At 33.5% G+C, this 71633-nt stretch overlaps 3 protein-coding genes across 3 annotated transcripts; all 3 read right to left on the bottom strand.

The window, feature by feature from the left end:
• Window positions 1-16903: 16903 nt before the first annotated feature.
• Window positions 16904-27150, bottom strand: LOC127738981 (uncharacterized). The gene is made up of 11 exons (XM_052250485.1): window positions 23286-27150; window positions 22674-23009; window positions 22106-22271; window positions 21327-21511; window positions 20779-21029; window positions 20341-20443; window positions 19373-19493; window positions 18945-19114; window positions 18364-18694; window positions 17661-17860; window positions 16904-17330 (listed from the first exon to the last, which is right to left on the bottom strand). Exons 1-11 carry the CDS (start codon window positions 27024-27026, stop codon window positions 17040-17042), a joined length of 5895 nt encoding a protein of 1964 aa, XP_052106445.1. The 5' UTR covers window positions 27027-27150; the 3' UTR covers window positions 16904-17039.
• A 19-nt stretch (window positions 27151-27169) lies between these two features.
• Window positions 27170-37806, bottom strand: LOC127737174 (uncharacterized). Its single transcript, XM_052247705.1, has 9 exons — window positions 37647-37806; window positions 36947-37208; window positions 36518-36665; window positions 35991-36239; window positions 35306-35563; window positions 34061-34295; window positions 33630-33846; window positions 28956-33416; window positions 27170-27187 (listed from the first exon to the last, which is right to left on the bottom strand). Exons 1-9 carry the CDS (start codon window positions 37802-37804, stop codon window positions 27170-27172), a joined length of 6006 nt encoding a protein of 2001 aa, XP_052103665.1. The 5' UTR covers window positions 37805-37806.
• A 4361-nt stretch (window positions 37807-42167) lies between these two features.
• On the bottom strand, window positions 42168-59495 carry LOC127737173 (vitellogenin-like). The gene is made up of 6 exons (XM_052247704.1): window positions 59480-59495; window positions 45375-45422; window positions 44882-45042; window positions 44227-44475; window positions 43058-43210; window positions 42168-42927 (listed from the first exon to the last, which is right to left on the bottom strand). Exons 1-6 carry the CDS (start codon window positions 59493-59495, stop codon window positions 42673-42675), a joined length of 882 nt encoding a protein of 293 aa, XP_052103664.1. The 3' UTR covers window positions 42168-42672.
• Between the last annotated feature and the right edge of the window lie 12138 nt (window positions 59496-71633).

The raw sequence follows: 71633 nt of genomic DNA, 5'->3' as shown, positions 1-71633 counted from the left end.
AAAAAAAAATCACGTTTTTCAAAAAATATTTCCAAAAAAAAAATCATTTTTTTTCAAATCAGTAGAAAACTAATATCTTGCTATTCAAGTCTCACTTGTACTGTTCACCATCTTAAAATAGGAAACCAGCCAAAGGTACAAAAAAAACTCGACCCAAATTTAACTCAGAATAAAAAAGTTAATTCGGTCTATAGAGGCAATTCGGACAGTCTATAGAGACAATTCGGACTGTCTATAGAGACAATTCGGACAGTCTATAGACACAACTCGGGCTGTCAATTGAGACAACTCAGTCCGTCAATAGAGAAAACTCAGTTCATTCGACATTCAACAAGGAGCAAAACCCATATACTAAATGGTAAAGGTTCCGACATGTCAAAATGAGAAAAAAATGACTGTGGCTTCCTGATTTATGCTAAACCAAAAACCATATTGCAGACAGCATTAAACGACAAAATAGCAGGGTACATATGCTGAGGTTAGACATAATTCTTAGCGCTAACCCTTCTTTGAACTCTAGACAGTGGTGTAAACAAAAAATAAGAACAAGCTGTACAAATCAGCTGGGATGAACTTGACTAATAAGATCGAAACACACAAAGTACCGACCTGAGAGTATTACAAGTTCATAGAACCCCAACATATCAATTGGAACCATAACCTATAAAATAGTTATGGATTCCAATGAGGACTACGCTAGAGGATCGGCTAAACAAGAAGAAGTTGAACTGGACACATTGTCAGAATGTGTCAAAACAATCAGGTCTCTGATAAAACGTCGAATTCACAAGTTGAAAAACTGTGTGAATGATCGACCAAAGTCAGTTTTCAGAGACAAAGAAGCTGTGAAATGTTTGTTATCTCTTCACGATAAATATGTTGTTGTTCCTGCGGACAAATTTCAAATAATATCTGTATGTAAATCGTACTAGTACGTGTCTTGTAAAAGAATTAGGCATGAATGAGCACTCAGGTATTAACCATATGTGGATTCTAAAAAAACTCTAAAGAACTTCTTGATAATTTTAAATCTCGATCTTTCTCTGAAATTAATTCTACAAAACTTTTGATTTTTCAAACCTGTATATCACCATTCCTCATGTGAAATTGAAAATTTGGTCTAGAAAAAAATAATCCACAATGCTTTTCAATATAAGAATGAATGCATACGCTATAAATTTATTGCTTTGGGATACTATACGGCATATTTTGTTTATAGTGAACAAAAAGGTAAAACATGCTACTTTAAACAAATCTAACATAAACAGCAGTAGTTGTTCTTTTCTAGATTTAGACATTTCAATTTCTAAAGGGAAACTCCATACTAAAGTTTACGACAAAAGAGACGATTTTTCATTCCCTATTGTTAATTTTCCTTTCCTAGACGGTGATGTTCCTTTGGCTCTATCATACGGTGTTTATATGCCCCAACTCGTTCGTTATGCCCGTGTGTGTAGTGATGTCATAGATTTTAACGAACGTAATCAATGTATCACTGGTAAATTATTAAGTTCATAAGTGTTTCTCGTTTCTCGTTTTATTTTATAAAGATTAGACCGTTGGTTTTCCTGTTTGAATCGTTTTACACTAGTCATTTTGGGGCCCTTGATAGCTTGTTGTTCGGTGTGAGCCAAGGTTCCGTGTTGAAGGTCGTACTTTGACCTATAACTGTTAACTTTTTATTCATTTTGAATTGGATTGGAGCTCATACCACATCTTCTTATTTATACATACACAGAAGAACAAGTGATCAGTATGCTGGAGTTTCCTATTGACAACATATTTGTTGAATTTGGAGGTAGACTTTTTCAACAAATTGTCGGCATTCTTCTGGAAACGAACTCTGCACATCTCCTTGCTGACCTCTTCTTATTTTCATACGAGCGGAGTTCCTTCAGACACTTGTCGAAAACATGATCAAAGAAGCTAGATCATTTGATTTCACATTCAGATATATTGATGATGTTCTTTCCATTAACAATCCAAACTTTTCTGATTTGGTTCCATTAATATATCCTCCATAACTAGAATGAAAGAAACAACAGACACAGCTTCCTCTGTCTCATTTTTAGACTTATACATCGAATTGGACAGAAGCGGTCATCTTAGTACCAAAATCTATGACAAATGAGACGATTTTAATTTTTAAATTATAAACTTCCCCACCTTAGCAGCAATATACCAACTTCAGCTGCATATGGGATATACATTTCCCAACTCATTCGGTATAAAAGAGCTTGCAGCTGCTACTCAGACTTTATAAAATGTCACCAGTGTCTGAGCAGAAAGATGATAAGCCAAGGTTATGTCAAAGGACGTCTCGTCCTTTTTCTAAAAAAGTTCATTGAAAGATACCAAGACCTTGTTGATAAATATTCCGTATCAACTTCACAAATAATACATGATGGTCTTGAAGTACTGACGTTGTTTATCATCTTGATTATATGTTATAATGTTCTTTTTATTTGTCCTTGTACATTTTTAACCTTTACTGTTTAGTCCATTTTTGGTAATATACTTTTGACGTGGCTTGGTACTTATAGATCCCGCCATTGTGTTATTGTGCTATGATGAATTTTGTATTCTTGTCTTTTATTTTTGCTTATATATTTTATCTATAGAGTGTCTATATGCCATTTTGTTTTTCTTTGTTGAAATAGTTATTTATTTGTATAGTGATTAAGATTATATTACAAGGTTGACTGCTGTAACCCCAATTTTTGACAGTTTTACCTATTATGTCTGTTTGCTTTGCTCACACATTGTTGTCAATATAATGGAATTCTATGCGACTGTTATACAAGTGAGAGGTTTAGCTAGCTATTAAACCAGGTTTAATCCACCATTTCCTACAATAGGAAATGCCTGTACCAAGTCAGGAATATGACAGTTGTTTTGCATTTGTTTGATGTGCTTGAGCTTTTGATTTCGCCATTTCATAAAGGACTCTCCGTTATGAATATCCATTGGAGTTCGGTTTTTGTTATCTTACTTTTTTTCACAGTTATAGAAAGCACTTTCAACGCCGTTTAAAAACTAACAAATAAATCTTGTTTCCTTGTCTAAAATATCGATTATTACACATGCAAACGGATTAAGCGTATAATGAAACATTCTTTGGTGCTTAACCTCCCCTTCCCCTGGAACTGTGAGTGGTGTGACAACAAAACATAAAAACAAACTTTATAAACAGTAGGATACTCCTGATTCATCAGATCGAGTCCATGCCGGCACAAACATCTGGCTCACGAAAAAAAACGGAAAAAAAAACAATCATAAACCACCGATCGAAGAGCATTCACAGTTACTGAATGAAATACGTCATTACAGTCTGAGAAAAACATGACGGTGTGCAATGCAAAAATATAAAAATCAACAGGATCAAGGTTTATAAGTGTACATAACTGTAACTAGCCATGAGATTTTCAGGCTTATGGAGGTAACAGTGTCAAAATGAGTTTTTTTGCATTTTTATAGATAGATTATACATAGATTCAAAACACCCTGACAAGTTATTTTGCTAGATTCTGCCAAATAACAGAATTATGGTCATTTTTCTTCATCAAGATTTTATTACAAATTTTCATTTTTTTCAATTTTTCACATGTATTTTCATCCATCATAGTTATCTTTGTTTATATATATATTGTTTGTTTGTTGTTTTTTGGACAAAACAACTGAAGAATTTTTAATTCTATATCAACCATTCGGTTGTGATAGCAACAATGCACCAGAATCTGAAATCTAAATAATAATGACTTAATAATAAAGAGTTATAAGGAAAAATATATTAATGCTTAGAAAGTGAATACCAAGATATTTTCCTTATAATGTGAACTATGAGATTTACTCCAAAAAACTTGGTGTGCATGCTGAAATCTGTATCAGTAATAGATTAGAGAAAAATATACATTGCACTTTGAAGTGCTTACAATGATCTGAAGTTTATTTTCAGGCCCGTGTGATAATTAGTTTTAATTCAGATCAGTGCAATGAAATCTAAAGGATAAATTGTGTGAATTTAGAACACGATTCTAAACGGGATTTTAAACTAAATTATCAATTTTACGTACATAATCTTCTTGTCTTGTATATCTTAATATAAGATTCAAATTTCCTCAAGTCTAGAAAAAATGAAACTTTATTCCACCGCACGATATAATTGGACATTCAATAACAGGTGCCCCGATTACGTTACGTGACTTTACAACGACGTTTTCTCAATAGAGATTTCCAATAAAATGACATGTACGCACGTAACTCGACGTAGCCTTTTAAAATCACACACTGGAATTTTCCAGATTCCCGCCTTTATTTTCACTGACATAAGATCACGTATAAACACACGTATCCCATACCTATCATACCAGTGGCGGATCCAAGGGGGGGGGGGGGGGGGTGGGGGGGGGGGGGGGGTTTCCGGGGGTTGGAACCCCCCTTTTTTTACGATGAATGCATTTGAATGGGGACATATAGTTGGAACCCCCTTTATCCTGGATTAGGAAACCCCCCCCCCCCCCTTTTGGGTTTTGATTATGACAATTATATTTTTCAATATTCTTTGTAGATGAACGCCTCATTATACTTTTTCTCTCTTTCTTTATCTATCTTTTTATTATATTTGTTGCGGGGGAAATATTTAGAAGGATATTTTTCTGACAGTTTCAGAAATATCGAAACCAGAGTTTGTCAGCATCTGTCTCTTTATAAAAGTTGAAAATTGAGATAAAACTATCGCTTCCATTTAATTTCTAAACAAAAGTATTTTTCATTTTTTTTAAATGTATTAATAAAAAAAAATGCTTACATATGTTGTTTTGAGAATTAAGGTGTGTTCGATTAGGGATTGTTCTGTATTAATTGTTTAACGGGAATGCCATAGGAGTCCAAATACAAAAGACATTTCCAGGCATTTTTTTTATATTCCTTGAAGTAAATTAACTTATAGTATTTTATCCATTTTATTGATAAACAATTAAAAGAGGGTCACCGAATTCATTTTCTGAATAAATCATTAACGGAAATGTGTAAGGTAAGTAACATTGAACAACATAATATAATAAGATTTCGTTGCCAGATGCGGATCCATGATTTTGAAAAGGGGGGATATAGGCAACGTTAGAAGTGGAACAAAAAAATTGGAGTATTAATAGGATGTAGGGCCATATATATAAGTGTTCGTTGCAAATGTATTTTTCATATGCATATTTAGGACGAGAAGATGAATATGAACCAGACTTTGTATCATACCGCAGGAAGACATGTCATACTACCCGGACACATGATTTTGACCCCGGGCCGACCAATCTTTGCTCTAACTCCTAAATATTGCGTGCTTAGTAGAAAGGCAGCCAATCTTCGATTTGAAACGGGCGAGGATCGAGCCCAATACTTCCCGCACTCGAGCAGTGGTGTAGCTTTCATTGACGCAATGAGGCAACCGCCTCACCAATTTTTTTACCATTAAAAAAGAGAGATAAAGATAATTATATACCATGTACGTCATAGTATAAAGTATACTGAGTGACGACGGTTCAAAACGTTGACTGCTTACTCTCTACTCAAATATTCCTCATTATTAACGTCTTGAAAACTTTTTTTCATAGATGCAAATATCTTTTTTAAGAAACAGACAAAGTATACCTCGCAAAAAACTGATTCAAACAAGAGGTCATAACTGTGAAAATGATATGATGCTTGATTTTTCATTTCACAACGCAGTTGTTACTTTAGGTGAACGTAGTTTTCAACAGACACTTGGCATTCCTACATTTCATGTAGTACTCTTCTACCTTGGTTAATATAAGCAAGACTTCATAGTTCACCCAGTTATTATCATCCATACATTTTGACAAAAGCTATTATCATCCATACATTTTGACAAAAGCTTAACGTATAAAGTTAAAAGACATAGTGGATCTTAAACTTAATATCCCCAAATCTGTACAAAAGTATTTTAGAAGAGGTCATACATATAATTCTGTCAATTATTTTTTGTTTTGATCAGGACCTGTCTGAAACTGAATACTGAGAATTTAACCTTTAACCAGCAGTTTCATTGAGATATATTGATTTAATGCTCACTAGAAATATTATTTCATGATTAAATTCCACAAATCTGGATTTTTCATAGACAGGATCTTTTTGCCAGTGTGTGACCTATCAAGAGTATGATCGCCTACACCTGTTTTGCGATTCATATTTTCAATTAACCGTCCACTCCCTATTGGCATTGACGTCTTTTAACCTAGGTGAGGCCTTGACTGCTAAGATTCAAATCATTTGCCTCACCAGAAATAAAATTCAAGTTACGCTGCTGTCGATTGATTGATAGTTGGTTGCTTAACGTCCAGTGGCAAATATTTCATGCATAATTAACGTCTAGAGAGCGTGGCATTCTCTCTACATGAGGCATCGAATTTAACGTTCCTTTTAAAGGTTGTTGTCAATAAAATCATCCCAAATTTAATAACAAAATATGCAAAGACTTAAAATAGTAGTGTGTGCTAATTTTTGAATAACATATATTCCAACAAAGTATGTGTATTCAACGAGCAAAAATTCATGCAGTCTATGCTCCCCTCCGTCAATCTTAAATGCAATAGGATGAGATGCGATCAGATAGGTTGGTTATGTCGAGTAATGTCATTGTATTGAAAATCTCTAGTATGACGTTTACCGCCATAAGCCTGGAAATGTCATGGCGGGTCACAGCTACTGTGTAACAATAATTGTTTAGTTATTTTATAATTTATTTAAAAAATCACTGTTTGTAAGCATGATTCCGGCTTCTTATATCCCGATCATTTCCTTTCTAAAACTATTAGACAACTCTGAACACAGATTTATTCCATGACCTGTTAATGAGATATTAACATTTTTCTCACATCTTTTGAAACAGTTTGAGTGTCCTGAATTTTTGTCAAATACACTGTTTTTTTTTTATTCTGAGGCTATCTCGATACACAGGTGTTCCTTAACTCGTATTATGCCAGTGTGTGACCTATCAAGAGTATGATCGCCTACACCTGTTTTGCGATTCATATTTTCAATTAACCGTCCACTCCCTATTGGCATTGACGTCTTTTAACCAAGGTGAGGCCTTGACTGCTAAGATTCAAATCATTTGCCTCACCAGAAATAAAATTCAAGTTACGCTGCTGTCGATTGATTGATAGTTGGTTGCCTAACGTCCAGTGGCAAATATTTCATGCATAATTAACGTCTAGAGAGCGTGGTATTCTCTCTACATGAGGCATCGAATTTAACGTTCCTTTTAAAGGTTGTTGTCAATGAAATCATCCCAAATTTAATAACAAAATATGCAAAGACTTAAAATAGTAGTGTGTGCTAATTTTTGAATAACATATATTCCAACAAAGTATGTGTATTCAACGAGCAAAAATTCATGCAGTCTATGCTCCCCTCCGTCAATCTTAAATGCAATAGGAAGAGATGCGATCAGATAGGTTGGTTATGTCGAGTAATGTCATTGTATTGAAAATCTCTAGTATGACGTTTACCGCCATAAGCCTGGAAATGTCATGGCGGGTCACAGCTACTGTGTAACAATAATTGTTTAGTTATTTTATAATTTATTTAAAAAATCACTGTTTGTAAGCATGATTCCGGCTTCTTATATCCCGATCATTTCCTTTCTAAAACTATTAGACAACTCTGAACACAGATTTATTCCATGACCTGTTAATGAGATATTAACATTTTTCTCACATCTTTTGAAACAGTTTGAGTGTCAAATACACTGTTTTTTTTTTTTTTTTATTCTGAGGCTATCTCGATACACAGGTGTTCCTTAACTCGTATTTTTAATTTTGAAAGGTTTACATTGATATAAAAATAAGGAAATGAGGTATGATTGTCAATGAGACCACTATCCACCAAAGTTCAAAAACGGAGGATGTAAGCAATTATAGGCAACCGTACGGCCTTCAACAATGAGAAAACTAATACCGTATAGTCGGATATAAAAGGCATGAAGATTTTAACACAATTCAATTGAGAAAAGTAATGGCCTAATGTATAACAAAACAATTTGCGAAAAACCAAATATAACAGATATGAACCAACGGCAACCACTAAACTACAGGCTTCTGACTTGGGACAGGCACATTAGAATGTGGCAGGGTAAAACATGTTAAATGCGCCAACCCTCCCCGAACCTGGAACACTGGTTCGGCGATACAACACAAGATCGAACTACAAAACAATAAACGAAAAACAACTATGAGAAACAGCAATAAACGACAACCACTCAATTACAGGCTCCTGACTTGGGAGAGGCACATATAGAATGTGGCGGGGTTAATATAAAAATAAGGAGATGTGGTATGATTGCCAATGAGACCACTATCCACCAAAGTTCAAATGAAGTAGATGTAAGTAATTATAGGCAACCGTACGGCCTTCAACAATGAGAAAAACCCATACCATATAGTCGGTAATAAAAGGCCCCGACATGAAAAATATGAAACAATTCAATTGAGAATGGAGAAAATGTTTCAAAAACAAAGGGTCACGGTTTTATCATTCGGACCGAAGACAACTTATAAAAGTCAATTATAATCAATATGTACAACAAGTATAATAATGATTAATTTATAACAAAACAATTTACGAAAAACAAATATGACAGACATGAACCAACGACAACCACTGAACTACAGGCTCCTGACTTGGGACAGGCACAAAAAGAATGTGGCGGGGTTGACCATGTTTGTTAGCGCTCAACCCTTTCCCTAACCTGAGACAGTGGTGTAAAAGTACGACATAAGAACAAACTATAAAATTCAGTTGAAAAAGGCTTAACTCGTCAGATGAATACAAATAGAAATACATTAAACAAAAACAAAGAGTGGACATGGACGGGTACTTATACATCAACACAACAAAAAGACACTAAGTACAGATCTAAGAGTACTCGCAGTTACTGACATCTAGTACAAAGCCAATAACAACTAATTAAAAAAAACATGTATCTAAGACTAAAATATCAATCAGTACACATCCAATATCCAATGGATTTAGTGAAAAGACGTCATTAGGAGTCAGAAAAAAACATGACCTTGTGCAATGTTAAACTATAGGTATCAACAGATTGTAGTACATATGTGTAATATTTAGTATGGTTTTAATTTACTGATAACAAAATCCATATTCATACCAATAAAAACAATATTCAAAGATTTAATTACAGTGTTGAATAGGTAACCTTTTATAATAAGTTTATTTAAAGGATTGATAAGTTTACCCGGATCGTATCTAATTTCCGGGCTCGGTTTACAACATCACCGCAAAATTTAGGATGTGCTATTCCGTTTAAAATAAGTTTTCTACAGGTACAGCCAAACTTGCAGACCAAATCTAATGGAAGAATTTAGTAAAGGTTTTAAGTAATTTGTGGTAACGAAATCCCTGACTTAATAATTTAATAGTAATACATAGATTACGCTCATTGAAATCCAAAATGTCACTACAGACACGAGCATAGCGAACGAGTCGGGATATATAAACACCGTAAGACGGTGCCAAAGGAACATCACCTCCAAAAAGGGAAAATTAACAATAGGGAAAGAAAAATCATCCCTTTTGTAGTAAATTTTTGTGTAAAGTTTCTGGTGTAATACTGAAATATCTAAATCTAAGAAAAGACAGTTATTGCTGTTAATATTTGATTTATTTAAAGTAAGTTCCTTTGGGTAAATTTCAGCAGTTTATTTAGGGAATTCTTGATTATTTAAGGAAAAAATATCATCAAGATAACGGTAAGTGTTGTTGAATTTATCAATTAAATGGAATTTAGACGGTTCTTTACTGAGTTTGGCCATAAACTGTGATTCATAATAGTAAAGGGACAAGTCTGCTATTAAAGGGGCACAATTGGTGCCAATAGGAATATCTACAATCTGTCGATAAACCTTATTAACGAAACGTACATAAATGTTGTCAATGAGAAAAGTTAGGGCTTTAATCATCTCATCATACCTCCAGTAAGTATATCTAGCATATTTAAACATGTTTGAAGGAGCCAACCCACCCCATAACCTAATAACATTAAACGAAAGAACAAACTATAAAAATCAGTTAAAAAGGGATTAACGCATGAATTTGTTTCTCTTATACGTTTAAAATAACAATTTATAAATTTGGTTCGTCCGAAGTGTTTCCGGTGTTATTCGCTAAGAACGTTCATAACCAAAATTCTCTATGACAAGGATGCATATATAATCGAGAAGTTATAATATGACTAAGCGGCCTTAAAAAAATATCCACTTTGCCTGAGGGAGTTTGAAATAAAGTTTCTAAATAAAATTGAAAAATTGTCAATGGAAAAATTAAGAAACTTTCGGATTTCGGATTTATGAAAAAAGAGGCGAAGAATACCAAAGGGACATTCAAATTCATAAGTTGAAAATAAACTGACAAGCCATTGTTAAAAAAGAAAAAGACAAACAAACAACAGTACACAAAACTTAACATAGAAAACCAAAGACTGAGCAACACGAACCCCACCAAAAACTGGGGATGATCTCAGGTGATCTGGAAGGGTAAGCAGATCCTGCTTCCCATGTGGCACCCGTCGTGTTGCTAATGTTAGTACAAACCCGGTGATAAGTCTAACTCGGCAGGTCTTTCGGATTTCGAACAATATAGACAGGAAATATTTGTTTGTATTTTAAAGGATTATATTTCGTTTAAAGGTTGTACTGTTTTTTTTTAACAATTATATCATGACTTAAATTCAAAATGTTAATCTTTGCTTCAAATCAATCTATACTGATTTTTTCTCTGGTACATACACGAGGTATTTGCGTATTACTGTGACATATGCAGCCCGGAGAAACATATATCGAACCCTGGCTTGTTAGGAAAAAAGTAAAATAACAAAAATACCGAACTCCAAGGAAAATTCAAAACGGAAAGTCCCTTATCAAATGTCAAAATCAAAAGCTCAAACACATCTAAAAACGAACGGAAAACAATTGTCATATTACTGACGTGGTGCAGGATTTAATTTGTTATCATACTATGATAGTAGCATTTTACACAAAGAACAGAGAAAAATTATCATGTATTTTCCTCCAGTACCGAATCCCTGACTACCAAGCAGATGGTACCATCGGAGACTTATAGTCCAACCGAAAATCGGTACCAACCACTTTTAATAAAATAGTATGATACCTGGTTCCAAGCACACCGACATGTGTTTCTGGAATAACCTTCATAAAATACGCTCAAAGCCTTAAATTTGAAAAACCAAAAATGCAAAAAAACAATACAAAGTGATACTGTATTGCTGTATTTTTAGATATGTCAAAAATAATGTTGTTGAAGCGTCATGATAAAATTTATTGATAAAATTTTGAACATGAAGAAATTTCTTGCACTCTCAGATAACACGTTTAATTTTTCGAATTTTGACAGAAAAAAAGTTATCGTTTATTCCTGCTAGAAAATTGCTGAAACAAATATTGTTTATTAACCTTGAAAATCACAAACCTCTATGGAATTTGACCGTTTGAAATTTACAAAGTCTTCAAACAATGATGCCTACAGACATAAGGAAAAACAGAAAATGTTTGGACAAAATTCATATTTTGTTTTGTAAAACATTCTACAGTGTCTCTTTGCATTATTGTTATTGGCTTAACTGAAAATAGTATGGTCCCAATAATAACTGTTGTCAAGTTTATAAGAAAAATTAATAGTATTCAGCATGGGACGATTATCCTTGGGACAAATTAACATTACAGCATTGTAATTCGTAACATTGGTTTCCTTTCCCAAGACTACCATCAAAGTCAGCAGACGCTAAATTCAATGTATTCTCCCCCATAAAGTCTGTCACTATCTTTAATAGTACTATATGTGTGCTAATGAATGTTATCTGTTAGCATTGTACTAGGATGGTTGTTCAGATCATATCTTCTAGAATATTGCCGTTTTTATTTGAAAACCAAAGACAAGAACAGCCTATTAATTAACACTTAAACATTATAATTTCATTTTTCAATCCATTTTTTTTTCAGTTCAGTTTTTCCTAAACCTTCCAATATTTTATCTAAATGATGTCTAGAGGCATTCCCAAAATTTCTAAGTACATAGTTTTTATAGTAGCATTTCATCTATAATGTTAATTTTCTATCTTTTCAGCTTTTGATTTAAGAATCCTTAAAAAGAAAACTTATTCCTGAATTGAATGTTGGGGGAGTCGAACTTGTCCAATTTTCTCAGATGTAAACAACATAAATGGTTGGTCACTGTTACAATAACTGCTAAGTTAAACGCACATATGAATTTCAATATTTTTGTAAGAATTGTCTCCCATACCCCATTTCTATCCCCTTAAGTGTTTATGTTTTATTTTATCTAGATTGATAGTGAAGAGTAACTGTAGGTCATGAATAGTGGTAAGTTACAAATTTATTTTCTGCAACAGCATACAAATTCTATAGAATACGATCAATAAAATTGAGAATCGGAATGGGGAATGTGTCAAATAGACAACAACCCGACCAAAGAGCAGAAAACAGCCGAATTCCACCAATGGGTCTTCAACACAGCGAGAAAATCCCGTAACTGGAGGCAGGCTTCAGCTGGTCCCTAAACAAAAATGTGTACTAGTTCAATAAAAATGGACGTCACACTAAACTCCAAAACATATAAATGAACTAGAATTAAAAGCATACAAGACTAACGAAGGTCAGAGGCTCCTGACTTGGCACAGGCGCAAAAATGCGGTGGGGTTAAACTTGTTTTGTGAGATCTCAGCCCTCCCCCTATACCTCTAGCCAATGTAGAATACACAAACACACAGCAATACGCACAGTAAAACTCAGTTTAAAAGAAGTCCGAGTCCAATGTCAGAATAGGTAACAAAAGAAACTAAGCAAAATGACAATGATACATAAATTAACAAAGGACTACTAGCAGTTACTGACATGCCAGCTCCAGACCTTAACTAAACTGTTTGAAAGATTATCTCTTCATCATATGAAAATCAAGCACAATCCCTCCCGTTAGGGGTTTAGTATCATACCATCATAAAATTTATGAGAAGAACATAACCCGTATCATGCCAACAACTGGTTTTAGATTAAATGTGTTTATTTTCGATGCAAAGACCCTATGAGTGAATCAATATCAATACCAAAATATGCCGTCCTTTATGACCTGACAACAGTATCGTAACTATATCCCTTCTGAATAAGTCTGTTTAAAGGTTTGGTTAGCTTTTGAGGTGAATGTCGACATTTTTGTGCTTTATATAGAATATTACCATAAAAGATTGGATGTGAAATACCTGAATGTATAAGACGTCTGCATGTTGATTTATGTTTACGAATGATGTCCTTGTACCGATGATAAAATTTTGTGATATCGAAAACCCTGGTGTAATAATTTTTCAGTAATACAGAGATTTCTTTCGTTAAAATCAATTACGTTGTTACATGCACGAGCGAATCGAACAAGTTGAGATATATAAACACCATAAGATGGCGACAAGGGAACGTCACCATCTAAAAATGGATAATTAACAATAGGAAATGAGAAATCATCTCTTTTATCATAAATTTTGGTATTAAGCTTCCCGTTAAAGATATAGATATCAAGATCCAGGGAAGGGCAGTGTTCATTTTTGTATTAGCTTTATTTAAAGTAAGTTCAGCAGGATAAATCTCTTTAGTGTACATACTAAAGTCGTCATTATTGAGAGCCATTATATCATCCAAATATCTAAAAGTGTTATTAAATGTATGTATCAGATGTTGTTTTGATGGATTTTTGCTGATTTTAGTCATAAATTGTAACTCATAACAATACAGAAACTGGTCCGCAATAAGTGGTGCACAGTTAATCCCCATTGGAATTCCGATAACTTGACGATATACGGAATCTCCATAGCGAACAAAAATGTTATCTAGTAAAAATTCAAGGGCAGTTATCGTATCAAAACATCCAATTGACCTAGTTCTTTTGTTTGTTGTTCCTTAAAAATGACCTAAAAGAGTTTGAACATATATCTTCGCATTCTGACTTTTTAAATGCCCATTTAATTAGGTGTGTGAATTTTTTCTTCATAAGATTATGAGGCAAAGTGGTATATAGGGTAGAAAAATCAAAACTTTGAACAGATTCGAAATCACCAATATAAGCATGCAATTTATCAAGTATTTTTGACACTCCAAAAGTAATTAATTCCACTATTTTCAAAGGCCTTATTTGAACAATTTATTACCAGGTTTTTGATTGTACCAAGTGTATAATTTATTTCAATAATTCACTGGTGCGGGGAATAAGTGCTTAAATGTTTTTAAAAAAATTAGTTAAGCTGAATGATTATATTTGTGTGAAAACAGTAGAAAGAAAACAGCACTATAACAGATGATTCATTGAGTAAAACACCTTTGCTTGGAATGGATGAGCTGTGGTTAGAGCAATTATCTGGCTAATCATTCATTAAAAGTGTATTTTAATTCTATTGACACAACAAAAGATGAAAAAACTGGAAAAGTAAGGACTTTTTAGGGCATCTTGTCATAAACATGTCAAATTTACCTAGTTGCTTCATAAAAAAACGGATTGTTGTTATCAAAATTTGCTGTTACAAAATTGTAGAAATTATTTTAAATTAAAGAATATATCTTCCTCATGCAAAGCTCTGATTCCTTGTCCGGCTTTGACTATACTATTTTTGTCCTTTTTGGTATATAGCTCTTCATCTTTTTAATAAGCTTTGGATTTTAAAATATTTTGGCCACGAGCATCACTGAAGAGACATTTATTGTCGAAATGCGCATCTGGTGCTGAAAAATGGGCACCGTTAATGTTACGTACTAGTTTACTCATAGTAAAGTTGAATATGAGCAACTCCCTTACCCATAACATATTTTGCAGACACTAACATTGTTGACTACCACGTTAAAAAGCCGGCCTTGTGTATCGGTCTAGTACAAATCCGAGTTTATAATGGTTCATATCATACCAACATATTTTTGTCCCGATATGCAATGTTTGCCACTGTACGTTTAACAATATATCATCATCGTCGTCGTCGTCGTTGTCCTCCTCCTCCTCCTCCTCCTCCTCCTCCTCCTCCTCCTCATCATCATCATCATCATCATCATCATCATCATCATCATCATCATCATCATCATCATCATCATCATCATCATCATCATCATCATCATCATTACAATGATTTGGAAATAGCGATGCTTATTAAAAAAATCACGAAAAGGAAAGAAAAATAAGAAATCGTACGGTGACCTATAATTGCTTTTATCTTCGTCATTTGAACTCTGGTGGATAGTTTACTCATTTTGCAGACATCAACATTCGTTTTTGCCTTGGTTTTGTCAGTTTGTCTTCGACTTATGAGTTTGAATATTTCTTTTGTATCTTCCACCTCTTCTTTATATCAATATTAATATTACTGCACCATATGTGCTTTCCGACAATTCATGTATCTTCAGTGATGCAATTTTAGTTAACGAAAGTAACTTTTGATTTATAAAAAAAACTATAAAAAATGAATCCCTAAGACGTCTGAACTCCGAACCACTGTCATTCAAATAAGACGTTTATTCTTATATATGAGTAAAAAGAGTTGTCGTTTATAGGTCGATGAATTAAAGCTTGATACAATAAAACCAAAGGAGACATGTATACTCTAACAAACAAGTGTCTTTACAATATGTAAAAGATGTTGTATTCTGATTTCCGGAAAAATGACACATGTTTCTGGAATAAACTTTTTCACGCATGTTGGTGGCCACAAATTTGAAAAACCATAAATAAGAATTGGGTGGATGATATCATCGGGAACCGAAATTCTACCAAAGGAGGGACGAAAGATACTAGAGAGACAGTCAAACTCATAGATCGAAAACAAACTGACAACGCCATGGCCAAAAATAAAAAGACAAACAGACAAACAATAGTACAGATGACACAACATAGAAAATTAAAGACTAAGCAACACGAACCCCACCAAAAATTGGGGGTGATCCCAGGTGCTCCGGAAGGGTAAGCAGATCCTGCTCCACATGTGGCACCCGTCGTGTTGCTTATGTTATTACAAATCCGGTAAATAGTCTAATTCGGTAGGTCACATTCGTGAAAAGAGAAGGGTATTGTAGTTGCGACATAAGGAACATATCCGATATCATCTATGAAACGGTTATTCCATAACGGTCAACTAACTCGCGATGGCGTCCGTAAAATTTACAAAGGGATGATTTCAACTTCACCATTTGGAATTCTTGGTTTAATATACCAATAGAGGAACCTGTAAATCGTCTCGAATTCCGTAATATATTCAAGAGTATAAATTTACCAAAAAGTCGGTCATCGCCACAGTTTTTAACTAGCATAAAGACACACACATTTATAAAAAAGAGAAATGACTGGTGAGGTTTCTGCCGTTGGATAGTCAAGTTAACATGCAGCGAGGTAAAGCATTATTTTGAGCCCTAAAAATTCCCTCTTTTAGCGTTATGAGCTGAATAGCAAAGGGTACACAGAAAAAAAGAATCGTTAATATCAGTTCTTCTGCACTAAATCATGTTAAAAGCACTCAACCCATTTGTAATTAATACTTTATGTATCGTGCGAATAAAGGCGATGTGGGGTATACATCAATGAGACACAAAACCAAAGACAAAAATAACAAAAAGACATGATCAGCAGTATCTTTCTTCTAGAAAATGTCTAGGCGAAGTCAGAACTATGATATAGTCTACAGTTCCTTTGGTAGCGTTTTCTTGTATTGCATTTCTGTTTTTGCTATCCTTATTAAAGCTTTAAAGTACTATTGATTACATTGTTGTGACAAATGTCATTTTCTTAATAGTGCATTCATGGATGAAACAAACAAGGAAAATGCTGCTCTCAATTTATTATTATCAAATGTTTTTACAAAAAAATAATAAACGAAAAAATAAATAAGAACCAAAAGTTAACAATTAACAAATAATCAACAAAACAAAAGTTAATCTCATTCGGTAAAAGTTCTATATTTAACGGCATTTATTTTGGACTTGCCAAGAGTTGGCAAGAGCGTATGCATCAGATGTGATCTGTTTGTTAGACATCATCATGTCGTCAAATCTCTCGTTGTCATGGACACCAAGCAGGCCACCTGTTCTACCATGGAACCAATGACTGAGTTCAATGTCATATGACGCTGATTTTATGTTGTTGACCACACCAAAACCATTTCCATCGACGTAAATGTTGTCTCCTACTTGTGAAATTTTTATCTCGTCTGAAGCATATGGAAGTTTGCTCTCTACTCCATCAACACGGACCTGAAAAATATAAAACATCAGAAATAATAATAAATGCTAAGAGGATAATCATTCGCTGTTCTTCCAAAGACAGAACAAATTCTTAAAAGGAGAGAAAACACGTTTAATTAATTGTGTATACATTTTTGTAATCAAAAATCACATCTTAATTTTTACAAAGTTATATAAACTCAACAAAGATTAGCAAAAGACACCTACTTACAGAAAAGAAGAGATCGCACGGGGTAAAATTTGTAAAATTTATTTACTTTCTCGGATGAAGTTTGTAAAATGAAATGCAACTCTTAAAGTTTTAGCAAACTAGTGATTCAATAGCCAAAGAATGTTTACCTTTCCATTTGAAGCCACTTGAACATTTTGTGTGGAGGTCATGACAACCAATTTTTTGCTCTGTCTTCCCATGTAACTAAGAATGATGCTGAACTTGTCTTTGCCAAAGTCACGTGCCAGGACATAACTGCATTTTCCATTGAAATCAAATTCTTGTCCATCAAAGGTGGTGAAATGATCTCCCTTAATGTGAGCATGGGCTGAAACATATTCAATTAATTTGGTATACATTTTTGTAAATGAAATCGTGATAATATACTTATCACCTATCAATTGTAGTATAAATCTACAAATTTAATAATACAACTCAACTTGCCTATTATGTTTTGTTGGTTTCTTTTTCTTTTGAGATAAATTTAGAAAGACATATCCATTAGTTAATTTTCGTATATTTTAGTTTGATAATAACATAGAATTCAATAATTCATAATCTATTCCTAAAATTAGTTACAAAAACATTGCTGCGTCAAATTGGGAATTCTTAAAACGATCACCTCAAAAAGAATTCAACATACATGAAAAAGGAAGTTTAAGTCAGAAATTAAATACATACATGTGTTAAGCATCGACTTTCTAACATTTAACATAAGGATTAGTCATTTAGAACATTGAACTCTAAATGTAGTTTGGGAAAATTCATTGATCGTATTGTTAACAAATATTTCATTTAAATATAAAGGCAAAATTTATATATTTTACTCACCACCAAACGATGGACTAACTGCATGAGACCATATATTGTTCCAGGATGAAAGTGGATTAGATTGTGGAATGTAAGATCTGAGATTCTCAATTGGATTGGTTATCCTTTTTACTTCTGTTAAAGATTTCATTTCCAGAGGTAGATAAATGTCCATTTCAAAGTGACCTTTCTTTGGGTCATATACTGTGACTTTTGTTTTCTTAACATCAGTTATTAAGTCTTTGATATTACTGAATTCGTCTCCAATGTCTTTTTTAATAAAATTGACGAATTTGATAAAAACAGATCTGATGTTTTCTTCAATTTCCCAGTACTTATATGCCGATGAAGCCTGGAAAGAATATAAGAAGCATTCAGTTACCACGTAGTTTATCGAATTTACATTTCAGTACAATAAAGAATTGTCAACTAAGAAAAAGAATTTATCAAGAGTTCAACAAAAAAAATTTTCTTTAAATTGAAGTAAAATATAATCTTTGCTGACAAACATTATGAGCATTTTTAGCCGTGAAAATAAACTGTCGGTGATATTAATTTGATGGTGTCTACATGTTAGATATCGAAGGATGGATATAACTCACCATATGATATACTGGGGTTGGAAGTGTTTTTATTAACCCGGTATTGATAGATTCTCTTGCATTGTAGATGGCTGTATTGTATCTGTCGGCCATTTGTTTCAGTGGAATTGTTGGTAATCTTGAACGAACTGATTCCAAAATTTTGTTACTTGAGATAGATGCAACCGAATCTGAAAAGATAATTTAGAACATGTTTTCATTTGAAACTACATTGAATCGTAGAACAGTTTTTTAAATTGGACATCAGCATTTATATTTTCCCTTTACATCTTTCTCTTCTGTATATAAGGTTAAATTCATGATTTCAATTTACAAAATGCTTAAATAGTATCTGATATTCACATCTTGAGTATTATATCTTTATTGACGTTGATGTAACTTTGGAAATAATGAGTAAATTTATTTCTGAATATTTGTTTTATGTATACCTGTTACATGTTTTCTATATTTGGTATATACACCTTCAATGGTGTTTGACAGCTGTGTTGTCTGTGATTGTATGCAATCTAAAACTTCAGTGTAGTACTGTAATGACATGTCTTCCATCAACTGTAATAAAATTAAACTATTAATGTGTTTTACTTTTAAAAGAAAAAAAATAGATTTCATTAAGTAGGTTGATACACTTCATTGATGGTTTTCTAGTAAAATGTTACTGTTCATAGTTGTTTTTATAGTGAAATGTTTAAGTAATTACAATACGATAAAACATAAACGCTATAAAACAATATGATAATGCAAAACCTTATTCCTTTTAGTGCCCTTTTTCATTATCTTAACAAAAAATGATATTTCTTTGAATGGTATACCAATGTCGAAAAGTGAAAATTATATTCAATTATTTAAATTTAGAGGAATCTACCGTAGTATACCATTGAAAAAGAGTAAATATCATTTTGATTTCATTTGGTACAGGCATTGTGAGTGTAAAATATCGACATCATAATGTACAAAAAAACGACACCATGATGTACAAAAACTTGATGCATCGCATTAACTCGCCGCACAAGGTTTAAAGTGTTTCAACATTCCAATTAATCGTGACCTTGTGTACTTGTGTGTGCACTCGATATCTACTCTGTTGGCAGTGAACCAAAAGTCGAAACACAATATAAATAGGGTGATCCCTTCAAAATAAACACAAATAATAGAATTCAGTCTCATAGTACATATCATCTTTATAATTTTTATCTGTTACATTTCTTCACGCATACGGTAATGAAATTTCGTTTACCATGAAGGCCAAATTGTACGATCAAGAACAATTAGTATTGCTCCTGTTATTATCCATCTGAAAACTGTTGAGAATACAACTCTTTTCATTATTACCTACCAAAATAATACGAAATATGTATTCGCTTTGCTCAGCGACGAAAGATAACAGTAATTATCATACCTTTATCAATTCAGTAATTTCAGCAAGATACAAATTATAAAGTGTCCAGTCCATATCTCTTGTTAAACTGTTGATTTCATTTTGAAGGGATTTCATCTGATGCCTTCAACAATAAAACAAATTGTCAGTATGATAATTAAACATTTTTCATAGAAATTAAAAGTGTTCAACTACTTTAGCTCATTTTGGATTTACTTAAATTTGTGTTTACGCTCTTTTCTAGTGGGTTTGAGAACTCCCTACATTTCTTTTTAAATAACCATTCAGCATTCATACTTTTGGTATTTCTATGAAAAATATTTTTATTGTTATACTAAAACATTTATTTTGTTTTACATTTAAAGAAATTACAAAATTTTGAATTTCAATAAAAGTGAAAATTTACGAATCAAAATTGCAGAACAATGTTTATAAAGATAATCATTTGTTTTTAAATACCTGATAACATTTTGTGTTGTTTGGAAATGTCCTACGATATCATTTAAGTAGAAATCATTATTGCGTCTCATTTTTTGAAGTTCGGTAACTCTAGCTGACATAAAATTGATGTATGGTTTCATGTCTTCTTTAATAGCAGATATGATCAATCTGTGTTTGGCTTGAACCTCCTCTTCTACAGCAACCCATGATGTTTGCAGTGCTTTGTTGATGCCATTGCCATACTTATGAATCTTGTTCAATCCAACAGACTACAAAATTCAAAAATAAAACATAATGCTTTACTTAAACAACGAACGTATCATTTCCAAGAAGAATAATGCAAAAATTAAAAGAATTTTTTTAATTAATTTGCTTCAATATGATTTCTATATTCATAACTGTTATATTGTTTGAATTGCTCATTGGTTTGGTTTGTATATTTTATAAATTATATTTTGACAAATTACTGATGTAAAAATACATATGTTTTGCTTTAATTTGTAATTAAGTAATCTATTGTTTAACACTTGTGAGTTTTTTGCCTTCACTTTTAATCTTTAACAAACCTTGACGGTTTTCAAAAGATCAGGGTTCCAGTGTACACGTGTATGGAGTATTTTGGAAGTCTTCAGTTTCAGGTTGATCAATGTATCGGAAACTCTCTTACTGTCCACATCTCTGAAAACTTCGGCAGTGAGTCCACTTTCATCTGACATTTTAGCATTCACATGAAGGATGTTTTGTGGATTGTCTGAAACAATATCAGGGTAAAATCATAAATGCTGCACATGTTAATGGTTTTTGTAACTTTGATATTGAAGAAGTATACCTTTCTTACATTGAGCTCAATCCGAATGCTACATATTTTTATCATGAACTATTTCTATGATAAGTACACAGATCATTATCTCTAATCGTCATATAAAAGGTTGAGATTTACAGATGTAGTACCCCGAATTAATTGAACAGACTACGTGCTTTGTTATAACTGTCATCAAATACATGTTTACCCAAGTTTGTGAATTAGAAACATAGAAAGCTTTTCTGTTTAGCAAAAACAATAAGCCATAAAAATAGCAGGCAATATCATCGAGGGCAACTTTGCCTGAGGCAGTAGTAACCTGTACTTAAAAAGCATGTTTCGCTTGAGAAAGTTGCAACATTTGCTTTGAAAAAAATGCCTTGCTTATAGAAGCTGCAATCTTTACTATTAAAACAGACTTTGCCTATAAAAAATGAAATCTTTGTAATTAAAAAACAGAATTAGTTGCAACCTTAGTTGATAAAAAATTAACTTATTAGTATATATATATTGATATCGATTGGGCTAGCTTTTGGTTCTTACCAATATCATAGTTCATGTTGACATCAATACTGACATCGGATGGGTCAAAGACAATATCTGCACTGACTGGTTTGACATTATCATACAGGTTCTTTATTGACACTTTGTATGGAGCCGTAGTTTGTACACTGCCTTGGATATTGATTGATTTAATAGGCGTTTTCAGCTGTAAATGAATATAAATGTCCTTTTAATACACGTATTCTGATAAAGCATATCATTTCTATAGAGTATTACATTTGCAAACAAATCTCAAATTTTACTCTAAATATAACATAGATTTTTTACAGGTTTGTGGCTATTTCTTTTATTATTAAATGTATTTTGTTATATTAATTCTCTGAAATTATTAATTTGTCATGGACTTTAAATGTTTTCTCTGTTCATAAGTATTCGAGTTCCGCCCTTTTGTTGACCTCTTTTCTTCTTTCTTAATTCAAATAATTCTCCATTTGTGTTTTTACAAATTATAAACTACTACTGATTATTCGGGTGTCATATAGCATTGTAAATAACGCCTTTTTGTTTATGATTCATCCCCAAATATGACAGTAAAATAATAACTTACATCCATCTTGATGCTTTTCTTTAAGCTATCGATTTCTCCCATTATTCCAAAGTTCTTTGCCATTTTGTTTGCTGTTTGGTATTTAACATCGACAGAAGCCATCTTTTTGTAAACTGATGATTCTAGGAGTGAAGTTACTTCAACGTCAACAGTAGTATACGGATGTTTGATTCCTAGGTTAAAGCTGTAGTTAGTGTCAGTACCGGATGAAAGATCTTCCAGTCGTGAGGAAAGAATTAGTGTCTTCCTTGAATCTTTGGAATACTGGAATTCAGTTTTACCATCAAACAGAACAGATCCCTTGTTGAATTTCACCTTGGAATCAAGCTTTACATCCTATTTATGAAACAGTAAATGAACATCGGTTAATGATTAAAAAACCAAAATATGAGACTTATCCATAGAAAATAGACTATTATAGGGTTTTTTTCGTAATGACCCTGAAAAAGTTTTTTTTTTAATTTAACATCCATCGATAAGAATAAGATTCTTTATAAAATGTTTCTTTCCACTTGATAATCAGGGGTGGTAAGAAAATACGATTACAGAAATTGAACAATTCAATTAGTCATTGATTAAGTTATCTGAGAATTACTTAAAATATTTCATTACCTGTCCAATACTTGGCATTTCGAGAACAACATTGGCATCTACACCATTTTCACTAGGAGTTATATCCCCTTTAACAGATACTTTTTTTGTCTGGTCACCATCAGCATCCCAATAGAAGGCACCAGTTACCATTTTAGATCCAAGACGGTTTTGAATTTCGTTTGTTAACATGAAAGATCTGTTTGGGAAACGGAATTTCATACTAGTATCTCTGTCATCATTGCCGTGTTTACAGTCATAGGTATATCCAAATACATTGGCATCATCTACGTTTACATCAAGCGAAATTAAGTTATGACTTGTTGAACGTTTTAATTCTCCTCTAAATCCAATGGTTTTTGACGGATGTACAAATCTAAGTGCTAAGTTACACTTATTATTGCTATGACTATAAAAGGCTTCCATGTTCATATTGCTGTCTGTTTTGTCTGTATTCCAGTTTAAGCTGATATCACTGTTCATCTTCTCGGCTTCCATGTTACCTCCAATTCTGAAGTTCATAGGTCTAGGGTGTCTTGTTACTATGGTTACTGTGTGATGCTCAATATTTGAATAAGATGTGTCAATATCTAGCAGAGGTTTCCCGTTGTATTCCAAGAATATCGATTGCATGTAGTTACCAGTAGAATATTTATGTCCCATATTGACAGTTATAGTTTTAAGGGCTTCGAAAGGTGTAGAAATTGACATTGATGTCTTGATATGCTTTCCACTAGATATCTCCGAAACATCACAGGAAGCATCCAATGCAATGGTCTTTTCTCTATTCCACGAGGTTTCAACATGTGTTTGGTATTCATTTCTGTGTTTCTTGTTGACAAATGAAACACTCAATCGTTCGAAGGACTTAAAACCTGTGGTAAGAATTGCAGTGGTTTCCATGTCCGAAAGAGAATCGTAACGGAGATGAACTTCGGAATTGATTGGTTTAATCAATGGAGTGACAATTTCGATTGTGGCGCGCAAATCTTTGATGTCTCCTGTACATGATAGATTGATCTCGGAAGATTCAAGTCCCTTAAATGGAGTCTTCAACTCGATTCTGGTTGTCATTGGTCTGCTTTCTAAGTCTACTAAACCAGATAGTTTAACGGATTTCTTATTCATTTCAAAAGAAGTGTCTAAACTGTAGATCATATTTTGTCTTTCTAAGTTTCCCTTTAGAGACAATGATCGAAATGCTTGAAACGGAGTCCTGACATCCATGTTGAACGATCTTGGTGACAGTTTAACATCGCCAGTAATTTGTATTCCAGTTGAGCATTCGTAGTTTGAAAATACAGACAAAACCTGGTCAGTCCCGTGCCTGTATACCCATCTCATCAACTCGTGTCCTTTCACTGGAGTTTTTACTTCTGCTTTTATATCCATCTTTCTGAAGTTCTGGTTGAGATAATTAAGACTCATTTCGTATACCTTTTCCGGGGAAAGTGCAACAACAGCTGATGTGCTGACATAATTTGATTTACGAACATTTTTTACCGTAGCTGACATTGATTTAGCTGATTTGAAAGGCGTTTCTACCTTAATCGATGCCTCATAAGATGGTTGACTTTTCAGTATGGTTTCTACAGAGATTTCATCATTATCAATTTTTGCACTTATTTTAGAAGTGAAATCGCTGAAGCTTCTTCCACTTTTTAATTCTATTTCAGCGGTTTTTGTGATACCAGCAATGTTGACATTTAATGTTGATTTTACCTCTCCCATTTGTCTACCTTGAATGTTGGTCATCGTGTTCGACGAAATTTGGTTGTTACTTCCAACGGAGGCACTAAACGAGGATGAAGACTTTGTTAAACTTCCAGAGATGTCATACTTGATGTCAATGTCTTCTATAATTGCTGTTTTTAGTTCAAGACTTCCTTGTAAATTACTTGTTGAGGAGATATGCTCAAAACTAAGGTCATACATGTTTTGACCTTCAATAGCGAAATCAGATGTGAGACGAAAGTTTGAAGGATTGTTGTTGAAAACTACGTTCATTGACATTTCGGTTAATCCACTGACTGGAGTTTTGATATTAATTTTTCCATTGAATGGTGAAGTCTTATCAAAAACTCCATTCAATTCTACATTGTTAGATCCAACGTTCCCATTGACTTGTGTCGTAATTGTATCCCTGTCAGTTTCGTATAAGAAATTAGCTGCAATCTTCTCGTATCCTGCAACTGGAGTCTCTAGTGTAATTTTGGCGTCTATTCCATTGTATGTAACAATTGAGAATCCCCCATTGACATTTTTAGAGTTGTATATAGCATTCAAATTCGCGACAAATTGGTTTTCTCCCATTCTTCTTGTCAAACTGAAACTGCTGTCATGGACAATATTTCCTGCGAGTTTAATCAGTAATGATCCAATTAAATTGTTACGGTTTATTTTTGCAGTAGACATTAGTTCAATGTCGTCAGTAAGTGGTGAAATTGCAGCTACTTTTACCTTGTATTCATCAGAGTACTCAACAAGGATGTCAATAGATCCTTTCTGGTTGTCGACTGATATTTCAACTGCAGTACCTACTTTGGAATCAGTCATGATCATATTGAATTTTGAAGTCATAACATGGGTCTTGTCGCCATATGATAGTTCTACATTTGAGCTAAATCTTTGAACTGTTCCTTCTAAAGATATTTTCACAAATGCATCTAAGGTGAATGGTGATTTGAAAGTCATTTGAGCGTTCTTGTTGTCTTTTACGTCATATGAACCATCAAACGAAAATTCTTCGCCGTTGTAGGACGCAGAGATAGCAGTTGAAAGTCTCTTCATTTCACCAGTTGTTGTATGTCTAATATTTACTTCATGTTGACGAGAGCCTTTGTAATCCAGCTGAAGTTGAGCAGTGAAATCTTTTGGTTCTCCGTTGTATTTTACAATTGTAGTAATGTCATCGGTCCATGGTGATTTAACAACCATACTTCCATCAATTCCAGATGATGTGTCAATAGAAATGTCTCCGGATACTGTTTTATCATTGTAACTTGCCTCGGTGTTTGCCTGGATACCTGTTGATTTCTTGATTAACTTGTAGCTTACTCTTGCGTTTTGTTGCAATGCGCCATTGTAGGTGATTTTTACCAAGGACATAAAGTTTTTCCAGTTACCTTTGTGGGAGATCGCAATGATAACGTCATTATACATTGGTGTTTTCAAGGTGATCTTTCCAATAATGTCTTTTCTAGAATCAAGAGTTACCTCAAAGGAAGCTGTTTTGTCATTGTATTTCACTGAAGCCAGTGTAAAGAACTTTCTGACTGATCCATCCAAACTGAATGAAACACTGGCATCGTGCTTTAGAGAACCACTGTAGGTAATTTTAAGACAGGTTTTGAAATTTTGTATAGATCCCTCATTTGAAAAAGCTACAATGATATCATTTGTCCATGGTGTTGTGACTGTTATTCTGCCTTCAAGAATGTTTGTTGTATCAAAACTTACTGCAGTAGATACCATTTTGTTGTTGTAGGTAAAAACTGATTTAGTTGTAAACCTAACCAATGTTCCATCCATATTAAAGATTAGACTTGCATCATGCTGCAATTCTCCACTGTAAGTAACTTTAAGACAGGTTTTGAAATTATTCCCCGTGTTTTCGTGTGAGAAAGCCAAAATCATGTCCTCGGTAAATGGCGATTTCAAAGTAACTTTCCCTTCAATATCCTTGGTTGCATCAAAATTTACATCGAAGGATACCATTTTGCTGTTATACATTAAAGATGATTTTGTTCCAAACTGCATCATTGATCCATCAAAGTTAAATTTAATGCTGGCATCATGTTGTAATTTTCCTTTGTAGGTGATTTTGAGACAAGTTTTGAAATTCCTTACGGATCCCTCGTTTGAAACTGCTACAATTATGTCATCTGCAATAGGAGTTTTTAGTACTAATTTACCTTCAATGTCTTTAATAGCATCAAATATAGGTTCACCTGATGTGGTTTTACCATTGTATGTTAAAGCGCCTTTAGTGTTAAAATTCATCATTGATCCGGCATGATTGAATGTTATGAGAACATCGTGTTGCATTGATCCACTGTAAGAAATTTTGGCAATGCTCCTGAATGTCAATGGTGTTCCATTATGGGAGAAAGTGACAATTATGTCATCAGTCATAGGTGACTTCAATGTCACTGTTCCTGTTATGTCACTAGTAGCATCAAAGGAAATGTCTGCAGATATTCTCTTGCCATTGTAACTAATCTGACCATTACTAGATAATTTCTTGTATGACCCTTCGTGGTTAAATGATGCCTGAATGTCATGAGATTTCTTTCCGTATGACATCGAAGCAGCTGATTTAAAAGCAGTTGGCATCTGTCCTTGATGGTTGAAGGAAAGGAGGAAGTCGGACGTAAATGGTGTTTTCAATGAAAATTGTCCATTTATTATTCTCAGAGACTGGAATTGTAATTCAGCCATTATTTTCTGGTTGTTGTATTTGGCCTCTGCTGCAGATTTGAAGTTTCTCATACCACCGTCAAAGTCAAACTTTCCTGAAGCTGATTTTCCGTTGTAGGTAACTTGTGCATTTGATTTCAGAGATTTTTGTTCCTTTACTGCAGAGAAGGTGACTTCTAATTCATGTTGTTTAGCTCCACTGTATGATAATTGAGAAAGTGATCGTAAGTCTTTAAAATCGTAGTTAGAGGACGTAGCAAAGATCACTTCTTCTGAAAATGGAGTTTTGAGGGATGCGTCAATTTGTACTCCATTGGTCAGATCAGTTGTGATTTGTCCAGTTATTTTGTCATATCCATATGATACTTCAGAAGATGATTTAAAACTGTCCCTTGTACCATCATGGTTCATTCTAAAGACGAAGTCTTTAGTAAATGGAGATTTCATAGAACCTCTAATGTCAAGACGATCATTGACAATGACTGTCAGATCGGCTTCAGCCATTTGTTCGTTTACTCTCATTTCGCTGTGACTATCAAAATTCTTTATAGTGCCAGAAAACCTAGTAGATACATCAGCATTTCGTAGTCTTGCAAATGGCGTTCGAATTGTGACAGATGCCTTTGACATGTCATCAGATGAAATTGTGACGTCAGTCGTTATCTTCTGTTCGTTGATTCCAGCTTCAAAATGACCGTTCATACCATTCATCGGTCCAGTTTTAGAGTATATAATGTACATCGTCTTTGCAGATTCAAATGGAGTTGCAATAGAAATTCTTCCTGAGACATCTGATTTGCTGTCCATTTGTGTCTCAACAATGATCTTTTCTTTTCCGAATGATGCCTGTAAGGTTGCTTTGTTGTTGAATATGACACCCTCGTGTTCAAAAGTTGCTTCCATTTTTGGTACCTTCAATACTTTGATGGAGACAGTTCCGAATGTTTGTCCTCTTTGACTGAACAAAGTATCAAAATCTAAAATGGTTTGTTTACCATATGTAATGCTTGATGAAGATTTCATTTCCCCCTCATTTTTATGCAAAATTGTAGCTTTTACAGTTTCTGTATATGGTGTCTGTAATGTCAGTTGTCCCTCTACACCACTGAGTGAATTAAATGAGACATCAGCGACACTCTTCTTCTTGCGGAAAAGAACATTTGCTCGCGAACGGAAATTATTTAAGCTTCCACTATGAGTAAAAGAAATATCGGTTTCCTGATAACCGACAATTGGTGTTGACATTTTCATTTCCGCTGACAGTTGACCTACGGTATTGAAATTGATCTGAGCTGAATACTTGTCCTTGTTCGCTGCCAAATCCATTTTTGTGTTGAATTCTGATAGGGAACCCGTGTGAGAGAAGGAACCAGCCATCTTTTCATATTTCTTAAATGGAGTTTTAATGGAAATATCAGCACTTCTCGTTGGTTTGTTTATTAAGATATCTGCAGATATCGTATCTTTCTTGAAGTACGTAATTTCAGCATGAGACTTTATCTTGCTATCTGATGTTTGATGCGACAATGATGCCTTGACATTTTTGTAGCCAACAAAAGGTGTCTGTGCGGCTAGTAAAATATCAACGGAAGGTTTAATTGCAAATCGTATATCTGCAGCGACCATGTTTTGTTTACCACGAGCTATCTCTGCATGGGATTTAAAATTAGAAAATGATCCTTCGTGTGATACAGCAGCATTCAGTTTCTTCCAACCGGCAACTGGTGTTTCTACACTTGCTTCCCAGTTGAATTTAGACCCTACTGATGTTTTCATGTTAGCCTTGATGACGTCTTTTCCTTTTTTAACATTGGCATCACACTTGAAGCTCTTCCATGTTCCTTCGTGCTTAACATTGGCAATGACTTTCTTATATCCTTTAAATGGAGATACAAATATAAATGTAGCTTTCATTACTTTCGCTAGGCGGAAATTAAAATCAGTACTTATTTTCTGTTTCTTGCTGTAGATTAGGTTTATTTTGTTTCTGAAGCTTCTTAGTTTACCCTTGTGAGAAAGAGTCAAGGTAATATCTTCAAACAGTGAAGAAGACAATTTCACTGAACCCTGGAGACGTTTTCCAGAAATAAATGCGACATCAGCGGAGGCTGGTTTCATTTTACCGTAAGCATATTCAACATGGGATTTAAGATTCCTCAAGGACCCTGTATGATGGAAAGATGCTTTAAAGTCATCCATGAATGGTGATTTAACTGTCAAAGATCCTTGCATTTTAGCCAGATTTTTAAAGACTACTTCTATTTGATGTGGCTCACCCTTCTTGTATTGTGCTTTAACGAGGGAATTGAATTGTTTTATGCTACCTTTATGACTTATCTCCAAAGATATCTTATCCATAGATGGACATTTGTAAGACACGGAAGTCTTAAAGTTAGCTTTATTAATAAATGATATGTCCAATATGTGTTTCTTGTTGCCCTGGTACTGAAGTTCGCCGTGTGTCTCCATTGAGGGATATTTGCCTTGATGGTAGATTGTCAGACTTACTGGTTTATTGTGTGGGCTTTTGACGGTGATAGAAGCGTCTTTCCTTTCAGCGTTGCTAGCGGAAGTGTCTACAGAATATATATTTCCCTTGGGATATTCGATTCCTACATAAGATGCAATGCCTTTGTCGTCATTTGTGTGTTTTATGGAAGCAGATGCATGCTTCAATTTGGCGAACGGAGTCTGAATTTCTATAGTTGCATCCATGTTATCTAAATGTACTGAGTGACTCGATTTGACACTGATAAACTTAGCTGGAAGGTATTCTATATTAGCAACTGTTCTTGTGGAACCGCTACTTCTTTGACTAGAGACGGCTATCTGACTATATGGAATGACCTTGAATGGGGTTTCAATGCGGAAGTTACCATCGAATCCACCATAAGTATTTACGGCACTGGATACCAAGAACTTCTTCGTGATTGGTTCTGCTTCAATGCTGCTTAAAAGAGAGAAAGATCTTAAGTCTCCTTTAGCTTCTATTACTGAGTTAATTGTTTTCATGGATTCATATGGTGTGGCAACAAATGTAGTGAACACAAAAGCATTATCCCAACGGAATCGGTTTTCCAACGATATTTCCTTTCCGTTATCGTATCTGAGTAAGCCTGACGTCATAATTACTTCATCTTGTTTCTTCTGCTTGATATCAACAATAATGTCGTCTGTAAAGGGTGTTGATGTCTTCAGGAAACCTGTTGGGTACCCAGACGTCAGGTCGACAATACCGTTAACGGCTATTCTCTTCTTATCCATTTTCAAACTGACTGACGCCTCTTTCTTGACATCAGATTTATAGTTGATGTCAGCAGCGTATTTTGTTCCTTTAGGACAAGTGTAAGTTATCCCAGAGTCTATGGCATTATTTCGAGTTGAATGTTTCAATGATACTGACATTGTTCGTATGTCATTGAAGGGAGTATTTATGTCTAAACTGCCTTCAACGTGATTATTCTGCACCATGTAGTTTGATTTTATGATTATTTCTTTCTTTGGGAGATATTCAATAGACAGATCTGATGATGTCATTCTAGTTGATGGTTTAGAAACCAAAATTATTTGACTGTATGGTATTTGTTGGAATGGCGTTTCCAAACGAATTTTCCCATTTAGTCCATTGACAGAGTTCCATTCGGATGTCAACTGGATTCGTCTAAAAATAGGTTCAATTTCTATTCTTGCGACTGTTTTGAAAGCGGTTATACCTCCATCTAAACTGAGTAGTGTTTCAAATTTCCTGACAGACTCTATTGGTGTTACGACTGATATCTTGATAATTTTGTTGTCGTCCCATCTGAATCTATTTTCCATGGCCATAATTTCAGTTTTTCCATACTCAATAGAAGATGAAATGATCTGTTCTCCATCAACTGCTCGGTCAATACTTAATACAATAGGTTTGGTAAATGGAGATTTAATTTTCAGTTTACCATTTTGACTGTTCTGCTGACGATCATAGGTTCCGCTGACATCGATTTCATTATTATTCATCTTCATATTAATTTGACCTGACATTGGAAAACGGGCATATTCAGATATAATTGAAGTTTCAAAAGCGAATTCAGACATTTTAAAAGACTGTTTTGACATTATCTTGCCAACTTCTCTCTTGTAGTCTACCTGCCCAGACATCATTACGTTATCATTAATAGATAAGGTCGCTGAACTGTCTATTAGTGATGGTCTGTGTTGATGGTCAACACGCAGAACGATATTATCCATAAATGGAGATTTAATCTTTAGGTTAAAAGATATTCCGCCTTCGCTGAACGTGATGGCTTGTCTTCCATTTACGTCAAATTCATAAGATTTGCCATCGATATTAGATTGTATTTTAGAAGTGAGTTCATTTTTGGAAATGCTGTGGTCCCAATTTGCATCATATTTGTTATTTGGTACAATGACGACAATCTTTCCTTTATTCTTCAGCCCTTTTTTCGTAAATCTGTGATTCATTTGACCTTCATACTGGTATACCTTGCCATTATGCTCCACTACTAAAGCGTTCTGGTATTTGTTGTCAGTGGTTTTGTGGTGGAAGCTTACAGACGCTGTTTTCAAGCTAGATAATGACGATTTTACACTCATTACACCGTTTACATCCCGGTTTTCGGTTGTGCCATCATTACTGTATTTGATATCAACTTGCATTTTCTCGTTGTTGAGTTCAGTTTTCAACATACTTTTCAGCTTTCCGGTGTAATCATGATCTACTTCTACTGAGGACATTCTGAAGCCATCAAAGGGTGTTTTTACTGTAACTATTCCGTGAAATTTATTTGCATTGAATGGTTTGTCCAAATTTACTAATACTCCAATTTTGTTTGATTTCTGCCAAGTGATATCAATTGTGTTCTGGTATTGTTTGGTAGTTGACATCATATCAAAATTCAGTTGTACTAAGCCAGATGCCGGTGTCTGCATTCTAAGGGTTCCAGCTTTACCATTATCTTTGTTGTTTAGATTTAGATCTAATGCTACTTTTTCTTTCCCTGCCACTAAGACATCAAAATGGCCCATGGTATTTTTATCAACAATGTGATTATAACTTGACAAGACACTAGTGATTGGGTTGACAAATTCTAGTCTTGCATTAATATCCATGGAGTTTTTGTATGTCAAATCCCCTACAAGTTTAAGTCTTTTGGATTCATCTTTATCAGCATCCCACTTAACATCAAATTTTCCTGAATACTGAGGATGGTTTTTCATCGCTTCAATGTCAGCTGTTACACGTCTGCTGTTAACCTTCACATTCCCAGACATCTTGACCATAACCTTCGGTTTGTATTGGGAAGTAAATGCCATTACATATGATTTTCCTATCTGTGCTCCAAGTCTGAAATCACGAGGGCTCCCGTTTATCTGACCGGCAATGGTAAATGGTTTTCTTCCTGGAAGTGTTATATCATTGGATATTTCGTATTCAATATTTGACATGCTCTTAATGGTGGATTTTATCGTTGTTCTTTGTTTACCAATAGTGGAAGCGAAGTCGTTGGTAAATTTTTGCTTGTTTTGCTGGATAAAGACATTTGACATGGAGAGGGTTTTCTCATTCCATGAGAGGGAAAGTCCACCAGAAACGGATGTCAATTTCTTTGTTTTATCTTTCAAAAAGACTGATGTGCTGAAGGTATGTTTCTTTCCAACGGACATTGAAACGCTGGTATCCAGTGCCTTTTTGTTATGGATATGACTTCCTTTTATCTTCAAGTCTGTTTCCTAAAAAACAGAGCGTTTGATTTCATATAAACATTGGTCATCAAGAAAGTTCTGACCTGCATATGAAATATCTTATTCATTCCTAAATGTAAATTCACTTACAGACTATACTGATATAATATTATGTTAATCTATGGCTCTATGAAAAAGTGATATACTGTATATGAAACATAGAATAGTACCTTTACACTGCAAATTATTGTAATAGCTTACTGATTCAGGGTGCTTCAGTTGTGCGCTGATTCTGACATCACTTGCCCGCCATGCTAACTGGTGTTTTACTGTCGATGAAAAGCTTATCATTTTGTTTAGATCTTTCTTATTCGCACCATACTGGGCATTGAAGTTGGTTGTTGTCAGTTTAGCGTTTGTCAAAAAATTCATTCCGAGATTAAGGTTCAAATGTGACTTCTTCTTGAAATTCAAAACACTGTAAAGAAATACCAAAAGCTCTAGAATATATGTATCTCAACTTAACATGTTAGACAAAAAGTTAAATTACATTATATGAACAAATTGTCTGATCAATTAAGATGATGGCTCAATATTTATATGTGATAGTTAAACTATTCAAGCTGGCTTTGTATAATTTCTGACTATGTTTGACTTAAAGATAATCTAGTAAATCAAATAATAACTCTCACCCATTTCCCTTGACCGATGTTGCTTTCTTTGTTGATTTCATGATGACCTTTGTGTTCATGGTAACCTTATCACGTGCTACACGTGGTATGATATAATCAAACGTGGTTCTGGTAATGATAGATATAGGTTTAATCATAACATTGGATCTGCCTTTAGTTGTCAGAATTGGAGATTGAATGTTCATTTTTGCCTGATAACGGGCTTGCTTTGCGTTTCCTGTATCTCTTACTTGAACTGAAAACAAAAATTTTAATTGAAAATGATTCCCACAAACATTGAAGGTTTGGCTCTAGTTTAACCATTCGCTACAATTTCCCGATTGAAAATGTCTCTAACATGTCAACAATATAACATAACTTTTGTATTACTCTGTTTTGTTTCGTCTTTTAGATTTTGACGTTTCCTCTAGGGTCACCATCTTTTTATATCGCCTACGGAGATCAGTAAACAACATTTGAAATGTTAAGTATATGTAGGTTCCCGAATAAATTCATATAAAATTCTGTTATCCATACACAATCAAGTTAAATCCCAACAAGTTCACGTATCATAAGAAATCACATTATATTTTCTAACATGAAAGGGTAAAATGCATATAATAGAACAATAAAATTGAGAATGGAAATGGGGAATGTGTCAAAGAGACAATAATCCGACCAAAGAGCAGAAAACAACCGAAGGCCACCAATGGGTCTTCAACACAGCGAGAAAATCCCCACCCGAGGCGGGCTTCAGCTGGCCCCTAAACAAAAATGTGTACTAGTTCAATGAAAATGGGCGTCACACTAAACTCCAAAACATATAAATGAACTAAAATTTAAAAAAACATCCAAGACTAACAAAGGCAAGAGGCTCCTGACTTCGGACAGGCGCAAAAATGCGGCGGGGTTAAATATGTTTTGTGAGATCTCAACCATCCCGTATACCTCTAGCAAAGGTAGAATAAATAAACACACAGCAATACGCACAGTAAAACTCAGTTTAAAAGATGTCCGAGTCCGATGTCCGAATAGGTAACAAAAGAAACTAAGCAAAATGACAATGATACATACATTAACAAAGGACTACTAGCAGTTACTGACATGCCAGCTCAAGACCCAAATTAAACTGATTGAAAGATTATTTCTTTATCATATGAAAATCAAGCACAATCCCTCCAGTTAGAGGGTTTAGTATCATACCATCATAAAATATATGAGAACAACATTACCCGTATCATTCCAACAACAGGCAAATCTACTTACCAAAATATTTCATTGGAGAACGTGTCAATCCAGTTACGGTCATGTCAACCTTCATAGCTTTCTTATATTTGATTTCCACAGAGCCACCAAGACCCATCAACAATTTTGTTGGGGTTTTTACTGAGATAAATGGACTGTATCTCAAAGATTTCTTAGTTACTAGTTTCTGCATTCTGGTTTCGAAGCTATACTCTTGTTTTTTGTCCATTGTCAAACTGCCCTTAAGTGATCTGATAACCTTCTTGTTAAGCATGGTTACTACAAATAAAAACGCCACAACCCATATAATTAAACTTTTCTGGTTTATAGAATCATGTAATGGTACACAATTTGGAAATAATTCTATGTCAAGAATGAACAAACCAAAAGTTTGATTTAACCAATCATTGGTTAAATCAAACTTTTGGTTTGATCATTCTGAATCTTTAAACATTGAAACAGTGACAGGAACAATTTCAGTAAAATCAAGTATAAGGTGATTGTTTGCATTTAAGGTATATAAAACCAAGTGATTAGGAGGTAAATCTTAAAATCTTGTGTGCTTATTTGTTTTGATTTATTATATATTTATATTGACATTCTTTGCAGAGGGAGATGGCTTTGTCTATTATTATCAACACTTTAGATCGTATGGCATAATCATCAACAAACTTGGACAGTATCACATCTTTGAAAGAAAACTCACATCTCATGTTGATTGGTTGTTTTGAAACTCCAAGAACGGTAAATGCAGAATCCAAAGTTTTGCCCGCTAAATATTCAATAGTTCCATCAAGTTTGATGTTGTCCTTCTTTGGTATGACTATTTCTACAGATGGTGTATATACCATTGTAGAAGATTTCTTCTTACTAGCTAAAGCTGCATTGACTGAGTACTCTGATTGGTCAATAAGTAATTTACCATTTACTTGTCTTTGTTGTGTATTGACAGCTCCTATAAAATACATTAGTGTTTGCTTTTCTATTTGACAGATTAATACTTAAAAAGAAATTCTATTCTTATTTGTATGCTAAATAAGAAAAGTACCGAACTCCAAGGTAAATTTAAAAAGGGGGACGTCCATAAAACCAAAATCGTGGTTATTCAAGGTTCCAAACTTTAAAAGTAATAATGATTTATATTTGACAAAAAAAATTGATAGCATTGTCACTTGCAAATAACATTGGAAGTGTTAAAAAGTATTGCATAACTCTGAATATATTAAAAGTTACCGTTGAAAGTGGCCTTTTTCCATGGTGACAGCATCAGCATTTCAATATCATGCTTCTTCATATTCAAATTAAAACCAAGTCTCATTTCTCTATCGACCTTTGACCCTGGTGTGTTTAATCCTATATTGGCAGTCACTACAGATTTTGTCTAAAATATATTATAATAATAAAACCAGTATATCTCACGTTGGCAAAAGAGTTCAAATTAACCATTTAAACAAAAATAAAAAATAAAAGCAGAAATAATATATTTATATTCTTATATATTCTTGAAGTATGATTGGTGTCACTATTATTAAAAAAACAAAAAAAAAGTATTATTACCTAAATGAAAAGATAGGGATTACATCTCTAGGCCAACAATAAATCCATAATTTTTTAACATAAGTCTAAAGCAAAGAGCTAAAACTGCAAATCAGAGATGATTACCTTTCCGAATTTATACTCCATTTTGTAACTAGTATGACTGTCTCTCTTGTACAGTGTAACACCTGCTGTCAATGGTCCAGTTAAAGGGAAATATGGAGAATCAGCCTTTAAAGAAGCATTAGGATAGGAAATTTCACCACAGAGTTCAAGTCCAGTCACGTGTGAAAGTTTATCGCCAGTGCATAGTTTCTTTGTTTGTCTGTTTTGTGTTATCATCTTTTGTTCACGGGTCTCATCACGATGAACGGTAAAGAATGAAGTTCTGAAAAAAGAGTTAAACATTAAGATTTTACAAGACAAAAACTGAGAAGGGTTTATATGTTACAAAATTAACATATATATGGATATGGATAAGTTACTGCTTTCTCTTTTCTTCTTTCAAACACGGTTTACTTTTCCAGAAATGCAAATTTAAAAGTACAAAAGAAGAACTAAACAGTCAATGATTCTAAAATGCATGCTGTTTGTGTATGCTAATAAGTATTTTAGGGTTGTCATTCGAGTGAAGTTTACCTTTATTTCACCTCGCACTTGATTCTAAAATAATTGCTAATTCGTGATAAAAAGTAATTACAAAATTAAAAAACAATAACGTACAAAAGTATAAACCTAAAAATATGAGATGAGTACACTATGCCATATGTATTGGAACAGATTGGCAAACTTAAACCACAGTTTAAAATTTCGATTTCATACTTACTTCGCTTCAAATACTTCTGTCTTAGAATCTGGTGTTTTCCATTCGGCACTAAAGAGTTGTCCACCTTTAAGTTCAAGATGACCTTCAACAGCAGAGGCAGAGTTCACTGAAGATACCATTTTCATTCCAGCTTTAGTTACAAAGGCATCAACAGTCATTAGACTTGTCACCTCCAAAGCAGCACTGATTTAAATAGATATTTATATTGATCAAGATAAAAAAAAATGTACCTCGTAAATATTCATTTCTTAATGATGCGTATGGATATATATCTCCTGAGATCTATATTCTTTCGCATCTGTGTTAACTCTAGACCAGTAAAAGATCTATGCTTTTACTGTTTAAAGTTAAAGTGTAATAGTTATTACATTATTGGGTAATGAACTGCAATTTTTTGTTAATGTGAATTTTTGTTTTCTTTTAGTAGATCATTTTTATTTAGATAATATCATCTATGTTGAGGTTTTTGTTGCGAATAATTACGACAAGCGTTGTGTTCGAGTGACCAAAGCGAAAGGAGAACATAAAACACCATTCAAACTATTGTTGTCGACTGGTGTGTGCTAATTTGGTTAATGACTTTGCTGATGTTTCAGTTTTTCATTCAATCCTACTTTTGGCTTTGGTTTAGTTTCATTTTTTCCTCATTAGTACGCTTATTTTTTGTGTTGTGTTTTAATTGTTTTAATAGTAAAATTGTGTATACGAGTATTTAAATTTTACCTCGGTCGAATTTTTCCATCGATGGAAACTGTCATAGGATTTGACTTAATTTGTCTAATGTCCATTTTACCGGACGCTTGAACGTCAATTGTGGCACTTCCGTCTAAACTGATGTTGAGCGGGAAACCAGACATAGTTGGAATAACAATACTGGTATCCAGAAACATGAAGCTTTGCGTGAAAGAATAGTCTTGCTCTTTAGCCAGATTGATGATAAAATCCAGAATGTTGAAGTTTTGTCCTTCAATCAGACTTTTAATATCGTCGGTGTTGATGTACTGTAATTCATTGCCAAATATTCTCAAATACATGCTACCTTTGAACTCTTCCATGGTTGATCCAAACTAGAAATAGCAACAAAAAGACTTTAATTGACGCTTCTGTATTATTCAAAACAAAAAACAAACAAAAAATTATCAGAGAAAAAGTGTACAAAACAAGCGTTAAGAACTAAATTTCTGGTTGTTTATATAAATTTTGCTTTTTAAACAAAACGAATGAAAAATTAATATTCAACCAAAAACAGGGAATAAAGGAATAACATGAATGGATTTCAAATATAACATGAACAGAAAGGCTACCTTTTTCCAATATTATTTCATTTTTGTTTTACCTCCTCATTTAGTTTATCCATTGCTTTGTTGCTAATTCCTTTCACGGTTTGTTTGACAACATCCTTTGACTTGCCAAAATATCCTTCAGGTCCAAAGTAGGATTCAAGGAAATACTCTAGCCCTTCTACTCTTCCACCAAGCTCAAACAGGTTGACAGAGTGACCGAAAAGATCGATGGTTAGGTTAGTCATGGCTGATCTTGGAAGAAAAGACTGAGAAGACCAAATGAGATTGCTGTCAATTGCTGCACCTGTGTTAATCTTTTCTAGGAAAAATGAAGCTTCATAGTTTCTGGAATACTTCATTTTTTCTAAGTTGAATTCTTTCTTAAGCATGTCATTGGATAAAATTGATTTTATGCTTTGTTTCAGTGGACTTGATGTTTCCACTAGATTTGTAAGGTGAGTCCAGACAAAGGAGCCGACTTGATTTACTTCTTCTGATTCCAGCGTTGTCTGGATTCTGTTGAGGATAGATTTTGAGGGAATTGTCATCAATCCTAGATAAGCAGCAATTCTTATTTCGGAATCCTCATCACGATTTGAGTAAATTGTCATTAACTCGTTTCTCTGAAAGAAAACAAATCCTATGTTGAAGATCTATTTCTTACATGTCAATTTTACCGGGTCCCACTAGATGTTCACTTGACTTTAGTTTGTCAGATTCCAGTAATAGTATATTCGTTATTTGCCTTGCACACACTGTTTTTAGTATAGTTGGTTTTTTTTTACCCAAAAGAATTATGAATGTAAAATGGTACTCTTTTTATAAAATAAATCAATCATGATATTTAATGACAGTTACACAAAATAACATTCACAATAGTGATCAGGCTGTATAATCTTATTTATTCATCAATAAAATTAAGACAATTTCAAAAATAGTTGAAAAATATAGTGTTGGCAATTTAAGTATTCAAATAATAGTTTTAATTATCAATAGAAACTTATTATGACACGAATAAGAAACATTTAATAAATTTTTTAATTACGTTTGCATCACATGTCATTCGGCGGAAGGCTTGAGCTGCCGCAAGGCGAACCTCTGTCGGGTTTTCTTTTCTAGTCAAACAGCTGTTTACCATTGTGATACTGCTAGAGAAACCAGCATTACCAAAGGCACGCAAGGCACGGATAATCTGAAACAAAATTTTAAAGCTCAATGAATTTTCCTAAATTCAAAACATTTTTGCCCAATACTGACAATATTATTCAAAAGCGAATTATCTAATGAACAATGAAAACTTTTTTTAAGAATGAATGAAAATGCTTACGTTGTAAACATTGTTCTTGTCTGCATAGCATCCAACACCAATCTTGTCTTCTAAGCTCGCCACAAGGTTTACCAAATCAATGTCGTTAGCACAGGAAGAAGTTTTACAGTAGGTGTACACCAGTGATGAAACTGCAAGCATGGCTTGTCCGTTCTTTGTATTAGTCAATAAAGGCTATAACGAAAAGCATGAATACCATATATTAAGATGAAACGTATGTATACATTTACATATTTGAAAAAAACGTCGCTGTCCTTACGTATACAGATATTTACATATTTCAAAGAACCGTCATTATCTATACGTATACATATATTTACATATTTGAAAGGACGTCACTATCTATACGTATACATATATTTGCATGTTTGAAAGAACTGTTACGTTCTAACATTTCGAAAACGAAATCATTTCAGTAAATGTTTAATACAAACGTTTCGTTTCAAGTTTATATTTTAAGAGTTATATATACCTTCAGTTCCAATAGCATGTCTTTTGTTGGGTGCTGAATAAAAGATAGACTTGTCATCCACATATCAGCTTCAGCTCCGGTGACTTCATCGGTATTTATCATATTTGCCATCATTCTCAAAGAAGCTTTAGTTCCGACCATTGGAATGGCGTCAAGGAAGAATTTCCTGTAAATTATGAAAAATTGTACTACACTATCAACATAAAAGCAAGCAAATAGTCATACATTTATGCCTTTTTACACTTACGGTATCAATTATTTGGAGCTCTTAAATAGATTGGCATGGTCACTCTACAAAGTATCGAAAAAAGATATATTTTCTTTATTATTCTGATCGAATTACCGGTGCCTTATTTTAAATTATATTTGATATGAAATTATGTGATAAAAGAACTCTAATACGGTTAACCGGCATGTACAATGCCTCAAATAAAAACACAGCTTTTCAACCTATGGGCAGATACAGAAAATCTGTATTGGACCGGTCTTATATCGGAAAATCACTCTCTGTTTTGTACGATGAAAGCTTCATCAAACTTTGGCCCTATATTGGTGCATTTTGTATACATTTCAAACAAAATTACACGAAAAAGTTTTAATTGTTCCGTGTTTTGTCTCCATTAGAAACATAAAAATGAATAGCATTTCCGTGTGGCATTTTCGAATAACATCATTGTTTTGTTCACGTCAACCAAAAACTACGAACAAAAACGCAAAAGTTAAGAATGAATATATATATATATATATGACTTATATCTTTAAGAATTCGTGAAATCTTGTACAGTACTGATACCTTAAATGGCAAATACCGTAACAAAAATATAGTTGTTTCATATTATACATACTTGACTTTAGGATTCTTTGGACAGACTTTTCCCGAATGTACTTTCGTGTGGACACTATCCATGCTATCGCTATCCAAAGTTTTCATAAGTCGGACAAGCTCAGTAAACTGTTTGGCTGTGGATACTTTCACGGCATCTTTGGATAATTCGCAAAATTCTGTCAGTTTGTTCAGAACCTCCTTCTGTGCGTTTTCAGAATTGATGTTGTCAAAAGCATGCTCAAATGCCAATGTTGTTCTCTTTTCAGTAGACACTAAATTAAAGACAAGTTACTAAGTTAAGAATTTATTTATATATAGTTTGAACGTTAATGAAATAAACAATTTATAAATGTCTTGCGATCGTTCGTTTTTCTAGTCTGACCTTAATCAGGAATGCCCAAACTTAAACATTTAGAAGCCAGGGGTGTGTGAATACGCTACAGCGTAATGAGCTTTATCACTAAAAAGGACCTTAACAGAGTAGCCATATTTATTATATACTTAGTAGTAAATACAGATAAATTGTATGTGTAATACAATCATTGGCAAGCGTGCTGTATCAGCCACCCGTGATGATATCGATATCAGCACAGTTGCAAAGGCTTTATCACACCTTTAATCTGCATGACGTTACGTCATCGATTGCATTCACTGTTGCAAAGGCTTTATCAAACCCCTAATCTGTATGACGTCATTTCAAACCTTATCTGTATGACGTCGTGTCACATAAAAAACATCTACGTGAGGTATATGTATATAATAAAGTGTATATGATATGGCTTTTTCAATATCACACACCGTATCAACCCTCAACCAATATAATCCCTCGAGCAGAGCTCTTGGGATTATATTGGTGTCTCGGGTTGATACGGATGTGATATTGAAAAAGCCATATGATATTCTCTATTTATTTAAGGTCAACTTTGTCTTAACGTAGTTAACATGCCATGAATTAAAAGTATAAACTCTAGTATTTAATTTTTCTTTACTATAATATTATTGTTAAAAAAAGATCTTTGAACGTTAATATTTGGAAGCTGTTTGCAGACTATAAGTCCTAAACGAGAGCCGAATACCAAAACTCGTCTCAGGTGCTCCAGAAGGGTAAGCAGATCCTGCTAATTGTTCTTTTGATTCACGATGCATATATGAATAGTTTCTGTTCTTTCAATTTTACCTTTTGTAGATCTGCTTTGACTCTCCGAAATATATTTCAAAGTCTGTTTAGTTTCTGTAACAGCTCCACTGGATTCCCTGGAGAATGGTCGGAGAACATGTTGTTCCTCACAACTGCTGCTCTGAAGGATACCAGTTTTACTGATTCCCTGCTGACATTCGTGTGTGCTTTTAACCAATGGCATTGACTGGATTTCCTAAAACGGAAAAAAGGTTGTGAAAACTGTTTAAGCAATACACAATCCTTGGTTTTATATATTATTCGTTAAACATGTTACAGAATTATTATTGTTGTAATTATCTATTGAATATAAAATTATAACTTACTGATGGAACCCTATATGGTGTTCCTTGCATGGCCGTTTTGTAACCATGACGATCTACACATCCTAATGTGTCTTTTGTCTTTTTAATTGTCATTGTGTACCACCCATTGGAAGCCAAAGAGTAATTTACATCACAACTTCCGGTTACATCCATCTGAAAAGTATTTCATAATTTTGTTTATTCAAAAACATACAGTAAATCTTGAAAAATAACAAAAGTTAGTAGTTCTGGTTTTATGAAATCACTTTTAATTTTTAAAATAACGATATGACCCGCACGAATAATGTTATCTTGCGAAAACATTGAATCTTTGTACTTTTGTTTAAAAGTTTTTTGTAGCTTGCCAAAAGTCCAGTCTTTCAGTGGATTTTGAAAGGTTGTAAGCAATTCGACCGGATCTTATCAGTTTAGAATAAAGGTGATAGAAAAATGAATCAAGAAAATTAATTACACAAAGCTATGGATGCATGGAGAGATTTACCCAATCGACGCACCTAGTTTCTCTGGGTTAAGAGTTCTTGCGATTATCTCTAGTTTTCCACTTGGTTTGTGTTTTCACAATGGAGTAACGAGTTCTGAACATCGGTTAACCGTTGCTGTATCTGATATAGCATTTCGGAGCTTCCCAAAAGTTGTTATTTCTTTCAGTGATCATTGGTAGAAAGTTTTCTTATTGGCCATTTGACCGAATTTTATTGATTTTAAAATGTTAAAAAATAAGGAATCTTAATTCTTGAAATCTTAGGTCTTATTTTATTGTAGAGCATCATAACATAGTTCTTAAAAGGTTTAGACATTATAAACCGTTCCATAACGACACCCAACAGTTTGAATTCCTACGAAAGCGAAATAATTCTGCAAATAGTTTATCTTTACATAATTTTAGTGCAACTTATTGGAAATATAAGTAATGAAGGTTATTTTACGGATTTAATTGGTGTGTAAGCTCAGCCTTTTACTTATAAACTTAACTTGTAAGTCTTTTGTTCGGACTTTAGGTCTTAAAGACTAAGACTTAAAGTCATTAACGCGAGTGGGGTAGAAAATTGCAATGAAAATAAATTTGAAAAGCCGATAAATTCGGACATATTCTAGCGATTTGAATATCAATCAAACCCACATTTAAAAAAATTAACCTGTTAACAACAGATTATACTACAATATTTTACCTCTTTGGTTTTCTGTTCTTGACTGAAGTCATCCATAGAGTTCTGGAAAGCAGAGATGATTGCACGTTTGATATTAAGAGCCCATGTCTGTTCGTCGTTAGAAGGGCATAGTTCATCAACACGGCCATCTTGGAAGGAAAACATCAATGGATTCTGTTCAAGACTTTTCTTGAATTCGCCAGTGACATCGGCATTGCGTTTTGTGTTTGGTGATTTAGGGTCTGATTCAGTAAGTACAACATCAGAAACCTGAAAATTGATAGAGATGATCATATTAATTCATTTGAATTCTGAATGTAAAAATTTATCGATATGAATTCGATCTAACGAGACAAAATTCTTAATAAATTAATGAAACAATGTTTACTAAAAGTTAACGGAAACAACAAAATTGATGACATTTAGTCATTTTTAAAAGTTATGCCGCGTTCACACTGCCCATGTGTAACATGGTTTGTGTACACAAGTAGTATTGTTTAAATCTTCAAAATAAAAACTAATAAATTGTTTGACATGCATTCAATTCTATATTAAAAAGTTAATTAATAGCTGCAAGTGTTTCAGAAATTAACGCATTATTTATTTATAATTAATTTGAATTAAACTTGTTTAAGCCTCAGTGTGAACACGACGTTAGATTAACTTTGAGGATTACCTTAAGCACTAGATCGCATTTTGACTGAACCTCGATGTGAACTTTTGCAGCCATGTCAATTTCCGCTTTATCTTCGGAAGCCCCTTGTATTGTCGTTGACACCTTTGATGTGTACTCATAGTCATATGTCTTTCCGGTTTCGTATCCAAATTTTTTCGTTTCTGCAAAATAAAATAATGTCCTTTAAAAACCTCCTGTATGTGACACCAGTTTCGCATTTAAATACAATGATTATCAGAAGTTATTGGGAAAGGCATTTGATTCAGAAGAAAACAGTTTAATTTTCGTTACTTTAATTGAGCAGGGAAATATGCGTATGGCTGTACATGAGACAAATATCTAGGAAATAAAGAATCAACTTTTATGTCGAAATGAATGCGGTTTTCTTCTTCTTGGCAACTGCTTTAAAATTTGCATATCTTAATGATTCAATACAATTTATGTTAATATTCCGCTGGATTTCAAGTAACAAAATGTGAAACAAATGACTTACCTGTACATTGTCTTGCGCATGTAGAAGTATGTGATTTAGGCAGTTTAGCTGAAAACGAATATCATAGATAAGTATAAAAATAAGAAGATGTAGTTTGATTACCAATTAGAAACAACTCTCCACCAGAGAAATTGAACTTTTCTGGGTGAACAATTGTAATTGCCTCTATCTACTTTCGTACATTATTTATTTATGTAATTGTATTGAAATATGTATAATTATCTCTATACCTTTGAAATTTGGTTTGTGAGAAAATAAAAATATATATATAGAGACCAAATGACGTAGAAGTTAACGACTACTTCATCGTAAGGATTTGAACAATAATCAAAACCCATACCTCATACTATTATAAAAGGCCCCGAAATGACAAAAGTAAAACAATTCAAACGAGAAAACTTACGGCCTGATTTATGTACAGAACAATAAAAAAAAAAAAATATGATATACAGCAACAGTCATATTCACTGAATCAGGTTTTGTAAACAATTTTTACAACAATACGGTTAATTATTAGCATTTTCATATTATCATTCTTTATTACGAAATACACATGTGTGTTTGAATAATAAGTTATTTATTTTCATCTTAACTTATTTGAATTAAAAGAGCCTAGCATATGACAAACCTGCTTGATTTAGTACCACAAGGGCACATAATATAAGTAACTTTTGCCCCATAATAGAGCTTGTGTAATGTCTCGTTTCACTAATTGAAGTTTTCTCATTTGACTGTGTCTTTTATACTAAATATGTGATAACAAGTTGCTGACAAACATTAGGGTGCAGGGTAAATTCCTCGATAGTAGATCTATAATTAATTATTATCTGTACTTTGTTAGGTTCATTAAAAGTTATCAATCATATCTTTCATAATCGTAGGTCAAATATCAATAGAAAGTTTAAATATGATATTGCACAATCATTCTCAATTCACAATAAATTTCATTATTTGAAAAAAAAATTTGTTTATAAGTTATAAAATTAGTTTTTGAACAATAATGTTTAGTTTAATGTTTTCAAAATAATAAAAACAAATAGCTTCATTTGAATTAGAGTGCAATGTTACAGCGAAAACTTACTTTAAAGAGAATTAATATCAAGTGACGTGATTTTAACTTTCTGTTAATAGTCTTTTAGTGACAATAATCTGATTTTCATTCAACACAGATAATTTCTTCAAGATTGTTCCAGATCCCTTGAGGCTAAAGTGACAAAATTGCCTATATCTTATATTTGTTCAAAGAATTCAACCCGGATCACATTTTTCACCTTTAAGCGAATTTTCTTCTACTCTTTTAACTCGAAAAACAGCGTACCTGTCTTTCATTGATAAAAAGTTCAATAAAAAGTTAACAAGATTAATTGTCTGTTTGTCAGTTTTACATGCTTTTTCAAAAACGAAATTAAATGAAAGGTTTCAATTAGATCTTATATGAATTTGGCGTGTTGAAATATATACAGAATGTACGTTTAACTGATTAAAATGAATATGAAAATTATTTTTAAAATTCATATTTCCACAAAATCCAATACATACATTTTTCTTAAAACTGATATGCGAATGCAAGAAATCTACTATTTATTGATTGTGGTTAAATGTGTCATCAAATTTGTTTTTCGGGTATTAATCTCTTAAGGTAGAGTTCTTGGTGACAAAGTACTATTAACGTTAAAATAATCATAATAATGTCGGGTTGCAGAAACACAATTGTAAAAAATGTGAAAACATTTCAACAAAATAATATCATGCTTCTGATGAATTTAGGGGCTAAATTTTTGATATTTCGATATGCATTGTATCTGCCAGCCAGGCTAAAAAAAACTCTTTCATTTTTTCTTGTTCTTTCATTAGTAATTTCACAATTCACTTTAATATAACTAAAGGGATTTTTTATTCATATAAAGTCATACAAAAAAATACAAAAAATATATACAAAAATGAATACACCTAGAGGCTCTACAGAGACTGTGATGTTCACCTATCTAGGTCTATGTGCATCTTCAACAATAGATACTCATGAAAAGTGTGGACTAGAATAGAGTTAATGGCAAACTTTTATTTTTTGTTGATCTTGTATTGCTGATCATTTTTGTGTTAACAGTTTCTCTCTATCTTCTGTAGGAGGGTTTCTTATTGCGAGTTGCAAGTTGCAAGTTAAGAAAGCCGAGATGCGAGTTACGAAAGTCGAGTTGCGAGTTACGAGGGTCGAGTTGCGAGTTACGAAGGTCGAGTTGCGAGTTACGAAGGTCGAATTGCGAGTTACGAAGGTTGAGTTGCGAGTTACGAAGGTCAAGTTCCGAGTTACGAAATATGAAAATTTTATACATAAAAAGGTATACATTTTTAAAATCTAAATTATATGAAAACGGTGGGGTAACAGAACCCTAGCGACACCCCCTATCAATTAAGTAGTAAAGTATTAAAATGTGTTTTGTTTTCATTAAAATTCGAACAATCTATTAGAAACTTAATGTCAATACATATATTTTCTCCTAGTTCTCAGTAGAAATAATCTTTAAATTTATTCACTTCCATTCTGAACATTTTTTTCTCAAGGAATACAGAATCAAACAGTTCTATAAAAAAAACCTACGCCTCTCCAAAATATGGATGGCAGATGCCTGAAAGTACAACTTGATGCCATACTTACCCGTGCTCTCGTGACAGGCTATGCATGATATTAAAATGAAAAGGAAGCACATTTTGTTTTAGAAAAATGTACAATACACAGCTTATATCTAAAACTACAACATTTATATTAAGGCTGCATGCAGATAAAATAGTAACCTTGTGACAGACAAGGCTTCCGTGCTCATACCGTAAAAACACACGCCATAACATTCCTTAAAACTGTTCCTTTATTTTTTGTAACAGCGGTATAGCTTTTTGTAGAATAACGTCTTTCCAAATTAAAAAAAATCCATATTATGATGTCCTATGCCAGGAAGTTACCATAATATCATATAAAAACATCTATAGCATGCTTATTTTTGCGTTGTGGTATTCAGATATACATACAGGAACCCGGGGCGTGTTTTTTTTTGTTCTTCGGTAGTGAGCCAGAAGAAGCCATTTCTATTTTTTTTTGCATTGGGAAGATCTTCTGTTCCTCTCCTATCTCTTCTTTTTAAATAGGTGGTTTAGACGGCAGAGGCATATAACAAACATGGCGTCGTTTAGTCTAAATGACATTAATAAATTTATGAATTCAGATATGATAGAATGTGTGCTGTGTGATTAACGTTTTTATGGTATTGCAGCCTTAGGAGAACATCCCTGTAGGGACGATAACCTGGATAAATATAAAAACTACATGAACAATCAAAGTAAGGGGACGACTATTTGATATTCTGGGGAGGGGGAGGGAGCAGGATAATTTTTTTCGCGGATTTATTATACATTTTAATATGTCCCTAAGCATGCCATGCCTATTTTCAGCTCTCACTAGGCCTCCATATTCCTTTTCAAAATCCTCATGTCCCCCACCCATACCAAAAAAAATAGAAAATGGTTTTCACATTATTCAACACGAGTTTAAAATGATTGGTAGTTTGTTGCTTAATTTTAACGTCCAGGGACAGATATTTCATGCCTTTTCTGGAAAAACACGAGTCTAAAAGTCAGGTATATACTATAAAAATTAGGAGATGTGGTATGATTGCCAATGAGAAAACTATCCATTGGAGTTCAAATCAAGGGGATATAAGGAATTATAGGTAACCGTATGGCCTTCAACCATGACAAAACTCCATACCGTATAGTCGGCTATTAAAGGCCCCGACATGAAAAATGTAAAACAATTGAATCGAAAAAACTAACGGCCTTATTATATATAACAAAAACAATTTACAAATATCAAATATGAGGCAACACTGAGGGCAACACACATAAACCAACGACAACCACTGAACTATATGCACCTGACTTGACACAGGCACATTAAGAATATGGTAGGGTTAAACATGTTTATGATCGATCAATTCTTCCCTAAACTGGGACTGGTGTAACTGTACAACATAAGAACAAACTGTAAAAATCAGTTGCAATAATAATAACTCAAAAGATAAGAGACACAAAAAAATAAAACCCAACTAACATTATGACAATAGACACAAAGCACCGAAATAAGAGTATTTTCAGTTACTGAAAGTTTGTTCAAAGCCAATTACAACTAACAAATAAATCTTGTTCCCCAAACATGTTTAACCGCGCCGCATTTTTGCGCCTGTCCCAAGTCAGGAGCCTCTGGCCTTTGTTAGTCTTGTATCATTTTTAATTTTAGTTTCCTGTGTATAATTTGGAGTTTAGTATGACGTCCATTATCACTGAACTAGTATACATATTTGTTTAGGGGCCAGCTGAAGGACGCCTCCGGGTGCGGGAGTTTCTCGCTGCATTGAAGACCCATTGGTGGCCTTCGGCTGTTGTCTGCTCTATGGTCGGGTCGTTGTCTCTTTGACACATTCCCCATTTCCATTCTCAATTTTATAAAGTATCAATCATCACACAATCAACGGATTTAGTAATAAACAGTCTAAGAAACACCATGACCATATATACCTTGTATACATATACAATCAAAAAGTCGTGGTTCGAAGGTTTTGACCATCGAAATTTTGCAATAGAAATGATAGTTAGGACCAGCAGATTTTCTTCAAGGGCCACCAGGGAAAAAGATTTTGAGAACTCTGCAATATCTTTTATATATGCAAAAATAATCCAGTTCTTTACTTAAAAAAATTTCATTGAGAAGATGTCCAAACAAACATTGAAAAATTCTTGTACAGTTTAAGATTATTCCTTAAAATCACATAGTCGGCGCTTCAAGTCAGATTTTAATTAGTAAAGTATAAAGAAAAAATTTCACAAACACAGCGATTTCTTCCAACCAATTTTCTTTGTTTTTACACTTATTGTATAACTACACCAATGCTTAAACATAACACTATTACAATCATGTCAACCGAATAAATTGAAGTATCTTAATTTTAAAATAAATCATCGTAAACTTCATTTATGTCATCCAACATAAAAAAAAATCTGATATATTCGACGGCAAATAGATTTTTTGTTTTATTGCTTCTTCTACAGAATATCTCCAGAAGAGGTCCAGATTCATTTTTTTGGACTCTTCACCAGAAGACGTTCTGGAGATGTACAGAAGAGACCAATGAAACACGCCTCTGGGGCGTGTTTTTTTTTTTGTTCTTCGGTAGTGAGCCAGAAGAGGTCCATTTCTGTTTTTTTGCATAGGGAAGATCTTCTGGCACTCTTCCACCTCTTCTTTTTTTATAGGTAGTTCAGACGGCAGAGGCACAAAACAAACATGGCGTCGTTTAGTCTAAATGACATTAATCAATTTATGAATGCAGATATATTAGAATGTGAGCTGTGTTATAAACGTTTTTATGGTATGACAGTCTTAGTAGGACATCCCTGTAGGACGATAAGCTGGATAAATATAAGAACTACACGGACAATAACAGTTAAGGGACGACTATTTGATATTCTAGGGAAGGGATTTGATTGATTGGTGTTTATCGCTAATTTAAACACTAAGTTGGACTATTCCGTGGTGGTCAGTTTCAATGTATAGATGAAGAATGGGGAAGGGAAGAGGGCATTTTTAACTTTTTTAATCTGTCGCTAATTATGCCTATTTTTCAGCTCTTACCAGGCAACCATATTCATATATGAAATCCTCCTGTCCCCCACCCCAATAAATGAATAGATATCAAATGGTTTTTCTTCTTATTTAACACAAGTTAAAATTGATTGATTGTTTGTTGCTAATTTTTAACGCCCAGTGACAAATATGTCATGCATGTTCAGGACTCAGAAAAATGATTTTGAGAACTTTCCAATATCTTTGCTTTATACAAAAATAATCCAGTTTGGTTACTTTAAAAAATTGGATAGACAAGATGTCCTTTTTGATTATATTCGAGACAAACATTGACGAATTTTTGTGCAGTTTAAGATTATTCTTAACAATCAAATAGTGGGGGTTTAAGCCTGATTTGTCTAGCAAAATTGAGTTAGAGGAAAGAACAAAGAAAAATGTCACGAACAGAGCATGTAAAGCAAAATTCTATCCGGATGAAATATCATCTGGGGGGAAAAATGTTGCAAACGTTGTTGTTATTTTTTACAGTCATATCTACCGGACGTATCTTAATTTGCTATAAAATCATCGTAAACTTCATTTATGTCATCCAACATAATAAAAATCTGCTATATTCGACGGTAAATTGAATTTTTGTTTTATTGGTCTTCCGTAGAATATCTCCAGAAGAGGTCCAGATTCATTTTTTGGACTCTTCACCAGAAGACATTCTGGAGATGTGCAGAAGAGACTAATAAAACACGCCCCTGATGTTCAGTGGTTGTCATTTGTTGACGTGGTTCATAAGTGTTTCTCGTTTCTCGTTTTTTATATAGATTAGATCGTTGGTTTTCCTGTTTGAATGGTTTTACACTAATAAATTTGGGACCCTTTATAGCTTGCTGTTTGGTATGAGCCAAGGCTCCGTGTTAAAGGCCGTACTTTGACCTATAACGGTTTACTTTTACAAATTGTGACTTGGATGGAGAGTTGTCTCATTTGCACTCATACCACGTCTTCTTATATCTATTGAACAACTCGATTATTAACTATATTTTGTATACATATGCACTCTCCGCTTGGGATTGAATCACAAAGTTAACAAAGTTCAAAATTATTTAGTTTATCACATAAATCACATACAATGTAGCATATCACATTTCTGACTAATTCATGAGATATTTTCCTAAGTTAAATGTGCAATTGTGCCTATATCATCCTAAACAGGTGATCTCTAAGACACACTTAGTAAATTATCTTAATAAATACAATTTATTGTATAGAATGCAGTCAGGCATTCGCGCAAACCATTCTTGTCAAACTGTGTTAACAGTTTTATTGGATAAATGGCTTAAAGCCATTGATGATGGCGATCTTGTTGGGGCAGTGTTTCTAGATCTAGCAAAAGCCTTCTCAATCATGAACTGCTTCTTCAAAAATTAAACAAATACAAATTTGCTTATACTTCGTTATGTTGGTTTACATCATAATTGGCTGACAGATACCAGATGGTATCTATTTCAAATACATTTTCAGACGTTCAAAAACAAATAAACGGGTGTACCTCAAGGATCCGTTTTAGGACCTGTATTGTTATTAATTTTTATAAATGATCTTCCTTTATCTATACCTAATCATAACACCAATTTATTTGATGATGCTAGCACCATATCAGTCATTGGACAAAACAAAAGTTGTATCAGTCAAAAACTGAATACGGTTTTGCAAGATATTTTTTTGCTGGTGTGATGATAATAAAATGGCTGTAAATGTATCTAAAACGAAAGCTATATGTATTGGCTATAAACAGAAGCTTTCTGTTACATCAGATGAAAACAGTTATCTTGCCATAAATGGACAACAAATTAAAGAAAGAACATGTTAAAAGCTTCTAGGTATTTTTGTTGATGCATCTCTATCTTGGTCTACTCATATTGATCATATAATAAAAAAAGTCAACTCTTCTTTAGCTTTACTAAAAAGGATGAAGAAATACTTAAATCACAAAGCTGGACAACTGTTTTATAACGCTTATGTTTTACCTCATTTAGATTATTGTTGTTCAATATGGGGAAACTGCAACAACTTTCTATTTGATAGTTTACTAAAACTGCAAAAGAGGGCAGCAAGCATAATTTTAGACTAACATGATTACACCAAACCTTCTAGCAAATTATGTTATAGATATTGACTAAGCAAGTCGGTATATATCATTTAATCAGCACGGCTCGGGTGACCCAATTTAACCCGAACGTCGTAGGAGTTTGACATATTGTGTAGACACTCATCTATTGTTGAAAACTATATTTTGCCATCTAGATGTCCTTATTTTGTTTTTGTCATTTGATTGCTGTGTTATTGACGTATAATCTACATCTCCTACAGTTTTAGTTCCGTTTGGTGTACCTTAAAATCGGTGTATGAAACATCAATACTGAAAAGGTTAATGGGAATAGATTAATTGCTTTTCTTTCCCTCAATCATATGCTTAGAGGAAGATGAACCGAGGAGATATGAAGCTACATTTAAAATGTTAAGTAAAAAGAACTAAAAATATTTACTTTTCAATCTTTAACTTACCTCCTCTCCCCCAAAATGTTGTTTTTCTACTGTATTATATTTTGAAGACATAGCGCATCTAAAGGAAGTCTGGTCGATCTGCAGCTTATCCCCCCTGTTTTGGCACAAACTTTAATACGATCCCAAGAATAGTCACTAGAAAGGTATACATACATTGTATTTAAAAAGTCGTCATAAATTCCATTGAGCACAAATTTAAACTAATCCAAATCTGATTTCATTTATTTAAATATTCTAAAATACATTTCTTTTTTGGCAGAAATTCCAAAAAAAGTTATTATCTTCTGACTTTAAAACACTGATTTAAGATTTACATTGTACACATAATATAATAAAATATTTTATGTCCAAGTTTAAGAATTGAGAAACCTTTCTATTTCCTATTTTGAAAGTACGATGTTTGTACTAAGTTGTTAATAGATCGACTACGTCGTAACTTCAAGGCAAATGGCGGATTCGGGGATGGGGGCGAATAGGTCGTCCACCCTTGGATTGGACAACATATCGTGTAATTTAGCATAAAATCGTCAAAATTGATTTTAGTCTCGCTACACTCGGTGATATTTTTTTAATTTTATAGAATTACACCCTTTCAAAATCCAGGATCCGCCCCTAAAGGTAAGAGTACATTTGAACTGTGCAGTATATCTGAGGTAGTTAATGCACACCTTAGCTGTGCATTTTTCAGATTATAGCTCAGTAAGAACAAAGAAATTTTACCTATGTCATGTGTTAATTCACAAATGTAACATTGTGCCGATTACACAAAGAATACATTATCATAAATCATTACTAATGTATAAGACAAAAAATGGTTAAGCTCCAGAATATTTTTCAAGTCTTATTTTATCAGCTTCTGCAAACCAAAAATACAATACGAGATTTTCGTCTTCAGATAATCTTATAATTCCAAAACCAAATACAGAGTTGTATAAGTCTAGTTTCTCGTACAGTGGACGAAAAGTTTGGAATGCTCTTCCTAATATAATTAAAAAATCAAACACAGTATTAGATTTTAAGCATAACTACAAATCTATGTACTTTTAACATTACCATGATATTTGTACTGTAATGCCATATATTGTTTATTGAATTTAAATTGTAATGCATCTTTATTTATCATTATTATTGAATTGTATTGTTTATTTGTAATGTAATTATTATTGTACTAAGAGAGCCTCATTGAAAAGTGGTGTAATCCAAATGAGTTACTCTCTCTAAATAAAGATATTTCTATTGATATTTTACAGTGTGTTTTTCTATGTTGTGATGTTATACTATTGTTTCAGAAAAGGGAGAAGGTTTGGTACCATTAAAACGTTTAATCCCGCTGCAAATGTTTGCACCTGTCCTAAGTCAGGAATCTGATTACAGTAGTTGTCGTCTGTTTATGTAGTTCATACTTGTTTCTCGTTTATCGTTTTTATATAGATTAGACCGTTGGTTTTTCCGTTTGAATGGTTTTACACTAGTAATTTTTTGGGGCCCTTTATAGCTTGCTGTTCGGTGTGAGCCAATGCTCCGTGTTGAAGGCCGTACCTTGACCTATAATGGTTTACTTTTATAAATTGTAACTTGGATGGAGAGTTGTCTCATTGGCACTCATACCACATCTTCCTATATCTATTATTATTATTATTATAAACCTTTGCGAAAGCCGAAGAGTTAACACTTGGTATGCTAATGCATATCCTTTGTTCAAGCGTCACTGATGAGTCTATGAAATGCGCGTCTGGCGTGGAAAATATTATAAGCCTGGTACCTTTGATAAGTATTTACTTTAGGTCTAACACAGTGCCATATTCTGTGAGATCTCGATAGAGATGTCGATAATTAGCAAGTACATTTTATTTGTCTACATGATTTATTTTCTTATGCTTGATTTGTTCAGTACTGTATACATTTTGTCTTCTATCTACAGTACATCCTGTTTTATTTAAGCGTGCGTGACTTTGCAACATATAGACTCTTATAAAAAGTATCACATAACACTTTCAAATCCTGCAATCAAAATACCGGGACCCTTCCTCATGCAGTGTATAACTAAGTTCGGGTACATTTATGCTTTGTTTTAATATTAAATGCGAAGTAAACCTGAAAATTCTGTTTCAAAAATCAGACGACACTACCTTTTATATATACGACCGTTTATACGACCGTTTATATATATATATATATTTCTTAAGAAATTAGAAGAACATAATATTTTTGTAACTCGCAACTCGACCTTCGTCACTCGCAACTTGACCCTCGTAACTCGCAACTCGACCTTCGTAACTCGCAACTCGACCCTCGTAACTCGCAACTCGACCTTCATTACTCGCAACTCGACCCTCGTTACTCGCAACTCGACCCTCGTAACTCGCAACTCGACCTTCGTAACTCGCAACTCGACCCTCGTAACTCGCAACTCGACTTTCGTAACTCGCAGCTCGTCTTTTGTAACTCGCAACTCGATATTCGACAACAAGTGAATCTCCTTCTGTAGTTTTAGCCCAAAACACCAAAAAACAAAAAAAAATCGTCCTTCAAGGGCAATACCTCCTATAAAGAGTCTACTATCGTTTTCGACACAAAATTTGACTTACTAGTCAATATTGTCTTTGTGATAATTTTTGCTCATTAAAATTATATCTAACTTTAATAATTTTCAAGATAATAAGAAAAAACGCAAAAAAATGGTAAAAATTGTCATTTAAAAAAAAACTCCATGAGAAGTCGACTGACTATTTTCGCCATGTTGACTTATTAGTGGATTTTAATTTGCTGATCATTTTTGCTATTTAAAGTGTCTATATATCTTTTCTAGTTTTCAAGGGGATGATAGGCAAAAACCTAAAACATTCATATAAATCGTCATTAAAGAGCAATAACTCCAATAAGGAATCTACTGACGATTTCGGCTATGAGACTTACTAGTAGATCGTGTATTACTTATCATTTTTGCTTTTAAAGTGTCTATCTACATCTATCTATTACAGTTTTCAAGATAAAAGACAAAACACTAAAAACTGGTAAAAATCGTCATTAAAGAGCAAAAACTCAAATAAGGGTCAACTGACGATTTTGGTCATTTTACTTATCTATAGCTCTTGTTTTGCTGATCATTTTTGCTCATTTAAATTTCTATCTATCTATTATAATTTTTAATATATTAGGCAAAAACGCAAGATATAGGTTAACTTGTCATCTAAGGGAATCAACTGCGGTATGGATTCGTCGGACGATTTCGGCTATGTTGATTAATTTGCCGATCTTGTCTTGATGGTTATTTTTGCTGTTCTAAGTTTCACTCTATATATTATAGTTTTCAAAATAATGTGGCAAAAACGAAGAAAAAATTGTAAAATCCGTCATTCAAGGGCAATAGCTCTTATAAGAAGTTGTCGGACAGGTTCTTATGTAAATTAACGATAGGTAGATCCCAACATTTTGAACATTTTTACTTTAGACAGATTGTCTGTATTCATAGCGGTTTTCTAATAATAGACAAAACTTCCATTTTACCCCTCGGACACATTTTTTAAATTAGACACCCAAATGATGATTGTGGCAAATTTTGGTAGAGTTTGGCCCAGTAGTTTCAGAGGAGAATATATTATGCAAAAGTTAACGGACGACAACAGCCGACAAACAAAAGACGACAGATGACGGACGACGACAGACGACGAACAAAAGACGAAATATGACAGACGACGAACACCAAGTGATGAGAAAAACTCACTTGGCTCTATAGGCAAGATGAACCAAAATATTAATTGAAAAGTGAATTTCAAAGAAGTTCTTATACAAATTAGAAAACTCATCTTCTTGGTTGCTTCAACTGCATTGTGCTTTTATTGTTCGTTGTATAAATTTAAAAAATACATTGACGACAGAAAAAGGTGTTTAAACTATTAACGTCTTAACATTGTAATGATCTCTGTGCATGACCAAAGTAAGAAACCATTTTCTCTAATTCTTCGTCAATTTATACCCTTTCTGCACCCATTGTATAAAAAAAATTTAATCAACGTGTGGTTCGTTTGATGTCACGGCATGAAAAAAGGCGACCATGCCTGATGACGTCACATAGAAAGAACACATCTTTTTGCAGATCATTCGAAAAGAAGGAATAAATTTGACTGCGTATTGTTTGAAAATCATTAAAGAAACAGATTCCACCACCAAATCTCGTGTAATACGATATTTATCCACTCTCGACAGTTAAATTTTAAATATTTAAAACGCTCGGCGAGCCTCGCGTTTTAAATTTGAAAATTTAACTGTCTCGAGTGGATAAATATCGTATCACACTCGATGCAGTGGTAGAATCTATATAAATAAAAATGACATGTTTCAAGTAACAGACGTCCTGAACATGCATGACATATTTGCAACTGGACGTTAAGTAAGCATCGATCAATCAATTAAGTAACATATTATTGACATGTTGCAGTTATATTGACTTATACGTTTCTTAAATTCTCAGTTGATACAATTAGAAATTATTACAAGACCAAGGTCCCAAGTACCTCAGATAGATATCTTATTCTTTTGGTCATAAGGCTCCTTGTTATACAATGTATATTTTTGGGGTCCAAAGTCTTGATAAGTGGTATATACACACAGAGTATATAAAGCTTCTGAAAATTAGTATAAACTATAGAAGAACAACATACTAACAAGGTGTTTAGAAATACAAATAAAAGCACGAGTAAAGTTAACTAGACATCCAGTGCTCTTCGAGTGAAATTGACGGTTTGCATGAAGAAAATTGTATTGTTTACTTTTCAACAGCATTCATTGTATTCGTTAGATGCAATGTCATCGGTATGTTTTTTATCATATCTAACATTATCGTTTTCATATCTAAAATAAACAGAAGTTTGAACACTTTACGAAGTAATCTTACAGAGGAATTCACACTTGATTAAACATTTTACGAATGAAAGGAAATGTGAGATATACGTCAATGAGATAACAACCCAACGACTTCAAAAAAATATAAAATGAAAAGGAGATCAATATAAAAGGGTTTGAACAGGGTAAACAGAATAAAGGATAATGGGGTCGAGTTTACTAATAAATGGACCCACATAATTAAGAATAGAGATAAAATAGGGCCAAAACATAAAGCAGAGAAAATGATGTTGTGCTAAAATAAAAGGAATAGATAATTATGGGCGAGAAATATAAAGAATAGAGAAAAATGACCTAACAAATTACTGAAATGAATGACTCCCCATCCAGACCCTAATATAAAGTGTTCAGCAATAGAACATTGTCTATCTGATATGTCAATCTCCCAATCATCCACAGTCTGGAAAAAATTGTGAATAAAAACAGGAACTATCAAAGACAGACCTTCAATACCTAATTGAAAAAAAGATTTATTTGCGTCATATTTGAAAAAAATTTCTTGTCGAATACTCTATTAATTTTATATGAAAAATTGTTCATAAAATATTTTTTTAAATTTATACATCACACTTTGCTTTTCACCGCTAAAGATTCTTACCAATAATCATAAGTTTGTAACTACCTAACTAGTGTTCTACAGTCAGTTGTTTGAAAATGGTTTGATAGTTACAACTGTTTGATGGTAGTGTTTTTGTATCACGAAAACACCAAAGAACAAAAAGACAAACTATTTATCAAAACGTGAAGATTGTACATTTTATTTATTACCATTTGTAAAATATCTTTTAAGAAAGGTCTAAACTGAATTGACCAGTCTGACTAAAACCACCCGACTATCCCATTAAAATGCAAAACCAACAAAAGAAATAATATACTATACGAAGCAAAAGAAGTTATAATCTTAATAAAATATATTTTCATAAAAAAAATCACGTCGTTTCAAAAATTATTTCCAAAAAAAACATCATTTTTTTCAAATCAGTAGAAAACTAATATCTTGCTATTCAAGTCTCACTTGTACTCTTCACCATCTTAAAATAGGAAACCAGCCAAAGGTACAAAAAAAACTCGACCCAAATTCAACTCAGAATAAAAAAGTTAATTCGGTCTATAGAGGCAATTCGGACAGTCTATAGAGACAATTCGGATTGTCTATAGAGACAATTCGGACAGTCTATAGACACAACTCGGGCTGTCAATTGAGACAACTCAGTCCGTCAATAGAGAAAACTCAGTTCATGCGACTTTCAACAAGGAGCAAAACCCATATACTAAATGGTAAAGGTTCCGACATGACAAAATGAGAAAAAAATAACTGTGGCTTCCTGATTTATGCTAAACCAAAAACCATATTGCAGACAGCATTAAACGACAAAATAGCAGGGTACATATGCTGTGGTTAGACATAATTCTTAGCGCTTACCCCTTCTTTGAACTCTAGACAGTGGTGTAAACAAAAAATAAGAACAAGCTGTACAAATCAGTTGGAATGAACTTGACTAATAAGATCGAAACACACAAAGTACCGACCTGAGAGTATTACAAGTTCAGAGAACCCCAACATATCAATTGGAACCATAACCTATAAAATAGTTATGGATTCCAATGAGGACTACGCTAGAGGATCGGCTAAACAAGAAGAAGTTGAACTGGACACATTGTCAGAATGTGTCAAAACAATCAGGTCTCTGATAAAACGTCGAATTCACAAGTTGAAAAACTGTGTGAATGATCGACCAAAGTCAGTTTTCAGAGACAAAGAAGCTGTGAAATGTTTATTATCTCTTCACGATGAATATGTTGTTGTTCCTGCGGACAAAGTTTCAAATAATAGCTGTATGTAAATCGTACTAGTACGTGTCTTGTAAAAGAATTAGGCATGAATGAGCACTCAGGTATTAACCATATGTGGATTCTAAAAAAACTCTAAAGAACTTCTTGATAATTTTAAATCTCGATCTTTCTCTGAAATTAATTCTACAAAACTTTTGATTTTTCAACCCTGTATATCACCATTCCTCATGTGAAATTGAAAATTTGGTCTAGAAAAAAATAATCCACAATGCTTTTCAATATAAGAATGAATGCATACGCTATAAATTTATTGCTTTGGGATACTATACGGCATATTTTGTTTATAGTGAACAAAAAGGTAAAACATGCTACTTTAAACAAATCTAACATAAACAGCAGTAGTTGTTCTTTTCTAGATTTAGACATTTCAATTTCTAAAGGGAAACTCCATACTAAAGTTTACGACAAAAGAGACGATTTTTCATTCCCTATTGTTAATTTTCCCTTCCTAGACGGTGATGTTCCTTTGGCTCTATCATACGGTGTTTATATGCCCCAACTCGTTCGTTATGCCCGTGTGTGTAGTGATGTCATAGATTTTAACGAACGTAATCAATGTATCACTGGTAAATTATAAAGTTCATAAGTGTTTCTCGTTTCTCGTTTTATTTTATAAAGATTAGACAGTTGGTTTTCCTGTTTGAATCGTTTTACACTAGTCATTTTGGGGCCCTTTATAGCTTGTTGTTCGGTGTGAGCAAAGGTTCCGTGTTGAAGGTCGTACTTTGACCTATAATTGTTAAATTTTTAATCATTTTGACTTGGATTGGAGCTCATACCACATCTTCTTATTTATACATACACAGAAGAACAAGTGATCAGTATGCTGGAGTTTCCTATTGACAACATATTTGTTAAATTTGGAGGTAGACTTTTTCAACAAATTGTCGGCATTCTTCTGGAAACGAACTCTGCACATCTCCTTGCTGACCTCTTCTTATTTTCATACGAGCGGAGTTCCTTCAGACACTTGTCGAAAACATGATCAAAGAAGCTAGATCATTTGATTTCACATTCAGATATATTGATGATGTTCTTTCCATTAACATTCCAAACTTTTCTGATTTGGTTCCATTAATATATCCTCCATAACTAGAATGAAAGAAACAACAGACACAGCTTCCTCTGTCTCATTTTCAGACTTATACATCGAATTTGACATAAGCGGTCATCTAAGTACCAAAATCTATGACAAATGAGACGATTTTAATTTTTAAATTATAAACTTCCCCACCTTAGCAGCAATATACCAACTTCAGCTGCATATGGGATATACATTTCCCAACTCATTCGGTATAAAAGAGCTTGCAGCTGCTACTCAGACTTTATAAAATGTCACCAGTGTCCGAGCAGAAAGATGATAAGCCAAGGTTATGTCAAAGGACGTCTCGTCCTTTTTCTAAAAAAGTTCATTGAAAGATACCAAGACCTTGTTAATAAATATCCCGTATCAACTTCACAAATAATACATGATGGTCTTGAAGTACTGACGTTGTTTATCATCTTGATTATATGTTATAATGTTCTTTTTATTTGTCCTTGTACATTTTTAACCTTTACTGTTTAGTCCATTTTTGGTAATATACTTTTGACGTGGCTTGGTACTTATAGATCCCGCCATTGTGTTATTGTGCTATGATCAATTTTGTATTCTTGTCTTTTATTTTTGCTTATATATTTTATCTATAGAGTGTCTATATGCCATTTTGTTTTTCTTTGTTGAAATAGTTATTTATTTGTATAGTGATTAAGATTATATTACAAGGTTGACTGCTGTAACCCCAATTTTTGACAGTTTTACCTATTATGTCTGTTTGTTTTGCTCACACATTGTTGTCAATATAATGGAATTCTATGCGACTGTTATACAAGTGAGAGGTTTAGCTAGCTATTAAACCAGGTTTAATCCACCATTTCCTACAATAGGAAATGCCTGTACCAAGTCAGGAATATGACAGTTGTTTTGCATTTGTTTGATGTGCTTGAGCTTTTGATTTCGCCATTTCATAATGGACTCTCCGTTATGAATATCCCTTGGAGTTCGGTTTTTGTTATCTTACTTTTTTCACAGTTATAGAAAGCACTTTCAACGCCGTTTAACAACTAACAAATAAATCTTGTTTCCTTGTCTAAAATATCGATTATTACACATGCAAACGGATTAAGCGTATAATGAAACATTCTTTGGTGCTTAACCTCTCCTTCCCCTGGAACTGTGAGTGGTGTGACAACAAAACATAAAAACAAACTTTATAAACAGTAGGATACTCCTGATTCATCAGATCGAGTCCATGCCGGCACAAACATCTAGCTCACGAAAAAAACGAAAAAAAAAACAATCATAAACCACCGATCGAAGAGCATTCACAGTTACTGAATGAAATACGTCATTACAGTCTGAGAAAAACATGACAGTGTGCAATGCAAAAATATAAAAATCAACAGGATCAAGGTTTATAAGTGTACATAACTGTGACCAGCCATGAGATTTTCAGGCTTATGGAGGTAACAGGGTCAAAATGAGTTTTTTTGCATTTTTATAGATAGATTATACATAGATTCAAAACACCCTGACAAGTTATTTTGCTAGATTCTGCCAAATAACAGAATTATGGTCATTTTTCTTCATCAAGATTTTATTACAAATTTTCATTTTTTTCAATTTTTCACATGTATTTTCATCCATCATAGTTATCTTTGTATATATACATATTGTTTTTTGTTTGTTTGTTTGTTGTTTTTTGGACAAAACAACTAAAGAGTCTTTAATTCTATATCAACCATTCTGTTGTCATAGTGTGATAGCGACAATTTGTGTAAATTATGCATCTTTATTTGAAACTATTTAAAAGGATTAGATTTCTTAAATCTGGTATCTTTGGACTCTCACAGACAAACTGTTCGGTCATGAAATGTCATTATATTGTTATACTTACTATCATTTTATCTAAATCATTTTATTTGCAATATTTGTCCGTCAAAGTAATTTTATTAACATGTAACGATTTTTCTTTATAAAGCTTTTTGTGTTATAAGTAACAATTAAGTGTCAGTATATTTTCACAAAGTCGGAATTTGTTTCTATATAATTCTTTTTGTAAATAATAGATAAAGTCACAGCTTTACATAATTCTTAAGTTTTCTAATGTAAAGAATAATTAATTCTTTAGTCATTTCAATTAGCACTATTAAGCCTTATACTCAAACGACAGATTTTTGTAATATTCTTTTGTTAATCTTTCAAGTGCTAATTGTATTATTTCATTGTCATTCGGTAATCTCGTTTCTATTATTGTAACCATGTAAATTCTCGATTTAAATATGTTTTCTGAAGTTCTTACTCTAGTGAGAGTCGGACATTCGTACTGACAACATCCGCTCATTTGTAAAAGTACATGTATTCCATCCTGAATCAATAAACTGTTAACTACTGCATAGGACTTGTGTCTAATTCTACAAGTGCAGTTCAAGCGAGTATTCTCAGGCAAGTGACTAAGTCTTAGTCATTGTCTAATGTTGGCATCGCAAACATCTGCAATCGGTCGTCGGTTGCAGCTCGTTATCATCGTCAATCAAGTAGCCAGTCTCCCGGTTACATTTATGGTGTAGGACCATTATCAATCAAGTAGCCAGTCCCCGGTTACATTTATGGTGGAGGAAACCCAGAGGCGTGTCGACTTTTTAGTTCGACACACGGTACCAGTATCTCAAGCAGCAAGTGACAGTTAGATCGCTAGTTCCCATCATCTCAGTTTATTCAGCGATGGAATATAGTTTTCGACCTCAATGGAGAACGTGGACATTTTATTCCTGTCAAAATCTAATGTGTGTCAGATGTGGATTACAAAATCATCGTTTTGGGACATGTTCAGCAATAGATAAGCAATGCAACTAATGCAACAAATTCGGACATTATTCAAGACAATGTTGGAGTAAATCAAGTAAATTTTCAAACTCTTTACAGCTCGTCCAGGAGAAAACAAAGCATAAAAGGGAACGCGATACCAAAAGGCTGAACGAATATTATGAAAGAAAAAATGCAATGCGCGAGTTGCCATTCTCTGGCATAAGATCTACATCTTTTCAAAATTGTTTGGACATTTCTGTCATACTTCGTTCCGAACTAAAGTCTGTAAAAAGTCAACTGCGTGAATGTAAAGTCGCACACAGAAAGGATATCACAAAATTACAAGATCAACTAACAGAGTCCGAGCGTGAAAACACAAGCTTAAAGAAGCAAAAAGAAGACTCAGCAATTCAAGATTCCAAAACTATCCAAGAATATTCAGACACAATTTCTCAACTTGAATCCAAACTCAGTTATAGTGAAAATGTTGTTAGCATAATAACAGATCTTAACAAGCAAACTCAAACATGGATTACAGAACAAGAAGAAAAACACAAAAACGAAAAGGACAGACTCATTTTGCGTAGTGATGAACTTTATAAAACTATTCAAATATTATCGGATGAAAATAATCGATTAAAATCAATTCAACAACAGACAAATGTTCAATAAGCAAATAGCAACAAACATTTTCGAGAAAACAGACATTACCGTAGAAGATAGTTTTTTAACCTCAAAGCGGGGACGCTTTGAATTTCAAAGGGGAGGGAATCTGTGATAGCGACAATTTGTGTAAATTGTGCATCTTTATTTGAAACTATTTAAAAGGATTAGATTTCTTAAATCTGGTATATTAGGACTCTCACAGACAAACTGTTCGGTCATGAAATGTCATTATATTGTTATACTTATTATCATTTTATCTAAATCATTTTATTTGCAATATTTGTCCGTCAAAGTGATTTTATTAACATGTAACGATTTTTCTTTATAAAGCTTTTTGTGTTATAAGTAACAATTAAGTGTCAGTATATTTTCACAAAGTCGGAATTTGTTTCTATATAATTCTTTTTGTAAATAATAGATAAAGTCACAGCTTTACATAATTCTTAAGTTTTCTTATGTAAAGAATGATTAATTCTTTAGTCATTTCAATTAGCGCTATTTAGCCTAAAACTCAAACGACAGATTTTTGTAATATTCTTTTGTTAATCTTTCAAGTGCTAATTGCATTATTTCATAGTCATTCGGTAATCTCGTTTCTGTTATTGTAACCATGTAAATTCTTGATTTAAATATGTTTTCTGAAGCTCTTACTTCAGTGAGAGTCAGGCATTCGTACTGGCAACAACCGCTCAATTTGTCATTTGTAAAAGTACATGTATTCCATCCTGAATCAATAAATTGTTAACTACTGCATAGGACTTGTGTCTAATTCTACAAGTGGAGTTCAAGCGAGTATTCTCAGGCAAGTGACTAAGTCTTAGTCTTTGTCTAACGTTGGCATCGCCAACATCTGCAATCGGTCGTCGGTTGCAGCTCGTTATCATCATCAATCAGTAGCCAGTCTCCCGGTTACATTTGCAACAATGCACCAGAATCTGCAATCTAAATAATAATGACTTAATAATAATGACTTAATAATAAAGAGTTATAAGGAAAAATATATTAATGCTTAGAAAGTGCATACCAAGATATTTTCCTTATAATGTGAACTATGAGATTTACTCCAAAAAACTTGGTGTGCATGCTGAAATCTGTATTAGTAATAGATTAGAGAAAAATATACATTGCACTTTGAAGTGCTTACAATGATCTGAAGTTTATTTTCAGGCCCCTGTGATAAAAAGTTTTAATTCAGATCAGTGCAATGAAATCTAAAGGATAAATTGTGTGAATTTAGAACACGATTCTAAACGGGATTTTAAACTAAATTATCAATTTTACGTACATAATCTTCTTGTCTTGTATATCTTAATATAAGATTCAAATTTCCTCAAGTCAAGAAAAAATGAAACTTTATTCTACCGCACGATATAATTGGACATTCAATAACAGGTGCCCCGATTACGTTACGTGACTTTACAACGACGTTTTCTCATTAGAGATTTCCAATAAAATGACATTACTCGACATAACCAACCTATCTGACCGTATCTTGACCTATTGCATTGAAGGATGATGAAGGGGAGCATAGACTGCATGAATTTTTGGCTCTTTGAATACACATTCTTTGTTGTAATAGATGTTATTTAAAAATTTGCACAAACTGCTATTTTAATTTTCTACATATTTTGTTATTAAATTTGGGATGATTTCATTGACAACAACCTTTCAAGGGAATAATTAATTCAGTTACCGGTAATCAAATGCATCGATCAGTACTTCGTCATTTCACTTGACCCATATATTTATCTCTCAAACGATGAAATCTTAAAGCTACTAAATAAAAAATAAGTTTGAAAAATAAAGATAATGGAATCTGAAGTGAGATCATATTCTCATTTTTCATTTAAAAGTATTAAGATTAAAACAAGAGTTTCAAACACGCAGGAATGTAAAAGGTGTACACGACTTGCTTCTTCTTCTTTTTTTTTAGCATACTTCTTTAATTTATTTCAAGATACTTTTTGTCAAAGGATCACTGATGCATCTTTCTGATAGTACTTTGTCATCTTTTCGTAGAATTTTATCAAAAGGAATTTATGAGGATGCATCTTCAAGAAAAAATATGATTACAATTTACTGAATCAGTTAATGTTTTTATATTTTGTTTTTAATTATAATGATGCATGGGTTCTAGGAAGAGCCCGTACAAACGTATGCGTAATTTAACGTCATTTGATTGAAGTTTTGTTAAGTAGGATGATCATTTTAGCTTTATGACCAACTTATGATAGCAAGGGGATATCATATTAACTGGTCTGTGCATCCGTCCGTTCTCCGTACTGTTGAAAATATAAAACGTTTAAAATTATATATCTAATTAGAGTTTGACCCGGATTAAGTGGTGTATGCACTGAACATGGAAATATGATCATGTGAAGGGGCACGGTGTCTTAAGGCCACACATTCTTGTTGCAAATGTTTTGATTAATACATGTACATGTATATGTATCTTCCATATTTATAACTGTCTCTTTGGTTTTGTGGTAGCGCGCTCGCCTCGACAGTAATCCCTCAAGGATGATCGGCAAATAGAAATATGGTCATAATGTTCTTGTTCCGGTCGGCAGTTAAACCATTGCCTAAATGGGGAGTCCGTTTGGCAGTGCGTAATGTACAAGTACGCAGTCCCATCCGGTCAGAATGGGGACGTTAAATCCGATGCCTCTTGTAAAGAGAAGGCCACGCCTCTCTGCGCGTTAATTATGCTTGAAATATTTGCCACCGGACATTAAGCAACCAGCTATCAATCAATCGACAGTAGCGTTATTTGAATTTTATTTCTGGCGAGTCAAATAACGTCAATGCCAATAGGGAGTGGACGGTTAATTGAAAATATGAATCGCAAAATAGGTGTAGGTGATCATTCTCTTGACAGGTCACACACTGGCAAGAAGAACCTGTCTATGAAAAATCCAGATTTGTGAAATTTTGTCATGAAATAATATTTTTAGTGCGCATTAAATCAATATATTTCAATGAAACTGCTGGTTAAAGGTTTGATTCTCAGTATTCAGTTACAGACAGGTCCTGATCAAAACAAAAACAATTAACAGAAATATATGTATGACCTCCTCTAAAATGCTTTTGTACATACTTGAGGATATCAAGTTTAAGATCCACTATGTCTTTTAACTTTATACGTTTAGCTCTTGTCAAAATGTATGGATGATAATAACTAGGTGAGCTATGAAGTCTTGCTTATATTAACCAAGGTAGAAGAGTACTACATTAAATGTAGGAATGCCTAGTGTCTGTTGAAAACTATGTCCACCAAAAGTAACAAGTTCGTTGTCAAAAAAAATCAAGCATCATATCATTTTCACAGTTATGACCTCTTGTTTGAATCATTTTTTTTTGCGAGGTATACTTTGTCTGTTACTTAAAACAGATATTTGCATCTACCTTGTTCATTTCATGAAAGAAAGTTTTAAAGACGTTAATAATCAGGAATGAGTGAATAAAGGGTAAGGCAGTCAACGTTTTGAACCGTCGTCACTCAGTATTCTTTATACTATGAAGTACATGGTATATAATTCTCTTTATTCCTTTTTTTTAACGGTCAAAAATAAGGCGGTTGCCTCATTGCGTCAATGAAAGCTACACCACTGCTCGAGTGCGGGAAGTCTTGGGCTCGATCTTCGCTCGTTTCAAATCGAAGTTTGGCTGCCTCATTGCCAAGCAAGCAATATTTAGGAGGTAGAGCAAAGATTGGTCGATCCTGAATCAAAATCCTGTGTCCGGGCAGGATGATATGTCTTCCTGCGGTTTAATACCAAGTTTGGTTCATATTCATCTTCTTGTCCTAAATATACATATGTGAAATACATATGCAATGAACATTTATGTATATGGCCTTACATCCTATTAATACTTATATTTTATGTTCGACTTCTAACGTTGCCTATATCCCCCTCCCACTTTTTCAAAATCCTGGATCCGCATCTGGCAACGAAATCTTATTATATTATGTTGTTCAATGTTACTAACCTTACACATTTCCGTTAATGATTTATTCGGTAAAATGAATTCGATGACCCCCCTCTTAATTGTTTATCAATAAAATGGATAAAATACTATGAGTTAATTTACCTCAAGGGATATACCAAAAAAATGCCTGGAAATGTCTTTTGTATTTGGACTATAAACGATAGCATTCCCTAAACAAAACAATACAGAACAATCCCTAATCAAACACACCTTCTAAAAACAACTTATATAGGGATTTTTTTATTTATTATAAATGAAAAATACTTTTGTTTAGAAATTAAACGGAAGCGATAGTTTTATCTCAATTTTCAACTTTTATTAACAGACAGATTCTGACAAACTCTGGTTTCGATATTTCTGAAATTGTCAGAAAAATATCCTTCTAAATATTTTCCCCGCAACAAATATAATAAAAAGATAGATAAAGAAAGACAGAAAAAAAGTATAATGAGGCGTTCATCTACAAAGAATATTGAAAAATATAATTGTCATAATCAAAACCATGAAAGATAACTCAAATCGTACGTAAGCTAGGTATGAGATACGTGTGTTTATACGTGATCTTATGTCAGTGAAAATAAAGGCGGGATTATGGAAAACCACGTGATAAATAAAAATGCAAGATTTCTATCATTTTTCGTCATGATAAAATTATTTTACACGGAAGAAAATTCCAGTGTGTGATTTTAAAAGTCCTGGAATACTTTGTTTAAACTTGAGCGACGTATTTAATCAAATTCAATGGTTGGCAATAACCAGTCCCATTAGGTCCGTACGTCGAGTTACGTGCGTATGTCATTTTATTGGAAATCTCTATTAATAGAGATTTCCAATAAAATGACATGTACACACGTAACTCGACGTAGCCTTTTAAAATCACACACTGGAATTTTCCAGATTCCCGCCTTTATTTTCACTGACATAAGATCACGTATAAACACACGTATCCCATACCTATCATACCAGTGGCGGATCCAGGGGGGGGGGGGGGGCGTTCCGGGGGTTGGAACCCCCCTTTTTTTTACGATCAATGCATTTGAATGGAGACATATAGTTGGAACCCCCCTTTATCCTGGATTAGGACCCCCCCCCCCCCCCTTTCCCCTTTTTGGGTTTTGATTATGACAATTATATTTTTCAATATTCTTTGTAGATGAACGCCTCATTATACTTTTTTCTGTCTTTCTTTATCTATCTTTTTACTATATTTGTTGCGGGGGAAATATTTAGAAGGATATTTTTCTGACAGTTTCAGAAATATCGAAACCAGAGTTTGTCAGCATCTGTCCCTTTATAAAAGTTGAAAATTGAGATAAAACTATCGCTTCCGTTTAATTTCTAAACAAAAGTATTTTTCATTTTTTTTAAATGTATTAATAAAAAAAAATGCTTACATATGTTGTTTTGAGAATTAAGGTGTGTTCGATTAGGGATTGTTCTGTATTAATTGTTTAACGGGAATGCCATAGGAGTCCAAATACAAAAGACATTTCCAGGCATTTATTTTTATATTCCTTGAAGTAAATTTACTTAAAGTATTTTATCCATTTTATTGATAAACGATTAAAAGAGGGTCACCGAATTCATTTTCTGAATAAATCATTAACGGAAATGTGTAAGGTAAGTAACATTGAACAACATAATATAATAAGATTTCGTTGCCAGATGCGGATCCATGATTTTGAAAAGGGGGGATATAGGCAACGTTAAAAGTCGAACAAAAAATTGGAGTATTAATAGGATGTAGGGCCATATATATAAGTGTTCGTTGCATATGTATTTTCCATATGCATATTTAGGACGAGAAGATGAATATGAACCAGATTTTGTATCATACCGCAGGAAGACATGTCATACTACCCGGACACATGATTTTGACCCCGGGCCGACCAATCTTTGCTCTAACTCCTAAATATTGCGTGCTTAGCAGAAAGGCAGCCAATCTTCGATTTGAAACGGGCGAGGATCGAGCCCAATACTTCCCGCACTCGAGCAGTGGCGTAGCTTTCATTGACGCAATGAGGCAACCGCCTCACCAATTTTTTTACCATTAAAAAAGAGATAAAGATAATTATATACCATGTACGTCATAGTATAAAGTATACTGAGTGACGACGGTTCAAAACGTTGACTGCTTACTCTCTACTCAAATATTCCTCATTATTAACGTCTTGAAAACTTTCTTTCATAGATGCAAATATCTTTTTTAAGAAACAGACAAAGTATACCTCGCAAAAAACTGATTCAAACAAGAGGTCATAACTGTGAAACTGATATGATGCTTGATTTTTCATTTCACAACGCAGTTGTTACTTTAGGTGGACGTAGTTTTCAACAGACACTTGGCATTCCTACATTTCATGTAGTACTCTTCTACCTTGGTTAATATAAGCAAGACTTCATAGTTCACCCAGTTATTATCATCCATACATTTTGACAAAAGCTATTATCATCCATACATTTTGACAAAAGCTTAACGTATAAAGTTAAAAGACATAGTGGATCTTAAACTTAATATCCCCAAATCTGTACAAAAGTATTTTAGAAGAGGTCATACATATAATTCTGTCAATTATTTTTTGTTTTGATCAGGACCTGTCTGAAACTGAATACTGAGAATTTAACCTTTAACCAGCAGTTTCACTGAGATATATTGATTTAATGCGCACTAGAAATATTATTTCATGATTAAATTCCACAAATCTGGATTTTTCATAGACAGGATCTTTTTGCCAGTGTGTGACCTATCAAGAGTATGATCGCCTACACCTATTTTGCGATTCATATTTTCAATTAACCGTCCACTCCCTAT

Source organism: Mytilus californianus, unplaced genomic scaffold (genome assembly GCF_021869535.1).
Source record: "Mytilus californianus isolate M0D057914Y unplaced genomic scaffold, xbMytCali1.0.p SCAF_4, whole genome shotgun sequence".
Taxonomy (NCBI): domain Eukaryota; kingdom Metazoa; phylum Mollusca; class Bivalvia; order Mytilida; family Mytilidae; genus Mytilus; species Mytilus californianus.
Note: the sequence above shows the minus strand (reverse complement) of the source record. Positions and strands in the feature narration are given on the sequence as shown.

What these genes read in the sequence shown, in the direction of transcription:
- LOC127737174 (XM_052247705.1), bottom strand. Translation starts at nt 37,804, where the DNA reads ATGACTGTTGATGCCTTTGTAACTAAAGCTGGAATGAAAATGGTATCT. An exon ending in ACAACCAATCAACATGAGAT is followed by an intron (nt 35,564 to 35,990) that starts GTGAGTTTTCTT and finishes TTTTATTTGTAG; the next exon opens with TAACCATGCTTAACAAGAAG. An exon ending in TTCTCCAATGAAATATTTTG is followed by an intron (nt 34,296 to 35,305) that starts GTAAGTAGATTT and finishes TTTTGTTTTCAG; the next exon opens with TTCAAGTAAGAGATACAGGA.
- LOC127737173 (XM_052247704.1), bottom strand. An exon ending in ATGCGCAAGACAATGTACAG is followed by an intron (nt 45,043 to 45,374) that starts GTAAGTCATTTG and finishes TTTATTTTGCAG; the next exon opens with AAACGAAAAAATTTGGATAC. An exon ending in AAGAACAGAAAACCAAAGAG is followed by an intron (nt 43,211 to 44,226) that starts GTAAAATATTGT and finishes AATACTTTTCAG; the next exon opens with ATGGATGTAACCGGAAGTTG.
- LOC127738981 (XM_052250485.1), bottom strand. Translation starts at nt 27,026, where the DNA reads ATGATGCAGTTTGGAACAAAATCATCTTTAATGTATAACAGCAAAATG. An exon ending in AAATGCCAAGTATTGGACAG is followed by an intron (nt 23,010 to 23,285) that starts GTAATGAAATAT and finishes TTTCATAAATAG; the next exon opens with GATGTAAAGCTTGATTCCAA. An exon ending in AGAAAAGCATCAAGATGGAT is followed by an intron (nt 22,272 to 22,673) that starts GTAAGTTATTAT and finishes ATTCATTTACAG; the next exon opens with CTGAAAACGCCTATTAAATC.